The sequence below is a fragment of the Aegilops tauschii genome, chromosome 1, assembly GCF_002575655.3.
Source record: "Aegilops tauschii subsp. strangulata cultivar AL8/78 chromosome 1, Aet v6.0, whole genome shotgun sequence".
Lineage (NCBI taxonomy): Eukaryota > Viridiplantae > Streptophyta > Magnoliopsida > Poales > Poaceae > Aegilops > Aegilops tauschii.
In genome coordinates this window covers 217,371,532-217,443,620 of record NC_053035.3, presented here as the reverse complement: position 1 = coordinate 217,443,620, position 72,089 = coordinate 217,371,532, and the positions used below count along the sequence as shown (strand labels likewise).

Sequence of the window (72,089 nt, the reverse complement as noted above, 5' to 3'; positions counted from 1 at the left end):
TAATGCATGTTGGGGCAACCCACGTTTCCGCTAATTTTAGCCGTGGGCTTGTTCACAATTTTTACGAGGGGGTGGTTGTTCATTTAATGGAGGGACTTGTAGTACCAGACTTGAACGATACAAAGTGCGACCTAGCACACCATAACACCACTTGGAACAAGCGGGTAGCTATCTCAAAAAACAATCAACAACTAAAAAAACCGCGACCTGGCATGTAGTAGTACACAATTTTAAACTATTGTTTTGATGGAGTGAAAAAGGAAAACTACCCCACTACGTATATATAGGCCGGAGCCTCCGCGCTTGCTTGCTAGGGTTGCTCTATTCACACACTCTCATCCTCTCCAGATCTAAACAAGATAGGGGTAGTAACACTATCTTTCTCCCTTCAAAAAACACTGGCTTTCTATCCTCACCGCTGGTTACAGATCCGGACGTATCCCCCTCCGCAGGTGAAGGGGAGGAGGGGCAGCGTTTAGACTCTCGTCGACAGAGAGGGAGGAGACCCACTGCCGGCCGCACCGTTATCTCTGGCCGAGCGCCGGCGCGGGAGGTCCTCCGATCCCTTCGTCGTTGCCTGTGGGCGGATCCGGCCTCCCACCGCCCACCTATCCACATCCCGACGACCTTCAGGTATATCTTCGTTCGAAACCGCCTTAGCTCTACTTCCCCAGCTTGCTACGTCGCTGCATGTGCATCATTTTCTACCTCTCAGCCCCTCTCGATCGGATGGTCCAACGTCACCTTTTTTTTCTATTGTTAGAGGTAAAGCTACTTCATGGAGTCGAATCTTGTACTACTTGGTTCAAACAAGAAATAAAGTGGGGGTGGGGGAATTTAGTATGTACATCGGACTTGGTACAAACAGGAAGGAAAGGGGTTGAAAGTAGTACAGACTGGTCATCCAACCGGTCTCTTGGTCGAAAAGGGAAATATAGGGGTAACGCTGTACACAGTGGTATGACCAGGACTAGATTTGCTATCCACACATAGGAGTAGGTGGCTAGAGTGAACAAAAATGGGACCAGCCCAGATATGTTTCTTGGATGTTTGTTTCTCGGGGCAACAAACTATGAATCACCACTTTATGCCCCTGTTTACGTACATGGTGCTGGACTGCTGGTGCACCCACTGTCCCATGCCCTTATACCAAATATTTAGTTGTTCTTAATCTAATGTCCCTGGTAAAAATGAAGCCATGCCACTGTTATAAGCCATGACAAGTTTAGCCAAATGTTTTTGCCTGTAATTGTTTGAGACTCTGACTATTTCCTCTGTACCTTTTTGTGCAAACAGGGATATCCAATTCACCTGGTTGCTGTTGTGACCTTTTGGTGCACTACACAAAACTCTTCTTAAAAGAAGTGACTTTTGTGTTGTTTAACTGGAGTGTCAGAATGGAACAGTTGGTTCATCTCGGTTGAACTGCACAAAGAGAGATTTGTGTTCCAATCCTCATCATCCATATTGGCGCCATAACCTTCCTTTAGGTAAGAATGATATTTAATGCATGTGTTCATCTCTATTTTCCGACTGCCATGAGAAAATAATGCTATTTTTTACTAGTACACTTGTACTCCCTCACTGACAAAACCAATTCTGAATTAGAAGGCCAATCATGTACTTGGTTTCACCAACTAGTGAGGAGAAAGAGAAACAGAGCATGAAGAGGAAGAAGAAGAAGAATAAACAGTGCCAAGGCGATCTTGCTGAAGCCAGAGGCCTCAGTCGAGGCCATTCAAGGGCTCCTGCAATGACTACCTTACAGGTGAGACGATCCTCCAGGGAGCCCTTCCACTTCTGCTGTCTCACTTAATTAATTAGGAGTACTTAAGTACCACTAATTTATTACTGCCTAATTTTCCTGTTGGAGTTGAACAAATCTTTAGTAGGACCCTATGCTGAATCATGTACGTGTGTATGTTTGTCTATGGAGGTGAATCATGTGGTGGAGCAGGGAGGGAATATTATTAGTGTCATGACATAATAGTGCTATTGTTTTGCATGTCAATTTATTGCCATTGGTTCAATGAGGCAATGTTTTGCGTATTTTCCATCATGAATTTGATGCTACTGTTTGAGTAATATGCTAATGTCTTCCTATCCTTTCTCACTAAGCTAATGAAGGTTTCACCTTGTTCCTACTTGTGCAAACAGGGATCATGTTGTGCCAATCATACATTTTAGTGGAACTACACAAGACAATACAATGAACTGTATCCCAGCCAGTGCTTTAACTCTGCTGGAAGTTCTTGATAATCTTTCGATATAATCTCAGCACTGGTAAACGAGAGTGATTTCAACCATACATTTGAAGAGCACAAAAATATATACTATTGTGTGACTCCAGTGAGTGCTTTATCATCTCTTATGGGACTACATGAATAAGCTTTTTTCTCAGGTTGGTACGGGCCTAAGGCCTTCATCCATATTAGTTTGCTGTCATCTCTATTTGTATCGTGCTACTATCATGAGAAACTCCTTTATCTTTGCACGTTAAAGTTTTGCAACCTATGATAAATGGCAATGCTTTGAGTGTTGAGCTAATTGGCACTGATTAAATAAACTAATACCTCTCTTTAAACAAGACTACTATGTTGCTAACTTTACCCATTAAGATAATGAGGGTGCTTCTATTTGTTAGTGTATGTTTCATCAACTAGTCCCACTATTACAGTAATCTCACTCTCTCAATATATGTGCCAACAGGGATGCTCGATTTTGGTGGAACTGCACAAAAACTTTGGGTGCTTCATTGCCTCGACATCTTCCGTCCTTTCCTGTCAGTCGCTAATCTCCGCTTGCTTTCTTCCTTTGTTGTCAGTCGCTTGGCTTATCTCGGCTTCCAATCAAAGGAATAGTAATTGATATGCTACCTCACACAGGTTGGTACTGGTCTTTATCCTGATTGTTGTGCCTGTCATATGTATTGGTAATTTGGTATTGTGCTACTGTTTGCCGATTTCATGAAGGAGTAATTTGGAGCCTGAACTCACAGGCAAATCATTACATTGGGTGATTTCAGTAGGACTACACAAAATGATCAGATGGACAGGTACTTATGCTGCTGCTATGTACTCCAAAGTTCACTCAGACAAGCATCAATGTTGACAAGAAGAAGTGCCTATATTCATTCAAGTATCAACCAGCGTCAACCAATTGTCAAACTCCAAGTATTAGGAGAGTGAACGCCAAAAATATTGCTTGGTGCATAGCCTAGAAAAACGCAGTCCAGTCTTTGGTCCCAACTTGTGCCTTTTGGTTATCGGCACATATGGTAGCGAACTATATGGCATGGAGTCTAAAGATTCCAGACAAGTTGGTTGACGCATATATTCATCTGGCACTTAATCAGTCTGCACGCCAAGGATGCTCCATTTCAGTTGAACTGCACAAAAAATTTGGGTGGTTCATTTTCTCAACCGCCTCCTTTCTCGTCTGCAATGTAGAATTTTGGCGAGATACAGGACCAAGATGAGCCAGTAAACTAGTTAGATGAAAGTAGTGGCCAAGTTGCTCAAACCTCCCTCGGCACGAGGCCACTATTTAAGGATAAACCTACAAGCAAAGTTCAGATTGTCTGTGCTGCCTCTTATGTACTTGAAAGTTTACTCGTACAAGAACTAATTTTAGCAAGAAGTACCTCCGATTGAACACCATTTACCAGTCTGTACCCTAGGTAATTAAAGTTCGTCCATGGATCATATTGGCTGTGATCTCAATCATTTGGATGCATAAACATACTGAACATGTGTATATCTGAATCTTTTTGTGAATTATGTATGAATATTGTCGTGTGATCTATCAATCATTTGGATGCATAGATATGCTGAGCTTGTGTATATATGAATCTTTTGAGTTGTTGATAGTGAATGTTGGCTATGAATATGAACGTGTCATGTGAACCTGAGTTTGATACGAATGTTTACCTTTTCTGTTGTATTTGTGTGTGAACTTGTTAGTATGCCTACTGGGGGTATAAAATGCAGGTCTCTTATAAAAGTAATGCTGTGTCCAATTTATGTTTTCCCTTCTAACCACATTATATATATGTATATTATTACTATTATCATATATTTTATAGAGACTTATATATACATTATAAAAACATCCCACGTGTTATTAACTTATAAAAGTAAATGTTTAACGGAAGTTGGCAAGGAAAATCCTTGTTGTTTTTGACTCACAGGCAAGGAAAATCCTGGTGATTGCGAACAAAAGCTTGCGAAGATTTTAAGGACCAATTTAATAATAACGCGCTCATTTTTATTTTGAGCAATAACTCGCTAATTTCTTAATTATATATATATAAAATGTGCCTCTCCGGTTTATTCTTTGATATTAATTGCTCCTTCTAACATAACATTATATATATAACGAGCCCACCTAATACGTGTATTTCAAGGAAGTGCAAATGGGCTGGGATTTCTTAGAAAGTATAAATGGGCCTGATTGACGCGAAATTATTTGTTCACCCAGCCCAGCAAATGGACTGTACATTCTAGCGAAAGAAGTATAGTTTTCACCCCGAAATCCCTCTCAATGTTAAATCTGCACTTTGTTATTTGCACTCCAATTTGGACTGAACAATCATTTAACTATGCATTAGAGAGGAAAGATGGATTGAATATTTGGACTCTGTCATTTATTTGCACTATAATTTTGATTGAATATTCAGTACTGTACAACTGAATATTTTGACTGAATATTTGGACTTTGTCAGTCATTTGCACTACTATACAACTGACCAGAAATTTCTCTCAGTTTGTAGCTTCTTTGGATCCTCCTGATCAACTTGATTACATGTTTGTGAGATTTCATTATCTCGGCTATTTTGAGAGGAAGGATGGACATGTTGATTACTCAGGAGCACTAGAGGCAGAAATGTTATTCCAAGAGTCATGCTAAGTTATGCAGAATTGTATTCTTATACTAAAGATTTGCATCAAGTAGAAAGAGGTCACTGCCATTATGCAGAATTAATGTATGTTTATGTCAAGAACATGAGTTCTGTAGTATGTTATGTGAGGTACATGGGTTTCTGTAGTGAGCAGTCTTGTAATGACTATATTTTGCGGCGTGGTCAATGTGGTCAACGGCCGAATTCCATCGGAAGAGTACTGTACGTGGAGAGGCTGACAGCTGGGTCCACGGCAGCCGTAAGGAAGTGCCTCCTTATTACGCGGAAAATGATTATTCCTCCACCTGACAGTGGGGACCCACCGGACGGGCCACCAGTATTTTGCGAAAAACGTTTCCCCCTGACTGCTGGGACCCACCGAACGGGCCACCGTATTTCGCGAAAAAAATGTTCCCCCCGCTGTCCGCTCGGACCCACCGGAAGTGCCTCCTTATTACGCACAAAAAAATGAATACTCCCCCGGCTAGCTGGGACCCACCTTGGTGGGAGGCTGACTTGTGGGCCTACTAAGTTGACGGGGACGAAGGGCTTTGTCAACTTATTCAATATGAACGATTCTAGCTCCAGTGACCGTATGATGTCCATCCAACGTCCGTAGTGCTTCTTCAACCTCTGGTCTTCTTGCTCCAGCCGCCCAAAGCAGCGCCGGTCGTGCCGCATGCTCCTGCCTCCCGTGGCCGGCTGTGCTGCCGCGGAGGCCTCACCGCCCCCTACTATTCCCACCGCTGGCCAGGCCCTGCGGCGACGACAGCCTCACACCGCAGCCGAACCAGTGAACCCTCGTACTCCTCTCCGCGCGGGCTTCCACTGCCGCGTCTTCCCCGACTCCGCGTCGTCCCCTTCCTAGGCCTCGTCGTCGTCCACCGCCGTGGTGCTCTCCGCGCGGCGTGGTCAACGTGGTCAAGGAACGACTTCCATCGGAAGAGTACTGTACGTGGAGAGGCTGACAGCTGGGTCCACGGCCACAACCCAGTTTTTTTGTGATTTGCCAAGTAAGTCGCTTTGTCAGGCCTGTTGGGCTGCAAATCTTTCAAGACGAGGAGAGCTTTCATTCGGCTGGCCGAGAAAATGGCCCACCAGTAATGAGAAATGGGTTGTACATTTTTTAAACACATCAAACCGGCAATTGGTTTCAAATATCTTTTTTTCATTTCGAGATTTTAAATTACATTAATTTTTATGCGTGGAGAATTTGTTGGATTTTATGTTGATATACATTTATTTTTAAAATCAGTTTGAATCTAAGTCGAAATTTCGGGATTAAAAACAGTTCGGACCGCACCGAAATATGCAAAATTTCGTATAATTTTTTAACCGTGGCCACAATATGGGCTGTAATGCTAACAAAAAGAATATGGGCTAAAAAACCCTTAAGAATTAGCAAATGGGCTGTAAATTATTAGAAATAATGGTAGATGGGCTGTATGCTGTTTTCCACAGATTTGAGGCTTTCCTAAAAAAAGGTTGACGCACAAGCAGTGACTGTTGGATGTCCATCCAACGGCCGTCGTGCTTCTTCAATCTCTGCTCTTCCTGCTCCAGCCGCTCAAACGAGCACCGGCGGGACTGCCTGCTCCCTCCTCCCCGCGGCCGGCTGTGCTGCCGCGCAGGCCTCACCGCCCCACCGTACTCCCATCGCTGGCCTAGCCATCCCTCTACTCACCCACACCTGTTGTTATTCTCCGGCAACGGCAGACGAACCAGTAAACCCTCGTACAGTCGTACTCCCCTCCGCATGGGAAACAACTGCCGCGTCTTCCCTGCCTCCGTGTCGTTCCCTTCCTAGGCCTTGCCGTCGTCCACCGCCCTGGTGCCTCCACCTGACAGCGGGGACCCACCGGACGGGCCACCGTATTTCGCGAAAAAAAGTTTCCCCTGACTGCTGGGACCCACCAGCTACATCTTCGCATGCAAGGAAGTGCGTCCGGGCAAAAAAAAACGATTCGCCCCCCTGACTGCTGGGACCCACCAGCTACATCTTCGCATGCAAGGAAGTGCTTCCGGGCAAAAAACAAAAAACGATTCGCCCCCCTGACTGCTGGGACCCACCAGCTACATCTTTGCACGCAAGGAAGTGCCTGACAGTCGGGACCCACCTGGTCGAAGCGTACGTAGCGTTGTCATTCTGGTCGCGAACGTGTACGTACATACTGGTGGATGTAGAGGCGCGCACGTGTCGTAGTAGAGGCGCGCATGTAGCATGTACACGTACGTACAACGGCCAGGGTGCAAGAAAGAAAATACGGCCACGTACGTACATACGGGCGGGGTCTCGAACGCCTACTCGCGCATACGTACGGCCAGGGCTCGTGTACATGGCTGGGTCGGAACGGAGAAATAGCATCGTCGTCGTATTCATGGGGAGCCAACCGGCTGGGTCGGAACGGAATGTGTGGTCGTGTTCATCAGGAGGGCTTGGATGGAACAGGCGATGGAAACGAGGCCCGGCGTACCGCACAACGGAGGAAACGGCCTTGTGTTCGACCGGCCACGTTCGAAACGGGATCCTGTTGATCGGGAGGGGTGTGGCGTACCGCAAAACGGAGGAAACGGACCTCCTACGGTCGAAACGGGGGTCCTGTTGATCGAGAGGGGTGTGGCGTACCGCAAAACAGAGGAAACGGACCTCCTACGGTCGAAACGGGGGTCCTGTTGATCGGGAGGGGTGTGGCGTACCGCAAAACGGACGAAACGGACTTGTGTTGGAGCGCTACGGTCGAAACGGGGGTCCTGTTCATCGGGAGGGGTGTGGCGTACCGCAAAACGGGACTCCACGAGATACTGTTCATCTCCACCGTCGACCTCCTCCAGCGTCCACGGGCTCCTGTTCATCCAGCCTCCACCGCGCGCTACTCCACCGTCTACTGTTCAACCACCCCTCCACGGGCACCCCTCCACCGTCTACTGTTCATCCAGCCCTCCACACCACGGGGTCCTGTTCAACCACCCCTCCACCGTCTACTGTTCATCCAGCCCTCCACACCACGGGGTCCTGTTCATCCAGAGGCAACGCCACCGCTCACTGTTCATCCAAACCCCCCGCAACGCTCACTGTTCATCCAATCGATCGGCTTCAGTTAGCAGCAGTAGCGAAGGAATCGCTCGATCGGGTTCAGTTAATAGCCATCGACCGATCACTCGGGTTCAGTAATGCGTAGCCTGCAGTGCAATCGCTCGGGTTCAGTTAGAGCCCAACGCCTCGCTCGGGTTCAGTTCGAGCCAACGCCTCGCACACACGCGCGTACGTGTACGAGAGAAACGCGCATCGCTCGGCCCCCGACCTCCCACCGTAACCGGGAACTCCCCAAAATTTTCCTCCCCCTCGCTTCTACCATGGTTTTTTCCGTCATGGACGGCCCAAAGAATGTCATGCAGCTGCATCTCCGGCCCGCCCAGGACGAAAAGCCCATTTTCTATCATGATTTTTTGTCATAGAAGTAGGAGCCCACCACATCTATGATGATACCGGGTTTTGTCACAATTATCGTCATAGAAGTGTCATAAGTATGACAGAAAAAAATTTCGTTCGGCCCAAAATGTCACGGATGTGTCTTTTTTTGTAGTGTAAGATGATCTCTCACTAAATTTCAAGGTATAAGTGTTCTCCCTGAGTATGCACCATTGCCAAAGTTCATCGTGCCCAGACACCACATGATGATCGGGTGTGATAAGCTCTACGTCCATCTACAACGGGTGCAAAACAGTTGCACACGTGGAATACTCAGGTTAAACTTGACGAGCCTAGCATATGCAGATATGGCCTCGGAACACTGAGACCGAAAGGTCGAGCGTGAATCATATAGTAGATATGATCAACATAGTGATGTTCACCATTGAAAACTACTCCATTTCACGTGATGATCGGACATGGTTTAGTTGATTTGGATCACGTGATCACTTAGATGATTAGAGGGATGTCTATCTAAGTGGGAGTTCTTAAGTAATATGATTAATTGAACTTAAATTTATCATGAACTTAGTACCTGATAGTATTTTGCTTGTCTATGTTTGTTGTAGATAGATGGCTCGTGCTGTTGTTCCGTTGAATTTTAATGCGTTCCTTGAGAAAGCAAAGTTTAAAGATGATGGTAGCAATTACACAGACTGGGTCCATAACTTGAGGATTATCCTCATTGCTGCACAGAAGAATTATGTCCTGGAAGCACCGCTGGGTGCCAGGCCTGCTACAGATGCAACTGACGACGTTAAGAACGTCTGGCAGAGCAAAGCTGATGACTACTCGATAGTTCAGTGTGCCATGCTTTACGGCTTAGAACCGGGACTTCAACGACGTTTTGAACATCATGGAGCATATGAGATGTTCCAGGAGTTGAAGTTAATATTTCAAGCAAATGCCCGGATTGAGAGATATGAAGTCTCCAATAAGTTCTACATCTGCAAAATGTCTGGGTATAATAATCACTTGATTCAATTGGGAGTTAATCTTCCTGATGATACTGTCATTGACAGAATTCTTCAATCACTGCCACCAAGCTACAAGAGCTTAGTGATGAACTATAATATGCAAGGGATGGACAAGACTATTCCCGAGCTCTTCGCAATGCTAAAAGCTGCGGAGGTAGAAATCAAAAAGGAGCATCAAGTGTTGATGGTCAATAAGACCACCAGTTTCAAGAAAAAGGGTAAAGGGAAGAAGAAGGGGAACTTCAAGAAGAACGGCAAACAAGTTGCTGCCCAAGAGAAGAAACCCAAATCTGAACCTAAGCCTGAGAGTGAGTGCTTCTACTGCAAGCAGACTGGTCACTGGAAGCAGAACTGCCCCAAGTATTTGGCGGATAAGAAGGATGGCAAGGTGAACAAAGGTATATGTGATATACATGTTATTGATGTGTACCTTACTAATGCTCGCAGTAGCACCTGGGTGTTTGATACTGGTTCTGTTGCTAATATTTGCAACTCGAAACAGGGACTATGGATTAAGCGAAGATTGGCTAAGGACGAGGTGACGATGCGCGTGGGAAATGGTTCCAAAGTCGATGTTATCGCGGTCGGCACGCTACCTCTACATCTACCTTCGGGATTAGTTTTAGACCTCAATAATTGTTATTTGGTGCCAGCCTTAAGCATGAACATTATATCTGGATCTTGTTTGATGCGAGACGGTTATTCATTTAAATCAGAGAATAATGGTTGTTCTATTTATATGAGTAATATCTTTTATGGCCATGCACCCTTGAAGAGTGGTCTGTTCTTATTAAATCTCGATAGTAGTGATACACATATTCATAATGTTGAAGCCAAAAGATGCAGAGTTGATAATGATAGTGCAACTTATTTGTGGCACTGCCGTTTGGGTCATATTGGTGTAAAGAGCATGAAGAAACTCCATACTGATGGACTTCTGGAATCACTTGATTATGAATCACTTGGTACTTGCGAACCGTGGCTCATGGGCAAGATGACTAAAACGCCGTTCTCCGGAACTATGGAGCGAGCAACAGATTTGTTGGAAATCATACATACTAATGTATGTGGTCCAATGAACATTGAGGCTCGCGGCGGGTATCGTTATTTTCTCACCTTCACAGATGATTTAAGCAGATATGGGTATATCTACTTAATGAAACATAAGTCTGAAACATTTGAAAAGTTCAAAGAATTTCAGAGTGAAGTGGAAAATCATCGTAACAAGAAAATAAAGTTTCTACGATCTGATTGTGGAGGAGAATATTTGAGTTACGAGTTTGGTTTACATTTGAAACAATGCAGAATAGTTTCGCAACTCACGCCACCCGGAACACCACAACGTAATGGTGTGTCCGAACGTCGTAATCGTACTTTACTAGATATGGTGTGATCTATGATGTCTCTTACTGATTTACCGCTATCGTTTTGGGGTTATGCTTTAGAGACGGCCGCATTCACGTTAAATAGGGCACCATCAAAATCCGTTGAGACGACGCCTTAGGAACTGTGGTTTGGCAAGAAACCAAAGTTGTCATTTCTTAAAGTTTGGGGTTGCGATGCTTATGTGAAGAAACTTCAACCAGATAAGCTCGAACCCAAATCGGAGAAATGTGTCTTCATAGGATACCCAAAGGATACTATTGGGTACACCTTCTATCACAGATCTGAAGGCAAGACTTTTGTTGCTAAATTCGGATCCTTTCTAGAGAAGGAATTTCTCTCGAAAGAAGTGAGTGGGAGGAAAGTAGAACTTGATGAGGTAACTATACCTGCTCCCTTATTGGAAAGTAGTTCATCACAGAAACCGGTTCCCGTGACAACTACACCAATTAATGAGGAAGCTAATGATATTGATCATGAAACTTCAGATCAAGTTACTACCGAACCTCGTAGATCAACTAGAGTAAGATCCGCACCAGAGTGGTATGGTAATCCTAGTCTGGAGGTCATGTTACTTGACCATGGCGAACCTACGAACTATGAGGAAGCGATGATGAGCCCAGATTCCGCAAAATGGCTTGAGGCCATGAAATCTGAGATGGGATACATGTATGACAACAAAGTACGGACTTTGGTTGACTTGCCCGATGATCCGCAAGCCATCGAGAATAAATGGATCTTCAAGAAGAAGACTAACGCTGATGGTAATTTACCGTCTACAAACCTCGACTTGTTGTGAAAGGTTTTCGACAAGTTCAAGGGGTTGACTACGATGAGACTTTCTCACCCGTAGCGATGCTTAAGTCTGTCCAAATCATGTTAGCAATTGCCGCATTTTATGATTATGAAATATGGCAAATGGATGTCAAAACTGCATTCCTAAATGGATTTCTAGAAGAAGATTTGTATATGATACAACCTGAAGGTTTTGTCGATCCAAAAGGTGCTAACAAAGTGTGCAAGCTCCAGCGATCCATTTATGGACTGGTGCAAGCCTCTCGGAGTTGGAATAAACGCTTTGATAGTGTGATCAAAGCATATGGTTTTATACAGACTTTTGGAGAAGCCTGTATTTACAAGAAAGTGAGTGGGAGCTCTGTAGCATTTCTGATATTATATGTAGACGACATATTGTTAATTGGAAATGATATAGAATTTCTGGATAGGATAAAAGGATACTTGAATAAAAGTTTTTCAATGAAAGACCTCGGTGAAGCTGCTTATATATTAGGCATCAAGATCTATAGAGATAGATCAAGACGCTTAATTGGACTTTCACAAAGCACATACCTTGATAAAGTTTTGAAAAAGTTCAAAATGGATCAAGCAAAGAAAGGGTTCTTGCCTGTATTACAAGGTGTGAAGTTGAGTCAGACTCAATGCCCGACCACAACAGAAGATAGAGAGAAAATGAAAGATGTTCCCTATGCTTCAGCCATAGGCTCTATCATGTATGCAATGCTGTGTACCAGACCTGATGTATGCTTAGCAATAAGTTTAGCAGGGAGGTACCAAAGTAATCCAGGAGTGGATCACTGGACAACGGTCAAGAATATCCTGAAATACCTGAAAAGGACTAAGGATATGTTTCTCAATTATGGAGGTGACAAAGAGCTAGTCGTAAATGGTTACGTCCATGCAAGCTTTGACACTGATCCGGATGATTCTAAATCGCCAACCGGATACGTGTTTATATTGAACGGTGGAGCTGTAAGTTGGTGCAGTTATAAACAAAGCGTCGTGGCGGGATCTACATGCGAAGCGGAGTATATAGCTGCTTCGGAAGCAGCAAATGAAGGAGTATGGATGAAGGAGTTCATATCCGATCTAGGTGTCATACCTAGTGCATCGGGACCAATGAAAATCTTCTGTGACAATGCTGGTGCAATTGCCTTGGCAAAGGAATCCAGATTTCACAAGAGGACCAAGCACATCAAGAGACGCTTCAATTCCATCCGGGACCAAGTCCAGGTGGGAGACATAGAGATTTGCAAGATACATACGGATCTGAATGTTGCAGACCCGTTGACTAAGCCTCTTCCACGAGCAAAACATGATCAACACCAAGGCTCCATGGGTGTTAGAATCATTACTGTGTAATCTAGATTATTGACTCTAGTGCAAGTGGGAGACTCAAGGAAATATGCCCTAGAAACAATAATAAAGTTATTATTTATTTCCTTATATCATGATAAATGTTTATTATTCATGCTAGAATTGTATTAACCGGAAACATAATACATGTGTGAATACATAGACAAACATAATGTCACTAGTATGCCTCTACTTGACTAGCTTGTTAATCAAAGATGGTTGTGTTTCCTAACCATAGCCATGAGTTGTCATTTGATTAATGGGATCACATCATTAGGAGAATGATGTGATTGACTTGACCCATTCCGTTAGCTTAGCACTTGATCGTTTAGTATGTTGCTATTGCTTTCCTCATGACTTATACATGTTCCTACAACTATGAGATTATGCAACTCCCGTTTACCGGAGGAACACTTTGTGTGCTACCAAACGTCACAACGTAACTGGGTGATTATAAAGGAGCTCTACAGGTGTCTCCAAAGGTACATGTTGAGTTGGTGTATTTCGAGATTAGGTTTTGTCACTCCGATTGTCGGAGAGGTATCTCTAGGCCCTCTCGGTAATGCACATCACTATAAGCCTTGCAAGCAATGTAGCTAATGAGTTAGTTACGGAATGATGCATTACATAACGAGTAAAGAGACTTGCCGGTAACGAGATTGAACTAGGTATTGAGATACCGACGATCGAATCTCGGGCAAGTAACATACCGATGACAAAGTGAACAACGTATGTTGTTATGCGGTTTGACCGATAAAGATCTTCGTAGAATATGTAGGAGCCAATATGAGCATCCAGGTTCCGCTATTGGTTATTGACCGGAGATGTGTCTCGGTCATGTCTACATAGTTCTCGAACCCGTAGGGTCCGCACGCTTAAAGTTAGATGACAGTTATATTATGAGTTCATGTGTTTTGATATACCGAAGATAGTTCGGAGTCCCGGATGTGATCACGGACATGACGAGGAGCCTCGAAATGGTAGAGACATGAAGATTTATATATTGGACGACTATATTCGGACACCGGAATGGTTCCGGGGGTTATCGGATATATACCGCAGTACCGGGGGGTTACCGGAACCCCCCGGGGGGTTAATGGGCCTCATGGGCCCAAAGTGGAGAAGAGGAGGGGCGGCCAGGGCAGGCCGCGCGCCCCCTCCCCCTCTAGTCCGAATAGGACAAGGAGGGGGGGCGGCGCCCCCTTTCCTTCCTCCCCTCTCTCCCTTCCTTCCCCCTCTCCTACTTGGACAAGGAAAGGAGGGAGTCCTACTCCCGGTGGGAGTAGGACTCCTCCTGGCGCGCCCCCTCCTGGCCGGCCGCCCCCTCCCTTGCTCCTTTATATACGGGGGCAGGGGGGCACCTCTAGACACAACAACAGTTGATCCTTGAGATCTATTAGCCGTGTGCGGTGCCCCCTCCACCATATTCCACCTCGATAATATTGTAGCGGTGCTTAGGCGAAGCCCTGTGTCGGTAGAACATCATCATCGTCACCACGCCGTCGTGCTGACAGAACTCTCCCTCGACACTCGGCTGGATCGGAGTTCGAGGGACGTCATCGAGCTGAACGTGTGCAAGAACTCGGAGGTGCCGTGCTTTCAGTGCTTGATTGGTTGGGCCGTGAAGACGTACGACTACATCAACCGCGTTGTGCTAACGCTTCCGCTTTCGGTCTACGAGGGTACGTGGACAACACTCTCCCCTCTCGTTGCTATGCATCACCATGATCTTGCGTGTGCGTAGGATTTTTTTGAAATTACTACGTTACCCAACATGCATCTGGTTCATCGTGATCATAATTATATATATATATATATATATATATAATTTTTGGCATCACGAAGGAGAAAGTATCGCTCAAGCTTGGGGGAGGCTTAAGTCATTGTTATATTCATGCCCCAATCATGAGCTCTCAAGAGAAATTATTATTCAGAATTTTTATGCTCGGCTTTCTCTCAATAATCGCTCCATGCTCGATACTTCTTGTACTAGTTCTTTTATGATGAAGACTATTGAATTCAGATGGGATTTATTGGAAAGAATTAAACGCAACTCCGAAGATTGGGAGCTCGACTAAGGTAAGGAGTAAGGTATAACATCTAAGTTTGATTGTGTTAAATCTTTTATGGATACCGATACTTTTCATGAATTTAGCACTTAATATGGACTTGACTCTGAGACAATAGCTTCTTTTTGTGAATTATTTGCTACTCATGTTGATCTCCCTAAGGAGAAGTGGTTTAAATATCATCCTCCCATTGAAGTAAAAGTAGTAGAACCTATTAAAGTTGAAGAAACGACTATTATTTATAATGTTGATCCTATTGTTCCTACTGCTTATATTGAGAAACCACCTTTCCCTTTTAGAATAAAGGATCATGCTAAAACTTCAGCTGTGGTTCGTAAGAGTAATGCTAGAACACCTACACCCCCTGAGCAAATTAAAGTTGAACCTAGTATTGCTATGGTTAAAGATATCTTGGTCGATAATATCGATGGGCATGTTATTTACTTCTGTGATGAAGCTGCTAGGATTGCTAGACCCGATACTAAAAATAAACATAGACCTGTTGTTGGCATGCCTGTTGTTTCTGTTAAAATAGGAGATCATTGTTATCATCGCTTATGTGATATGGGTGCTAGTGCGAGTGCAATACCTCATTCCTTATACGAAGAAATTATGCATCATATTGCACCTGCTCAAATAGAAGGTATTGATGTTACTATTAAGCTTGCCAATAGAGATACTATTTCACCAATTGGGATTGTTAGAGATGTTGAAGTCTAGTGTGGGAAAATAAAATATCCTACTGATTTTCTTGTTCTTGGTTTCCCACAAGATGACTTTTGTCCCGTTATATTTGGTAGACCCTTCTTGAATACTATTAATGTTAGGATAGACTGCGAAAAGGGCATTGTTAATGTTGGTTTAGGGGATATGTCTCATGATTATAATTTCTCTAAATTTCGTAGACAACCCCATGACAAAGAATTGCCTAGTAAAGATGAAATTATTGGTCTTGCTTCTATTGTCGTGCCTCCTAATGATCCTTTAGAACAATATTTGCTAGACCATGAAAATGATATGTTTATGAATGAAAGAAGGGAAATAGATGAAGTATTCTTTAAACAGGGACCTATATTGAAACACAACTTGCCTGTTGAAATCCTAGGGGATCCTCCTCCACCCAAGGGTGATCCCCCGTGTTTGAGCTTAAACAACTATCTGATACTCTTAAATATGCTTATCTTGATGAAAAGAAGATATATCCTGTTATTATTAGTGCTAACCTTTCAGAGCATGAAGAAGAGAAATTATTGAAAACTCTGAAGAAGCACTGTGCTGCTATTGGATATGCTCTTGATGATCCTAAGGACATTAGTCCCACTCTATGCCAGCACAAAATAAAACTAGAGAAATATGCTAAGCCAGTTGTTGATCACCAACGATGGTTAAATCCTAAGATGAAAGAAGTGGTAAGAAATGAAATACTAAAGCTTCTGGAGGTAGGTATAATTTATCCTGTTGCTGATAGTCAGTGGGTAAGCCATGTCCACTGTGTCCCTAAGAAGGGAGGTATTACTGTTGTTCCTAATGATAAGGATGAATTGATCCCACAAAGAATAGTTACAGGTTATAGAATGGTAATTGATTTCCGCAAATTAAATAAAGCTACTAGAAAAGATCATTACCCTCTACCTTTTATTGATCAAATGCTAGAAATATTATCCAAACATACACATTTTTGCTTTCTAGATGGTTTTTCTGGTTTCTCTCAAATATCCGTGTCAAAAGAGGATCAAGATAAGACCACTTTTACTTGCCCTTTCGGTACTTTTTCTTATAGACGTATGCCATTTGGTTTATGTAATGCACCTGCTACCTTTCAAAGATGTATGACTGCTATACTCTCTGACTTTTTTGAAAAGATTGTTGAGGTTTTCATGGATGATTTCTCCGTGTATGGAACTTATTTCGATGAAAGCAACCTTGATCGAGTCTTGCAGAGATGTGAAGAAACTAATCTTGTCTTGAATTGGGAGAAGTGCCACTTTACGGTTAATGAAGGTATTGTCTTGGGGCATAAAATTTCTGAAAGAGGTATTGAAGTTGATAAAGCTAAAGTTTATGCTATTGAAAAGATGCCGTGTCCTAAGGACATCAAAGGTATAAGAAGTTTCCTTGGTCATGCCGGTTTTTACAGGAGGTTCATTAAAGACTTCTCTAAAATTTCTAGGCCTCTGGCTAATCTCTTACAAAAAGATGTTCCTTTTGTCTTTGATGATGATTGTGTAGAAGCATTTGAAATACTTAAGAAAGCCTTGATTTCTGCACCTATTGTTCAGCCACCTGATTGCAATTTACCCTTTCAAATCATGTGTGATGCTAGTGATTATGCTGTAGGTGCTATTCTAGGACAAAGAGTTGATAAGAAATTAAATGTTATCCAATATGCTAATAAAACTCTAGACAGTGCCCAGAGAAATTATGCTACTACTGAAAAAGAATTTTTAACAATTGTGTTTGCTTGTGATAAGTTCAGAGCTTATATTGTTGATTCCAAAGTAACTACTCACACTGATCATGCTGCTATTAAGTACCTTATGGAAAAGAAAGACGCTAAACCTAGACTTATTAGATGGGTTCTCTTGCTACAAGATTTTTATTTGCATATAATTGATAGAAAGGGAGCTGAGAACCCCGTTGCAGACAACTTATCTAGGTTAGAAAATATTCTTGATGACCCACTACCTATTGATGATAGCTTTCCTGATGACCAATTAGTTGTCATAAATGCTTCCCGTACTGCTCCATGGTATGCTGATTATGCTAATTACATTGTTGCTAAATTTATACCACCTAGTTTCACTTACCAGCAAAAGAAAAAGTTTTTCTATGATTTAAGACATTACTTCTGGGATGACCCACACCTTTATAAAGTAGGAGTAGATGGTGTTATTAGACGTTGTGTACCTGAGCATGAACAGGAACAGATCCTACACAAGTGTCACTCCGAGGCATATGGAGGACATCACGCGGGAGATAGAACTGCACATAAGGTATTGCAATCTGGGTTTTACTGGCCTACTCTCTTCAAAGATGCCCGTAAGTTTGTCTTGTCTTGCGATGAATGTCAAAGAATTGGTAATATTAGTAGACGTCAAGAAATGCCTATGAACTATTCACTTGTTATTGAACCATTTGATGTTTGGGGCTTTGATTATATGGGACATTTTCCTTCCTCTAATGGGTATACACATATTTTAGTTGTTGTTGATTACGTTACTAAGTGGGTAGAAGCTATTCCAACTAGTAGTGCTGATCATAACACTTCTATTAAGATGCTTAAAGAAGTTACTTTTATGAGGTTTGGAGTCCCTAGATACTTAATGACTGATGGTGGTTCACATTTTATTCATGGTGCTTTTCGTAAAATGCTTGCTAAGTATGATGTTAATCATAGAATTGCATCTCCATACCATCCATAGTCTAGTGGTCAAGTAGAATTGAGTAATAGAGAGATTAAATTAATTTTGCAAAAGACTGTTAATAGATCTAGAAAGAATTGGTCCAAGAAACTTGATGATGCATTATGGGCCTATAGAACTGCATATAAAAATCCTATGGTTATGTCTCCGTATAAAATGGTTTATGGAAAAGCATGTCACTTACCTCTCTCGAGCTAGAACATAAGGCATATTGGGCCATTAAAGAGCTCAATTATGATTTCAAACTTGCCGGTGAGAAGAGGCTATTTGACATTAGCTCACTTGATGAATGGAGAACCCAGGCCTATGAGAATGCCAACTTGTTTAAAGAAAAGGTTAAAAGATGGCATGACAAAAGGATACAAAAGCGTGAGTTTAATGTAGGTGATTATGTTTTGCTATAAAACTCCCATTTAAGATTTTTTGCAGGAAGGTCCTTACATTGTCGAGGAGGTCTATCGTTCTGGCGCCATAAAAATCAACAACGCCGAAGGCACAAATCCGAAGGTGGTGAAAGGTCAAAGAATCAAACAGTATATCTCAGGTAATGTGACAGCCTGATTTTTGGCCCTTTCTTTTTCTTTTGTTTTTTCGAGGTTTTTGCCTGAGTTTTCCTTTTTCGTGGCTTTGTGGTCTGGAAACTGAAGAAAATGCCCTCTTCTTTGCTTCCAGAGTGGCTTGTCATTCCCAAATCTTTCCCTAGACCCTGTCATTTCCATCCTAGCCCAAATCCCAATATTCTTTTTATTGGGAATATTCCTTTTCTATTAAAGGAATAACTCAAATTGCCCTAGGTTGTGAAGCAACCTATATTCCCCCCACTCCTAAAATTCCCAAATAATTCTCATAAATTGTTTGGGTCATATCTTGATCAAATATGGCAAAACAATTCATTGCCATGTTCAAAAATAATTCCCCAATATTCCTTTTTCTATTCTGCCCTGAATGGCACGTTGTGAAGGAAGTGTCATTTATATTTCTCCTATTGACTCCCAACCTTTTTGGTCATGTTTATATGTCCAAATAATTGCCTCATGCACAATTTAAAATTTATTTGCCTAGCCAATCTTCCTCAGAGATTTTTCAAAGTTTCTGTCAAACAGAAAGCTTTGTGAAGGAAGTACTAGCTAGGAGTACCCAAATAAGTTGAGCTTTTGCACACTCCATAATGTGCTCATATTAACCCCTTTGACACATTTGCAGCCCCATCCAATTATCTATGTGAGCACAGGAGCAAATCTTTGTTTCTGGCAATATTTTCAAGTTGTGAATCAAGTGCATTTTATATTGCTTCAAAAATCCTGATAAATTACCAGATCATTTTTATACCCATAAAACATCTCTCCACCCAATTTGGCATCATTTCATTGATCCATTTTACCACCATAATTATTCCAAGTTTTTGGTCAGCAGAGATGTTTGTGAAGAAGTGCTATTTTGATTCATCCAAATGGCATGAAACTACTTGGGAATCTTAATATCTTCAAATCATTGGGCCATAACCATTTTCATCTCAATTTATGCAACTATGTGAGTGCATCATCCAAATTCTCATTTCTGACCAGTGGGTCACTTTCTACAGCAACCCTCATCTAAACTCCTCCTCTTAGTCTGGATTTTGGTTATCAGCATCACCTTAGTGTGTGATAATCACCAGACAAACTCTTTACCACGTTACCAAGCTGGTTTAACCACAGCAAGTTACAAACACCTTCTTACTGATTTACTTTTGGAGCTAAGTTCAAATCTCTTCTTTGCCCCTGGACCGATTTATTTTTTCAGTTGGACTAAGGGCACCAAGGTCCATCCACTGGACATGTTTGGCCACGCCAAAGAGCGCCGCTTGCGCCAGTGCGCGTGGTGATCACGCTTGCGTCATGGCTGCAGGCGTGCTCTGGCTTGTTCCGGCCACTATGCTCATCTCCTCCCTCCTCGTCTCGACCTCAAACCTTGTCCAGGAGCTCGCTCGTGATGCCCTGCGTCTCCCTGCATCGATGGTTCGTCGTCGTTAGCCTTGAATGCATCGCAAACGCCATGCCCGTGCCATGCCCAGCCTCTGTCCACCATTAAACCTTGGTCGGGAGCTCGCCCGTGAGCTCCAGAAGCCTCCCCTCGGCCTATATAAGAACCCCTAGACTCCTCCGCAGCTCCCAAGGCCATCCTCTTCCCTCCTAGTCCACCGGAGCAACGGCATCTCGCCGGAGTTCGCCTCTGTCCTCCATGGACGCCTCGGCCTCGGCGTGATTCCGGCCAACCCAGGCCTCCCCTCGTCTCCCCACCACCTCCACAGCCTCCCCCTCGTCCCGCTGAGTCGCCCCACCCACTTTCCCCTTGCCGGAGTAGCCCGCATCACCGATAGCCACCGCCGGCGCCCGCCTTCTGTCCTCCTCGGGTCGCCGCCCTGCACCGCCGTTCCAGGCCTCCCCGGCGGCCGTGCTCCCTCTGAACGGGACCCCCTCATCGCCCCGGTCCCGTCGGTGCCCTCGGCTCGGCCAGAGACAGCCGGAGCTGGCCGGCCCCCTCGCCGCTTCCCTCCCCTGCCCCGCTCTGTTCCACGGGAGGAACAGAGGCGCGGGAGGAAGAGGACGACCTCGCTGGCCCCCTCCCCCCTGCCCCTGGGTCCCACGCGCCAGTGGCCCAGGCGCCTCAGCCCACGTGGCAAGTGGAAGCGTATTTTTGGTGAGTACGTTTTCACTGACCGAAAGCGTATTTCTATATTACGCGTTCTGTTTTTCTGTTCAGGCCCTGTTTGAAAATATTTTCATTACAGATGGGTCCCTGGCAGAAAAACATCCATAACTTTTTAACCGTAACTCCAAATGAGGTGATTCCAAAGCCTACTTCTTCGTTTCGTCGAGCCCATTCTGTTGGTTTCATTTTCACTATGGTTTGACACTATGAAAATGACCTTTTTGCCCTTGGGCGTAAACATCCCCTCCGAGAGAGAACTGTTTCCGGCAAATCTTTCCGCGGCTTCACCGCACTTCTCCCCGGTGCCTTGTTCATCCCCAGGCAAGCCACAATACCCACTTGCATGATAGTCATGCAGTAGCCATGGTTTTCAACTTGAATCTTTATTAAATGTTTGCTTGTTGAAAAGATGGTTATTGTTGTTCCGGTGATGTTTAGATTTGCATGTTCACTTTGTGCTATGTTGTCTTGTACTCTGTTATCATGTTCTACCTGCTAGTAGTTCCTTTCATATGTTTATGCTTGCTAGTAGTACATGTTGATGTTGGTGATGTTCATGCTAGTCAGTATGCCATGCTCAGTGGATATGATTTATTGTTGATATGGTGGATAGCTATGTGATACCCTCATGATTATGTTGATATCTTGTTCATGCATTTTATCATGGCTCGGCATATTTGCATTCAAGTTTAACCGGATTAAATTGAACTTGAACAACTGTTGGCTGAGTCATGGTGCCGCTGAATCAATGCTGACCAGTGCAACCACGCTTACCGGTATGGGACGGTCCTAACTAGGTCTATTGTCGTGCCTCTCGCCGGTGCCTCCAACGAGGGAAGGTTATGGGCGCGCGCTACCCTGATCAGGTAGGCGGACATAAGCCTTGTGTGCCCGTTGTTGAGTTAGTTTTTGGATCCGGGTCCCAGAGTGGGACGGGCCACGACGGTGGTCGTTGTGTCTTTGGTAGACACGGGGCCACCCATGACTTAGCCCAGTGGGGAGTGAGTCGGAGTGGCCGGGAGAGTGTCATGGCAGTAGATCGGTTTTGTCGGAACGCCGTTGGTCCACCCGAATGGGAGTGCGAGGCCATGGGTTTCGTAGTGTGGGTACAGTGTACTAACCTCTGCAGAGTGTATATTAAACCTATCGATAGCCGCGCCCGCGGATAAGGGCCCAGGTCGAAAGTAGGTCACACCATGAGTCAACAGTAATAAGAATAATGTGTTTAATAACAATGAGATAAGTTGGTGGTGATCGTCATAAGGATCACGGGCCAAGAGTTGGTCGTAGTTGTGATCGCCGTAAGGATCACGGGCCAAGAGTTGGTCGTAGTTGTGATCGCCGTAAGGATCACGATGGTATCGAGGATACCGAGTTGTTGGATATTCGTGATGTTGTGCGAGAATCATGGGTAAAAATCAAGCTCCTTGTGGTCATTTACTGATCGCTACGGTATTGTTTATACCAAGCTTGGTTTGATCCCGAGATGATCGTGTGATGTCCGAGGATGGTAAGTGATGCATGTGATGGTTACGAGGTAACCCGAGCAGAATAAATGATGCATGTAGTGTCATCATGTTGCATGCTAGTATCATCAGATTTATACGTTCTTGCCATGATCATATTGTTCTAGCAGTATTATGTTCATGTTGTTCATGCCATGTTATCCTGATGATCTCATGATAATTCCTGTTTAACCTGTAATTGCCATGCTGTTGTCTGTCTTGAATGCTTCTGGTTATTTGTGAGCTTCCAAGTACATTCAATGTACTGACCTGGCGTGTCATGCCAGTTTGCAGGTCATGCCGGATTTGATTGCTTGCTTGTCGTGGTTTCCGTTCGTGCGAGCTAGGATAAGCGTTCCAGCCAGAGTCCCTGCGGAGTGGAGTTCACCACCGTCGTCGTTGTTCCGCTGCTAGAGTTATTCCGCTGCTTTGAGTTGTTCTGCTGCTTGCATAGAGCAACTGAGGATGGCGTAGTGTCGCCGTACCGATGCTATTCATTGTAATATCGGAGACCTTGTATTCATACTCGTGTAATAATAGAAGGCTGGTTTGTTCTATGCTAAGCAGTGCCGTATTCCAGAAGACTTCATCTCGATCTCTGGGCTGGAATACGGGGCATTCTGGTTTTCTCTGAGCCGGGGTGCCACAGGTAATCCCATAAATGTTGAAACCAATGCTATTGACACCGTAACCCCGGAGGAGTACATAAGGGACACTTTCCAGAACATTTCAGACTCAGAAAAGGAATAGGTATGTGGTACGGTAAGTAAACCGACTCCAAAACTTCTCAAATAGCATTTTTTCCGTTTTGGAATATTTAAAAAATTAGGAAAATAAGAAGTAGTCTGAAAGGGACACGAGGCATCCACGAGGGTGGAGGGCGCGCCCTACCCCCCTGGGCGCGCCCCCTTCCTCATGGGCACCTCGTGTGCCCTCCGGACTCTATTTTCTTGCACGATACTTCTTTTGGTCGGTTAAAATTCATTGTATAATCTCTCGAAGGTTTTGACCACCGTACCACGACGAAATCCTCTGTTTTTGTTTTGAGTTGTTTCTGCCGCGGAGTAGAGCAATATGTCGTCCCAGGATTCGGAGGGAGAAAGCTATGTGGCTGATTACCTTGCAAACCCCAAGGTCTACGGGGACTTGGAGCATTGTGATTGGACCACGGAGGAAGAAGAAGACTATGATCCTAAGGGAAAGGAGGAGATGAGCTCAAATGAAGGAGAACAAACAGGAACTATGCAAAAAGATATTAAGCCTTGAGCAGGAGATCGATGACCTAAGGGAGCAAAATTCTATCCTCAAGCGCAAATTAAGGAGGAAGTCTACATCATCAATAACTCCATCACCACCACCTCCGAAAAAAGAGACATAAACACATGGGTATGAGGAAGTCTACATTTTGATGAGATGCATGTTGTCTTTCCTCTAGTGGTGTTATGTGAACGTCGACTACATGACACTTTACCATTATTTGGGCCTAGGGGAAGGCATTGGGAAGTAATAAGTAGATGATGGGTTGCTAGAGTGACAGAAGCTTAAACCCTAGTTTATGCGTTGCTTCGTAAGGGGCTGATTTGGATCCATATGTTTCATGCTATGGTTAGGTTTACCTTAATTCTTCTTTCGTAGTTGCGGATGCTTGCGAGAGGGGTTAATCATAAGTGGGATGCTTGTCCAAGGAAGGGCAGTACCCAAGCACCGGTCCACCCACATATCAAATTATCAAAGTAACGAACGCGAATCATATGAGCATGATGAAAACTAGCTTGACGATAATTCCCATGTGTCCTCGGGAGCGCTTTGCTTTATGTAAGAGTTTGTCCAGGATTGTCCTTTGCTACAAAAAGGATTGGGCCACCTTTTTGCACCTTATTTACTTTTGTTACTTGTTACCCGTTATGAATTACCTTATCACAAAACTATCTATTACCGATAATTTCAGTGCTTGCAGAGAAAACCTTACTGAAAACCGCTTGTCATTTCCTTCTGCTCCTCGTTGGGTTCGACACTCTTACTTATCGAAAGGACTATGATAGATCCCCTATACTTGTGGGTCATCACTGTCCACAGATGTTCATCTCTATTTTGTGGTTCATAGCTCATAGTTGATTTGTTTGTTTTCAGACCGGGTGTTGCACCTTTTGGAAATGGGAGAACAAGTACATCGACTACCTTCGCTCTTGTTGGGCACATGTGTTTCTTATACCACCTCCCCCCAGGAACTCCCCACGGTGATCCTGCGTGACATTCAGTCGGACCTGAAGATTGCACTTGCCGTCGCCCTTGGTACTCTTGCTACTATAATGACACTCCTAGTCTCCAAAATGTAGTAATTTTGGAATGATGTAATATGTTTATCTCTAATTAGTATTAGCAGTATGCCAAGGAGTTGCCTATCCATGTAATAGTTAGATCCACTATCCAATTAGCTAACTATGACAGTTCCTCTATAAATTTTCAATTCAGTCATATAGAGGTGCTTATGTAAAAGTTCCAATCCAATATAATATGATGGTGCTTCCATTTTGAGATGGTCATCGTCTTCGTTCTACATCTTCCTGTATTACAGTGTTCAAAACTACCATGAACCATCACTCCAACAATGAGTCAATCTTATCATCCAACTTTTAACCTTTTACAAGCACATTAACTGAGAATATGAATTTGTTTCCTCTGATGCTCCCATGAATGCAAACAGACATTAATTTTGTTGTCACACCTGTTTCACATTCAATTTTTTCATACATTTATTTATGTTTCAAATTCAATTCACCACCCGAGAGGCACATACACACACATAATGTTTTAATTATTTTACTTTCAATTTTTTCCTACAGTGGCACGTACCTGTTCTTCTAGAATCAGGTTGGGTCATCTTCACGTGGGACATTCTATCAAAAACTATTGGGGAGCGTAGTAATTTCAAAAAAATCCTACGCACACGCAAGATCATGGTGATGCATAGCAACGAGAGGGGAGAGTGTCGTCCATGTACCCTCGTAGACCGTAAGCGGAAGCGTTATGACAACGCGGTTGATGTAGTCGTACGTCTTCACGATCGACCGATCCTAGTACCGAATGTACTGCACCTCCGCGATCTGCACACGTTTAGCTCGGTGACGTCCCCACGAACTCACAATCCAGTAGATCTTCGAGGGAGAGTTCCGTCAGCACGATGGCGTGATGACGGTGTTGATGAAGCTACCGACGCACGGCATCGCCTAAGCACCGCTACGATATGACCGAGGTGGATTATGGTGGAGGGAGGCACCGCACACGGCTAAAGATCAATGATCAACTTGTGTGTCTTGGGGTGCCCCCTTGCCCCCGTATATAAAGGAGCTAGGGGGGATGTGGCCGGCCAAGGAGGAGAGCGCGCCACGGGGGGAGTCCTACTCCCACCGGGAATAGGACTCCCCTTTCCTAGTAGGAGTAGGAGAAGTGGGAAGGAAGGAGAGGGAGAGAGGGAGGAAAGAGGGGGCGCCGCCCCCCTTGTCCAATTCGGACTCCCAAGGGGGGGCGGATAGCCCTAGGCCATCTGCTCTCTCTCCCATAAGGCCCATGTTGGCCCATTAGATCTCCCGGGGGTTCCGATAACCTCCCGGCACTCTGATAAAATCCGGTGACCTCCGGAACTCATCCGGTGTCCGAATATAGTCATCCAATATATCGATCTTTATGTCTTGACCATTTCGAGACTCCTCGTCATGTCCGTGATCTCATCCGGGACTCCAAACAACCTTCGGTACATCAAAACACACAAACTCATAATACCGATCGTCACCGAACGTTAAGCGTGCAGACCCTACGGGTTCGAGAACTATGTAGACATGACCGAGATACGTCTCCGGTCAATAACAAATAGTGGAACCTACATGCTCATATTGGCTCCTACATATTCTACGAAGATCTTTATCGGTCAAACCGCATAACAACATACGTTGTTCCCTTTGTCATCGGTATGTTACTTGCCCGAGATTCGATCATCGGTATCTCAATACCTAGTTCAATCTCATTACCGGCAAGTCTCTTTACTCATTCCGTAATGCATCATCCCGCAACTAACTCATTAGTCACATTGCTTGCAAGGATTATAGTGATGTGCATTACCGAGAGAGCCCAGAGATACCTCTCCGACAATCGAAGTGACAAATCCTAATCTCGATCTATGCCAACTCAACAAGTACCTTCGGAGACACCTGTATAGCACCTTTATAATCACCCAGCTACGTTGTGACGTTTGGTAGCACACAAAGTGTTCCTCCGGTATTGGGGAGTTGCATAATCTCATAGTCATAGGAACATGTATAAGTCATGAAGAAAGCAATAGCAATAAACTAAACGATCAAGTGCTAAGCTAACGGAATGGGTCAAGTCAATCACATCATTCTCTAATGATGTGATCCTGTTAATCAAATGACAACTCATGTCTATGGTTAGGAAACTTAACCATCTTTGATTCAACGAGCTACTTAAGTAGAGGCATACTAGTGACACTTTGTTTGTCTATGTATTCACACATGTACTAAGTTTCCGGTTAATACAATTCTAGCATGAATAATAAACATTAATCATGATATAAGGAAATATAAATAACAACTTTATTATTGCCTCTAGGGCATATTTCCTTCAGTCTCCCACTTGCACTAGAGTCAATAATCCAGATTACATAGTAATGATTCTAACACCCATGGAGTCTTGGTGCTGATCATGTTTTGCTCGTGAGAGAGGCTTAGTCAACGGGTCTGCAACATTCAGATCCGTATGTATCTTGCAAATCGCTATGTCTCCCTCCTTGACTTGATCGCGGATGGAATTGAAGCGTCTCTTGATGTGCTTAGTTCTCTTGTAAAATCTGGATTCCTTTGCCAAGGCAATTGCACTAGTATTGTCACAAAAGATTTTCATTGGACCCGATGCACTAGGTATGACACCTAGATCGGATATGAACTCCTTCATCCAGACTCCTTCATTTGCTGCTTCCGAAGCAGCTATGTATTCCGCTTCACACGTAGATCCCGCCACGACGCTTTGTTTAGAACTGCACCAACTTACAGCTCCACCGTTCAATATAAACACGTATCCGGTTTGTGACATAGAGTCATCCGGATCAGTGTCAAAGCTTGCATCGACGAAACCATTTACGACAAGCTCTTTGTCACCTCCAAAAACGAGAAACATATCCTTAGTCCTTTTCAGGTATTTCAGGATGTTCTTGACCGCTGTCCAGTGATCCACTCCTGGATTACTTTGGTACCTCCCTGCTAAACTAATAGCAAGGCACACATCAGGTCTGGTACACAACATTGCATACATGACAAAGCCTATGGCTGAAGCATAGGGAACACCTTTCATTTTCTCTCTATCTTCTACAGTGGTCGGGCATTGAGTCTGACTCAACTTCACACCTTGTAACACAGGCAAGAACCCATTCTTTGCTTGATCCATTTTGAACTTCTTCAAAACTTTATCAAGGTATGTACTTTGTGAAAGTCCAATTAAGCGTCTTGATCTATTTCTATAGATCTTGATGCCCAATATATAAGCAGCTTCACCGAGGTCCTTCATAGAAAAACTCTTATTCAAGTATCCTTTTATGCTATCCAGAAATTCTATATCATTTCCAATCAACAATATGTCATCCACATATAATATTAGAAATTCTACAGAGCTCCCACTAACTTTCTTGTAAATACAGTCTTCTCCAAAAGTCTGTATAAAACCATATGCTTTGATCACACTATCAAAACGTTTATTCCAACTCCGAGATGCTTGCACCAGTCCATAGATGGATCGCTGGAGCTTACACACTTTGTTAGCATCCTTTGGATTGATAAAACCTTCAGGTTGCATCATATACAACTCTTCTTCCAGAAATCCATTCAGGAATGCAGTCTTTACATCCATTTGCCAAATTTCATAATCATAAAATGCGGCAATTGCTAACATGATTCGGACGGACTTAAGCATCGCTACGGGTGAGAAGGTCTCATCGTAGTCAACTCCTTGAACTTGTTGAAAACCTTTCGCAACAAGTCGAGCTTTGTAGGCAGTAAGATTACCGTCAGCGTCAGTCTTCTTCTTGATGATCCATTTATTCTCGATGGCTTGCCGATCATCGGACAAGTCAACCAAAGTCCACACTTTGTTCTCATACATGGATCCCATCTCAGATTTCATGGCCTCAAGCCATTTCGCAGAATCTGGGCTCGTCATCGCTTCCTCATAGTTTGTAGGTTCGCCATGGTCAAGTAACATGACCTCCAGAACAGCATTATCGTACCACTCTGGTGCAGATCTTATTCTGGTTGACCTATGAGGTTCGGTAGTAACTTGATCTGAAGTGTCATGATCATTATCATCAGCTTCCTCACTAATTGGTGTAGGGATCACAGGAACTGATTTTTGTGATGAACTACTTTCCAATAAGGGAGCAGGTACAGTTACCTCATCAAGTTCTACTTTCCTCCCACTCACTTCTTTCGAGAGAAACTCCTTCTCTAGAAAGGATCCATTCTTAGCAACGAATGTCTTGCCTTCGGATTTGTGATAGAAGGTGTACCCAACAGTTTCCTTTGGGTATCCTATGAAGACACATTTCTCTGATTTGGGTTCAAGCTTATCAGGTTGAAGCTTTTTCACATAAGCATCGCAGCCCCAAACTTTCAGAAACGACAACTTTGGTTTCTTGCCAAACCACAGTTCATAAGGCGTCGTCTCAACGGATTTAGATGGTGCCCTATTTAACGTGAATGCAGTCGTCTCTAAAGCATAACCCCAAAATTATTGCGGTAAATCAGTAAGAGACATCATATATCGCACCATATCTAATAAAGTGCGGTTACGATGTTCAGACACACCATTACGCTATGGTGTTCCGGGTGGCGTGAGTTGCGAAACTATTCCGCATTGTTTCAATGAAGACCAAACTCAAAACTCAAATATTCTCCTCCACGATCAGATCGTAGAAACTTTATTTTCTTGTTACGATGATTTTCCACTTCACTCTAAAATTCTTTGAACTTTTCAAATGTTTCAGACTTATGTTTTATTAAGTAGATATACCCATATCTGCTCAAATCATCTGTGAAGGTGAGAAAATAACGATACCCGCCGCGAGCCTCAATATTCATCGGACCACATACATCAGTATGTATGATTTCCAACAAATCTATTGCTCGCTCCATTGTTCCGGAGAACAGAGTTTTAGTCATCTTGCCCATGTGGCATGGTTCGCAAGTACCAAGTGATTTATAATCAAGTGATTCAAAAAGTCCATCAAAATGGAGTTTCTTCATGCACTTTAGACCAATATGACCCAAACAGCAGTGCCACAAATAAGTTGCACTATCATTATCAACTCTGCATCTTTTGGCTTCAATATTGTGAATATGTGTATCACTACTATCGAGATTTAATAAAAATAGACCACTCTTCAAGGGTGCATGACCATAAAAGATATTACTCATATAAATAGAACAACCATTATTGTCAGATTTAAATGAATAACCGTCTCGCATCAAACAAGATCCAGATATAATGTTCATGCTCAACGCTGGCACCAAATAACAATTATTTAGGTCTAAAACTAATCCCGAAGGTAGATGTAGAGGTAGCGTGCCGACGGCGATCACATCGACTTTGGAACCATTTCCCACGCGCATCGTCACCTCGTCCTTAGCCAGTGTCCGCTTAATCCGTAGTACCTGTTTCGAGTTGCAAATATTAGCAACAGGACCAGTTTCAAATACCCAGGTGCTACTGCGAGCTCTGGTAAGGTACACATCAATAACATGTATATCACATATACCTTTGTTCACCTTGCCATCCTTCTTATCCGCCAAATACTTGGGGAAGTTCCGCTTCCAGTGTCCAGTCTGCTTGCAGTAGAAGCACTCAGTCTCAGGCTTAGGTCCAGACTTGGGCTTCTTACTTGAGCAGCAACTTGTTTGCCGTTCTTCTTGAAGTTCCCCTTCTTCCCTTTACCCTTTTTCTTGAAACTGGTGGTCTTGTTGACCATCAACACTTGATGCTCCTTCTTGATTTCTACCTCCGCAACTTTTAGCATCGCGAAGAGCTCAGGAATTGTCTTTTCCATCCCTTGCATATTATAGTTCATCACGAAGCTCTTGTAGCTTGGCTGAAGTGATTGAAGAATTCTATCAATGACACTATCATCCGGAAGATTAACTCCCAGTTGAATCAAGTGATTATTATACCCAGACATTTTGAGTATATGTTCACCGACAGAACTATTCTCCTCCATCTTGCAGCTATAGAACTTATTGGAGACTTCATATCTCTCAATCCGGGCATTTGCTTGAAATATTAACTTCAACTCCTGGAACATCTCATATGCTCCATGACGTTCAAAACGTCGTTGAAGTCCCGGTTCTAAGCCGTAAAGCATGGACACCGAACTATCGAGTAGTCATCAGCTTTGCTCTGCCAGACGTTCACAACGTCCGACGTTGCTCCTGCAGCGGGTCTTGCACCTAGCGGTGCTTCCAGGACGTAATTCTTCTGTGCAGCAATGAGGATAATCCTCAAGTTACGGACCCAGTCCGTGTAATTGCTACCATCATCTTTCAACTTAGCTTTCTCATGGAATGCATTAAAATTCAACGGAACAACAACACGGGCCATTTATCTACAACAACATAGACATGCAAAATACTATCAGGTACTAAGTTCATGATAAATTAAAGTTCAATTAATCAAATTACTTAAGAACCCCCACTTAGATAAACATCCCTCTAATCATCTAAGTGATCACGTGATCCAAATCAACTAAACCATGTCCGATCATCACGTGAGATGGAGTAGTTTTCAATGGTGAACATCACTATGTTGATCATATCTACTATACGATTCATGCTCGACCTTTCGGTCTCAGTGTTCCGAGGCCATATCTGCATATGCTAGGCTCGTCAAGTTTAACCCGAGTATTCTGCGTGTGCAAAACTGGCTTGCACCCGTTGTATGTGAACGTAGAGCTTTATCACACCCGATTATCACGTGGTGTCTCGGCACGACGAACTTTTGCGACGGTGCATACTCAGGGAGAACACTTATTCCTTGAAATTTAGTGAGAGATCATCTTATAATGCTACCGTCGATCTAAGCAAAATAAGATGCATAAAAGATAAACATCACATGTAATCAATATAAGTGATATGATATGGCCATCATCATCTTGTGCCTTTGATCTCCATCTCCAAAGCACCATCATGATCACCATCGTCACCGGCACGACACCTTGATCTCCATCGTAGCATCGTTGTCGTCTCGCCAACTATTGCTTCTATGACTATCGCTACCGCTTAGTGATAAAGTAAAGCAATTACATGGCGATTGCATTTCATACAATAAAGCGACAACCATATGGCTCCTGCCAGTTGCCGATAACTCCGTTACAAAACATGATCATCTCATACAATAAAATATAGCATCATGTCTTGACCATATCACATCACAACATGCCTTGCAAAAACAAGTTAGACGTCCTCTACTTTGTTGTTGCAAGTTTTACGTGGCTGCTACGGGCTAAGCAAGAACCGTTCTTACAACGTGGCTGCTACGGTACCTCCTTGCTAAACTAATAGCAAGGCACACATCAGGTCTGGTACACAGCATTGCATACATGACAGAGCCTATGGCTGAAGCATAGGGAACACCTTTCATTTTCTCTCTATCTTCTACAGTGGTCGGGCATTGAGTCTGACTCAACTTCACACCTTGTAACACAGGCAAGAACCCATTCTTTGCTTGATCCATTTTGAACTTCTTCAAAACTTTATCAAGGTATGTACTTTGTGAAAGTGCAATTAAGCGTCTTGATCTATTTCTATAGATCTTGATGCCCAATATATAAGCAGCTTCACCGAGGTCCTTCATAGAAAAACTCTTATTCAAGTATCCTTTTATGCTATCCAGAAATTCTATATCATTTCCAATCAACAATATGTCATCCACATATAATATTAGAAATTCTACAGAGCTCCCACTAACTTTCTTGTAAATACAGTCTTCTCCAAAAGTCTGTATAAAACCATATGCTTTGATCACACTATCAAAACGTTTATTCCAACTCCGAGATGCTTGCACCAGTCCATAGATGGATCGCTGGAGCTTACACACTTTGTTAGCATCCTTTGGATTGATAAAACCTTCAGGTTGCATCATATACAACTCTTCTTCCAGAAATCCATTCAGGAATGCAGTCTTTACATCCATTTGCCAAATTTCATAATCATAAAATGCGGCAATTGCTAACATGATTCGGACGGACTTAAGCATCGCTACGGGTGAGAAGGTCTCATTGTAGTCAACTCCTTGAACTTGTTGAAAACCTTTCACAACAAGTCGAGCTTTGTAGGCAGTAAGATTACCGTCAGCGTCAGTCTTCTTCTTGAAGATCCATTTATTATCGATGGCTTGCCGATCATCGGACAAGTCAACCAAAGTCCACACTTTGTTCTCATACATGGATCCCATCTCAGATTTCATGGCCTCAAGCCATTTCGCGGAATCTGGGCTCATCATCGCTTCCTCATAGTTCGTAGGTTCGCCGTGGTCAAGTAACATGACCTCCAGAATAGGATTACCGTACCACTCTGGTGCGGATATTATTCTGGTTGACCTACGAGGTTCGGTAGTAAATTTATCTGAAGTGTCATGATCGTTATCATCAGCTTCCTCACTAATTGGTGCAGGGATCACAGGAACTGATTTCTGTGATGAACTACTTCCAATAAGGGAGCAGTTACAGCTACCTCATCAAGTTCTACTTTCCTCCCACTCACTTCTTTCGAGAGAAACTCCTTCTCTAGAAAGGATCCATTCTTAGCAACGAATTTCTTGCCTTCGGACCTGTGATAGAAGGTGTACCCAACAGTTTCCTTTGGGTATTCTATGAAGACACATATCTCCGATTTGGGTTCGAGCTTATCAGGTTGAAGCTTTTTCACATAAGCATCGCAGCCCCAAACTTTCAGAAACGACAACTTTGGTTTCTTGCCAAACCACAGTTCATAAGGCGTCGTCTCAACGGATTTAGATGGTGCCCTATTTAAAGTGAATGCAGCCGTCTCTAAAGCATAACCCCAAAATGACAGCGGTAAATCAGTAAGAGACATCATAGATCGCACCATATCTAATAAAGTGCGGTTACGACGTTCGGACACACCATTACGTTGTGGTGTTCGGGTGGCGTGAGTTGCGAAACTATTTCGCATTGTTTCAAATGAAGACCAAACTCGTAACTCAAATATTCTCCTCCACGATCAGATCGTAGAAACTTTATTTTCTTGTTACGATGATTTTCCACTTCACTCTGAAATCCTTTGAACTTTTCAAATGTTTCAGACTTATGTTTCATTAAGTAGATATACCCATATCTGCTCAAATCATCTGTGAATATAAATAACAACTTTTCAAATGTTTCAGACTTATGTTTCATTAAGTAAATATAAATAACAACTTTATTATTGCCTCTAGGGCATATTTCCTTCAAAAACAATATACATCATTGATGCAACCTCTGGGTTGACCAGCCAATTGAAGAAGATGCATTAGATCGTTGCTGAAAAATTACATGTTGCCCTTTTCGCGTGCATACTTTATTTTTTTCTCGAGAAAACGCAAGAAGAGCTTGCATTTCATTGCTTTGGAAAGAAAGGAAGTTTTGGTTACAATCCTCCTAGGAGGGAATTACGGTGCCTGGAGGCATATGAGTGCACGTCCCATGTTTGCGGCAAGATGGCACGAAGCCCTAGGGCGCCGGCTCTGGCCTAGAGGGCGGCCTCGTCTTTGATCTTCGTGAGCAGGTCGGTCGTCGAGGGACGGCCTCTGTTGAAGACGCAGTCGTTGTGGTGCTTCCATATCATCCATGGGACGAGGAGGGTCGCGGAGGCGAGGCCCTTGCGCATGGGCTTTGGGGTGTCCTGTCGTGCCGTGCGCCACCATTCGTTGAGGGAGGTCTCGCTGTCGGGCGGGGCATAGGGGAGTCTGATCCAGTGCAGTACCTCATGCCAGATCTTCCTGGCGAAGGGGCAGGCAAGGGTGAGGTGGTGCATGGTCTCGGGGGGCTGGTCGCAGAGGAGGCATCATGCGGGGTGCTGCAGGCTGCGGCGGGTGAGGCGGTCGGCTGTCCAACATCGGTCCAGGCGGGCGAGCCAGTGGAAGAATCGGACGCGCGGGGGTGCCCAGTTCTTCCAGGTGAGCTTCCATGCGTCGCAGAATGTTGATTGTGCAAATTGGAAGAATAAATTCCCTTTTCTGACAACAACGATCTGCCCAAAGTAAGTTATTTATTTTCATCTTTTCCAATCACGTGGACAGGATGCTCAATTTAATTCATCCATTTTTTGTCAATCAGGAATGACTCTGGCGTCTGCGCCATTCACATTGCTAGACATTTTAATGGAACATCTCTTGAAGAGATTCTTACTCATGTATGTTCCTCAAACACTGTTACAATCCTTTCACCAATTCCCACCCGATGCCCCCTTATAAATTTACCTATAATTTGGCATGATGGCATAATTACAGAGAGAGGATTACTTCTTCACCAAATCCTCATCATCAAGGGGAACATTTCAAACCTTCCACAACCTGTCCAAGAAGCACTAGTCAGCAATTGAAGCACTGGAAAATGCAGTTGTCTTGAATTTCCTTTTCTTATGTGTTTAAGGATCATGTACTATCAAATCTGGTTAATAGAATTTGTAACACACTTTCTCGATGTTTCTCTTGCCATTATGTACTCTATTATCATTTTCCGATGATGAAACTACCTTACGACTTTTCTCAATCAAAATTTGAACAATGCATCATGTTGTCCTGTCCCTGATAATAAAAATAACTCAAACTCAAACTCCTCATACTTATTATCTAGATGTGTGGGTTTTACTAGTCTTGCCAACTTTAACATGAGGCATACGATGTATTTAAAAATGTTTGTACTGTCAGTCCTAAATTAAAAGACTCACATGTTACATAAAAAACTTACAGAACCCTCATGTAAGTTTTTACATACCTTGAAAATCAAAACGAATTTTGTAATTAAGGTTGTTTTTATTACTCAGCAGATTTTGCTGCTTTATAAAACTGCTTCATGTTGCTTATTAACCCTTTAGCAAACTTCTCGCCATTCAAATAAAATTTAGATTCAATAAACACTGGGTCCAAACTTTCAAAGATTTATATATCCTCGTTCAGACAAAAAAAAACCTGATTATATAGAATAGGAATTGTTCTTCTGTCACAAAAGAGTTGTTTTTAGACACAGTAACAACCATTGATACAATTACAAAGGAAAAAACTAATAAAATTTAGCTTCACTAAACACTGCGTCCAAACATTCAAAGATTTACATACCCTCTTACCGCAAATCTTGAGTGCACCGTCCTACACACACTTACCTTCTGACCCAACCCTCTTGGCATCTTGCTGCACCACCTGTGTCTTCTTCAGCGCTCCGACGTTACGTCTCCTCGCTGGGGGGGGGGGGGGGGGGGGGGGGGGGTAATCCAGTTCGTGGCGCTCTGGTGATTTCGGCCAGGTTTTGCCAGACGAATCACAGGCTCAGAGCTGCTAACTCCATCTGTTCTGTCAAAAACACATAGCTGTACCCAGATCACACGAAGAACAGATCTCGCGCAAAATTGTTTGGACTTCAGGACAACCACATACCTTGTGAATCCCGAAGAACTCACGCCGCTCTCCATTCCCCTATAGGTTTTGAGCTCTATTTGTTTCTGATCGCGGCGGCCTTCAGTTCACCCTGGTCGCCGACGAGTTCAGGTTGGTCGGACGGTGGAAGAACAGCAAGAGCGTCTTCTCGCAGCTATCGGTAACCTCGTACACAAATAGCACCAAGTGCATTCAAAGCTGTTCATTGATGCCCCTGCCAACCGTATTGATTACGGCCGACTGAACTCCTGTTCTAAGACGTACCTCAACGTCATTCTGCCTGGGTTAGCACCCGTATACAAAAGCGTATTCCGTCTGGAAAATTGTTTTCTGCTATTAAGCGATAAACTGCACTACATTAAGGGCAGATCTTAAAGCCACTCTGCGCTGTCCAGATACCAGGGGCGCGCGCCGCCCGGAGCCAAAAGTGCGCTTCCAGAGGTGACCCTCGTTTCGTTCGCAAAGGTCGCGCGCTCCCACCCCTGCCCGGCGGCTGGGCGACCGATGCGAGAGCGACAACTCCGACGGTGCCTGCGCTGGGTTCGGACAGAGACGACTCACTCGAGGGATAGGGTCACGTCTCCGAGCAACGCGACAGGGAGGTGGTGGGGGTAAAATGAAGCATCATTCATGATTGGAGTTGATTCGGCGGTGATTGAAGATGCAAATCATAATTCATGCAGCCAATTACTGGCAGTAGATGCTCTGGCCGTCGATAACTGCAGGTCATTTACTACCCCGATTCATCTTCTACATTTACTCGATGCTCATGTATATATAACTAGTAAGAGGCCCATGCGTTGCACGAAACATCAGGATGCATTTATACGAGTTGTTTATCTTGTGGAGACAAAGATGAACGAGGGAAGGCCTTATTTGCAAATGTGGAGAGGGATGCGGGTATCTTTTTACAAAATTGCCATAGTTTGTTTTCTATCCCTCAGATATATATCGGACGGTCTATATTGCAGGATGGCAGGCACATCATCATCACCAACTCGGTTTTTTATAAAAGTAGATATATCCACAGTGCCTCTGATCGTTCCCCATTCCCCTTATTACATCTGTACTCCTTCTCCGACAGACATGGTTGATGTGTAGGTTGAGGACTCACCTTTCCCTTTCTGCCAGTCATCCACTCTCTCCTTTGAATTTCGATGGCTCCTGATTCATTGTATAATTGTACTTCTTTCCTCTTAGGTTGAACTGGCATGGTACATCAGAGATATCTCTTCATATTTAACATGCAGAAATGCTTGCCTTTTACTACATCCCTGAGCAGAAACTCATATGTGGGCCCCTACTCATGCGTGAGCCATGAAGGAAGGAGGATTAGTTGTTGAACTACTGATCATATGGTCCCTCCTCTGATTTAAGATGTAAGTTGCCTCTGATCCCCATTTCGCGTTGTGACGGATTTGGTGATGAAGTTTCTTCTGATATTTTTGGTAGGTTTGTGGTTGTTTCAATTGATTAGGAATAAGTTTATCTCAATGAGGTATGTTTCAGGTTTCAACCCGTGGTTTGGGAAGAGACGTGCGATCGTATCCAACATTGGTGACCAGGTCGAGGGATCTATTCCTTTGTGCTATAGCCAGGAAATAAATTGATCTGTCTCTCGTGAAAAATTTCTCCGGTGAGATTTACTTTGACCTATTCTGTACCTGGATAGCTGGGTGATTTTGTGGCTGCTTGCTCCAGATGATTTTTCCCTACAGATCTTTAGGATTCATGGGCATGTACCCTGACCAAAGCATGTAACACGGAGCGATCTGTTAATGCCGTTGGCATATCTTCTCCACTTGGTCATGTATGCTCCTGTATCTCAGACTTCAGTCATATTTTCACTGCCCATATTCGCATGTTCCTAAGTTGTTGTGAGCAGTTCTGCATACAGTGTGATCTCGAAACACATAAGTGCGTCTTAATTTATAAGCTATTTGTATTTGTTCCATGCTATTATTTGTATTTGTTCCATGCTAAAAATTATACCCTCCTCATGTGCAATATTTGGAGATGACAACACTGATGCATACTCTTTGCATGTACATGATTTAGTCTTCAGTGCCACTTTCTTTTGTCCTGCCCATATAGTTCCCACTTCAAGCCTTGAATTCTTGATGCCTTTAGCTTTGTAAGGTATTTTTGTCAAATAGAAGAGAGTAACCAACGATTTCCTATGTGTTTTTTTATTAAATAACAAGGGTACTACCCATGCTCTCTCTCGCGACCGCGACTCCACCCCACCAACCACATCTCGCCGCCGATCTACTCGCGATGGCGAGCCTCCCCACCCCACACCACACCCCCATGCCACAAGTCACCAGATCCACCTGCTCGCCGCCCTGACCGGGCTCGACGGTGCCGTACATGCCTCTCCCCTTCGTGTACCAGGCTTTCCCGGAGATGCTGCGCCCGCTCGGGTCGGTGTTGCCGGAGACGCTGCGGGCGACAAGGGTGCGGAGGTGGACGGAGCGATCCCTGCAGATCCGCGACAACGCATCCTCCTATCTTCTCTCTGTGCGGGAGTGGAGGACGCTGTATCAGAAGGCAGAGGCGCAGCCAGATCCGGAGATGAAGGTGTGGGCGTCGTGGGGGATCGAGACATATGGCCACACCGCGGATCAGGAGCTTCTCAATCTAGCGAGGCGGATCTACTTCGAGGGCACCAGAGAGGAGATGAGGAGGATGCCGCATCCGACCGCCCCTTCGAAGGATTTCGTCAATTGGGCGTGGGCGGAGGCTAGGAGCATGGATCCACAAAGGCGGACGAGATGGGAATGCATCGAGGGGAAGCTGCCATCGGCGCCGCCATCGGATACAGAGGAGGTCGACCCCTGGCCGTATCTCTCCCCTGCTCCAGCCACAGACTGAAGCCTGGAACAATCTGCAACAGTGACATGCTTGGACCCGAGTGTCACGAGTGGGGGAAGCAATTTTGGCTGGATATGGCGATTGCAGGTTATCAGGATAAGGATTGTGGGTTGAGGAAGGCAGAGAGCATGGATAGTGAGCCCCTTGCATACTCTGCTTACCACTCCTGTCATGAGTGCGCGAGGAATGCCCTCAAATCCAGATTAGGAGAAAGATGAGATGTTGATCATGGAACTCGCCAGGAAACTGCAGCGGGAGTTGAGGCTGCCAGGAGGGACTCGGAGTCGATTTAGAAGCTAGTAACTCGCATTTTGGTTCATGCGGAAGAGGGAGAACTCTCCCTGATTGTGCCAAACCAATCCACCCAGCCATCGGAGGTGATAGCATGGGCGCTAGCAGCAAGATCGTCGAGAATCAGAAGCAGGAGAGTGTGCTAGGAGGCGTTCTATCGTGCCCAACCGCAGGAGAGCCTGGACCTGATGGAGAGCTTGACGATTTCCAGCCAAGGGGTAGAGTGAATGATTCTGATGAAACTGAAGCTATGCTGGTTATGGAGCTCACTGGAGGGTTCAGAGTGATTCAGAGAGGGAGAAGCGCCAAAAGCGCTCGCAAAAATTTGGGGAAAAGGCTACCAGATCACCAAGCTACTTTCCAGCTAGCCATGGTGACTGTCGGTGTCAAAACCGGCGGATCTCGGGTAGGGGGTCCCGAACTGTGCGTCTAAGGCTAATGGTAACAGGAGGCGGGGACACAATGTTTACCCAGGTTCGGGCCCTCTCTATGGAGGTAATACCCTACTTCCTGCTTGATTGATCTTGATGATATGAGTATTACAAGAGTTGATCTACCACGAGATCGTAAAGGCTAAACCCTAGAAGCTAGCCTATGATTCTGATTATTGTTGTCCTACGGACTAAATCCTCCGGTTTATATAGACACCAGAGGGGGCTAGGGTTACACAGAGTCGGTTACAGAGAAGGAAAATCTACATATCCGAATTGCCAAGCTTGCCTTCCACGCAAAGGAGAGTCCCACCCGGACACGGGACGAAGTCTTCAATCTTGTATCTACATAGTCCAACAGTCCAGCGTAAGCGTATAGTCCGGCTGTCCGAGGACCCCTTAATCCAGGACTCCCTCAGTAGCCCCTGAACCAGGCTTCAATGACGATGAGTCCGGCGCGCAGATTATCTTCGGCATTGCAAGGCGGGTTCCTTCTCCGAATACTCCAAAGAAGATCTTGAACACAAGAATCGTGTCCGGCTTTGCAAAACAAATTCCACATACCACCGTAGAGAGCACAATATTCCACAAATCTAATCTGCCGACAACTCTCCCATAGCGTGACATCATGCCGTGGCCCGATCATTATTCGAACCGTTTTCTCAACCTGCTACTGCATATCTTGCGAGGCGGTTTTATTGGCACGTCTTGTCGAAGCAGAGATCGTGTCCCCTTACCACGGGATTCTCATCAATATGGGCGTGGGTAACCCAACCGCGCCATTAACACGGCGCTTGGGGAATAAGCGAGTTTTCAGGGCAAGTGGGGAGGCGCATGATCCCTGCTGCCTTTATAAGGAGATAAGGATTCCCCCTTTTTCATCCACGCCTTCTTCTTCCTCTGCTCATCCATTCTCTCTCGCTCGAGCTCCAGCACCCAAGCATTTGCCTTCTCCGCAAAATCATTCCGAACATGTCCGGAGCGGGAGGCAAGTGGATGGCCTCTTCCGTCACGAAGGAGGACATCAAGAAGCTTTGGGAGGTCGGATACCTGTCCGCAAACATCGCGCATCGGCTTTCGGCCGAAGGGCAGATCATCCCTACCCCGAAACCCCGGGAAAGGGTTGTATTCCTTTCTCACTTCGTCCGCGGGCTGGGATTCCCCCTCCACCCGTTCGTCCGTGGACTAATGTTCTACTATGGGCTGGACTTCCATGATCTGGCCCCCAACTTCATCCTCAACATCTCGGCGTTCATCGTCGTGTGCGGGGCCTTCCTCCGCATCACGCCCCACTTCGGCCTATGGCTGAAGACCTTCAACGTGAAGCCAAAGGTGGTGGGCGGCCAACAAGCGGAGTGCGGGGGCGCCATGGTGGGCAAGATGCCCAATGTCACCTGGCCCAAAGGCTCCTTTGTGGAGACTGTGAAGGGGTGGCAATCGGGGTAGTTCTACATCACCGAGCCGCGAGGCGCCAACTGGGCGGCGACCCCCGAATTTCGATCCGGCGTCCCCATGCGGCTCACCTCCTAGAAAGAGAAGGGCTTAGCCTGGGGCTCAACGGAAGAGCTGACCGGACTCCAGACCTGCGTCCAAAATATGATAAGCAAGAAAATCAAGCTTGTCAACGTGGTCCATGTTATGCTCCTCCGCCGGATCCTTCCGTGCCAGAGACGGGTTTGCAATTTGTGGGAGTTTGACCCGGTCGAACACGAGACGCTGCGAGAGCTCTTCGGCACGACGCACGAAGACGTCTGGAAGGTGCTTTTCAAGGCCAACGAGGTACCACCACCCATAACCGAAGATCGTGGACTCAGCGCGGAACGCCCAGCCAATCCGGTAAGTTTTCATATTTTGCAAGATATGCCTTTTACCAGCACATCCGCGGGAGGTATCTAAGCCTCCATGCCGACTTACAGGCCTGGGTAGCGATAGTGGAGCAGATCGACTGTCCGGCTCCAATACCTGAAGACCCAGAATCGCCTCTTCTAACGAAGATGCTGTTTCCGGCGCCCTACGAGGTGCCGGAGAAGAAGGCCAAGAAGGCGGCCGCGGGGACCAGAGAAGGTCTCCGGCGCAAGGTTGTATCGGACATGACATCCGAAGACACAGAGACGCGCTCCTCCACCGAAGACGAGGAGGAGAAAGAGGAAATCCACCCCCCACCGGGGGGAGAAAGAAGAGGAAGGCCGCCACGCACGGGGAGGCCGAGGTGTCCAAGAAGGGAAAAACCTTCCTTCCGGACCATTCCACCACAGCCACCTACAGCGGCGAGGAGTGGGAGCCCAAGGACAAGCCCCTGGCTAAGTCGTAAGTATCCGGACACAATAGCATTTCCGGTATGTTTGTTTTATTGCTTCTTATCATGCCAGACGTGCACCTGCAGTCCGTCCAAATCCAGCATCGATATATCCTCCTCTTCGGAGGGGTCTCTGGGCCCGTCGGCGATGAACAGCGATTCACTCCCGACAACCCCCTCCCCCAGGCCCGCGGACGACACCGAGGTGTTGTCTCAAAGGATACCAGGGCAAGGGGAGACAGTTCCAGAGACGCCCCCAGGCGAAATCCCAGTCGCTGGGCACATGGGGGGAAGACCCCCATGGACTCCAATAATGGGGGTCGCAGCAAGTTTGGCCCCCAGCCGAATACAGCTCCGGAAACCCAAGTGGTTCCGAATTCAGGCAGGGAGCCTCTCTCTAAGGGGGGCGAGCCGCCTGTACCGATGACCTCTGTCCATCCAGAGGCACCGGACATCTTGCTGGAAGCGCTTCGCGGCACTTCCATTGATGAAGAACACCGTAAGAGTACGGTGATTGAGAAGGTCCGGTCCGTCAAAAGCGGATTGACCGAAGCCTGCGCTAGCCTCCTAACAGGCTTTGAGGTAAGTAATAAAATTGTAAGAGAATATCACAGTATAGACAGTAGCCCCTGATGCTCTGTTTGGTATTCGGAAAGAAAAGCCGAACAGAGCATCAATTAATGTTCGCAGGAGTCTAACAGAAGATGTCTTATGTGAATAAGCAGGCGTCGCTGCTGGCCGCTGCCGCTCGTACTGCGGAGGTCTCTGGACTAAAGCAGGACCTAGAGCGGACCGAGGGAGAGCTCGGCCTCGTGAAGAGGCAGCTCGAGGAAAGTCAAGGTACGCAATACCCCATCTATATATTTATAAAGGATAAATGGTTTCTGCTGATAGAAGCGTCATGAACTTTGATAGGGGCCACGACCGAAGTGGCGGCCCTTAAGAAGGCGTTGGCCGAGGCCGAAGACAAAGCGGCCAAGGAACGCGCCGAGCATGAGAAGCAGGAGGCCCGGGTCAACGAGGTCCAGCACAAGCTCCAGGATTTCGTCCAGAAATACGAGTCCTTGGAGCGTGACTCTAAGACTCAAGAGTCCGAGCTTGCTAAGGCCCTCCAGAGTGCGCAAGACGCCAAAGCCGAAGCCCAGAAGGCCCTCCAGGAGATTCAGGCGGCCAAGAAGATTGCGGCGGGTAAGGCATTTTTTATGCAAAGCAAGCATGTGAAGGAGACTTTCCTTTTACTTACCCGAATTTGGAGTTCTCCAGGAGCGTTCGCGGATCTGCCGCGCAGCATATCAGATGCCGCGGAATTCTACCGAGCCGAAGAAGGGAGCTCAACGGAGAAGTTGTTCTGGTCCCAATACCTTGGGACAGAACATCCGATGCCCTTGAGCGACCAGCTGAAGCAACTGGTCAAGCTGCATAAGGCAGCCGAACTGGCCATGAAGGACCTCATAGTCCGGCTATGGCCTGCCGAGCCTATGCCCAGCAGCTACTTCGGTCTCGTGAAGCGGCTTGTGAGTGCATGCCCACGACTTGAAGTCATAAAGCGGTCGGTTTGCACTAAAGATGCGCGAATGGCCTTCGCCCGCGCAGAAGTGCACTGGGAGAAGATGGATGCCGAGAAGCTGATGACCGAGGGGCCACCGAAGGGCAAGGAGCACCGCCGGCCCGAAAATTATTATGACAGTGTCCTGAAAGGCTCCCGCCTTGTGGTGGAGCAATGTACTAAGGATGTAATCTTTGAATGAATGCACTCATTTCATCCTGTAATATGAAACAAGTTCATTTGCGCAATATAATGCTTGTTGATTTAAAATTTTACCTCCTGTGCGGCCGTTTACAAAATCTGAGAGTTAGCCAGTCGTCGGCTTCTGCCCCCGTGTAACTAGTACAGGGGTGTTCGGGATAAATCTAAACACTCTTTATCCAAATTTTTGGTCCTTTAAGGAGGTGTTTAGCGCACGAACCAGGCAATCGGACTATACAGCTTTATCACACCCACTTAGCTATAGGAGTTCTATAATTTTAAATTTTGGCGTAGCCCCTGGTATTCGGAAGGCCGAACTTGGGGCGCTATACACGCCTAAATCGGACAAAGACCGATTCCTCGCATGAAGCAGAAAAAATCTTTAAGGATTTGAAACCTCTTAACAGCGACCAGCTCTCGCCGCATCATGACAGTCAGTTTTTGGCTTTCTCTACTTCTCCCTTTACTACCCTAGCCGATATAGCGGAACGTAGGGTAGCGAGCACAGGAGCCGGACAACCCAACTATTGACCCAAGACATGATTCGGAGCTGATGCATATAATGTTATAAGTTCGGGGTGCCGCACTGTCGAAAGTGTTCAGACTTTCCTGCTGTGTTATGGGGTACACTGAAGCCCCTGGCGAATTGAACGTACCACAATGTACGAGTGCGAAAATAAATAATCAAGGAAAGAAAGAAATGAAGAAATAAGCTGACGCTGTAAATTATTTTCCATTGTTATTTGAGTGATACGTCGAGGCGTATATACAAGTAGTGCGATAAGCAAATAGGACTATTTGACATGTCCTAACCAAGAGCGAGCTGCGTGTGGGTATGTAAAACAGGTATAGCGATTGTTATCAGAGACCACCTGGGGATTCCCTTGTACGTCAAAGCTCCTTGCCTCCTTGGTGTTTCCGTCCCGTGATCGGTCCGATAATCAGGTTGTCGGAAGAGCCTCAAGAAGATAGGGACCTGAAAGAAAGAAAAGGGGTTTCATTCTTGTTAATGAAACCGGGGAGGGGCCTCCCTGTTCTTCTAAAAGAAATTAAATAACAAGGGAAAATGGTTATGCGATAAGAGAGATTTGTGTGAGGAGACTTAGTTTTTATATGGTGAACATTGCCACTGTAATTCTTTTGAGTTACATAACGTATGCAGACTATATCCTGACCTGTGCACAACTAAGACCTTGCTATTTCTTCTAGGCTTCGCAAGAGAAACTTGGAGTTAAAGGTATTTTGTATTGATGAATGCACTAGAAGTTAATCCTGATGGTCGGAGGTATGTTCTTATTCCTATATTGTTTTGCATTTATATGTTTATATGTCAATCTAATCCACTTTTCTGTTGACACGGTACAATTTATGTTCAAATATGGATCCGGTAAAACTGGAACGACCAAAATAACTCAAAAAATACTTAATTTTTGTCAAGCATACGGCATTTTTATTTTAGAATTTAGTTTCAAGAATGGAGAGATAATACTGTGCATTTTTTTTCTGGTTTCCAGGATAAGGGATAGCATGAACCTGGCAATGACAAATTAATTTGTGAGCCTCCTTCCACCAAAATCTAGTGTTGTATCAAGCACCAACCATAAGGGCATGTATCAAGCAATAGCTCGTAATTTGTTCTTGGAAAGTTGACAAAACTCAGCTGACATTTTCAGTTGCTCCTATGCAAATAAAGCCTAAATTCGCATCTTTTGATGAGAGCAAGATTTTATATGAAATGTTAAGGTAAATTAAGCATTTCAATATCCACAAATTTGGTATCTCCCATAAATGATAGTTACAAGGATATCTATTACTATATGTAGGCAGTGACCTATTTCCAGAATATATTTTGGGTTGGAACAGAGGTTTTATTCTACATCATAACGATGTTAATCTGTTGGGAATCAGGAAGCAAAGCTATGCCTGCACTTGTATGGTTGATATCAAAATTATCAACCCCTACTTTTTCTGTTAAATAAGTCTGACACGTGTTTTACTGCCCTGCCTATAATGTGGTGTACTGATATGCTCACTTCACATTATGTCTATGCATGTAACCAAACCTATCACATATCATTATACCTTGATCTATTATTTTGGATGATACAAGCTATGTAAATTCTACTGCATCATACAGTGCTAACTTGTGTTTTCCAACAAACTTTGAAGTATAACATAAGCTATTAGATTGTTCTGCTGCATATGAAATATTGCCTACAGTACATTATAGTCTATATACTCTTACATCGAACCATCTGGCTGATGCTATTTGGTACTCATAGGGAAATAAATCTTAATGTCAGACAAATTATACCAATAGTACAAAATGAGTTCACAGTATTAGCTGAAACTTAATAAGTATATCAAATATTTCTGTTGCCTATTTTTTTTAGAAAAGGAGGATGACCCCCGGCCTCTGCATCTGGGAGATGCATACGGCCACTTTATTAATTATTTTCGAGGACCTTACAAAGTATTACAAACAATATACCTGAATCCACCATCTTGGCAACATATGCCGCTACTCTTATCCATATGATGAAGGGATGCTAGCTGGGCCACTACCCAAACCACTCACCTAAACCTAACATCAAAATCCGGAAGCCCCAGCCAAGCCACATACCGGGTCTGGGGCACAATCCGGTCAGACGCACTCTTGTGTCGTCGCCGCCATCTTCCACAGGTCCGTCTTCAGATTATATTGAGTCTTCTACCTTGTGAAGGCCACTTCTGCCATCGACGTCACCATGACGCCAGACAGCTACCTCCTCCTGCGCGAGTCCATCTCCGCGCATCGGACGCCGAGCCTCTACAGCGCCATGCCGCCGATCTCCGCCGCCATCAATGAGTGAGATGAAGTACCGCTCCACCACGGCAAGTACAAGGTGAGGAAGGGCGAGGTCGTCGTCGAAGACACGGCCGGAAGATAAGCACCGCAGTCACGAGACATGTCCGGAGCTGCGACGCGGTAGATCAGACGGGCCGCCACCAGGATCCAGACAAGCTCGCCATGCACGCCCAGCATCCCCATGCCCAAGTCGGCGCCTTCAAGAAGGTGACGACGCTGTGGCGCCGCCGCCGCTTAACCACCGGGGCTAGGGTTTTCACCCGGTCGCAGGGGAAGGGGGGAGGCAGGGGAGGTTTAGCCTCGGCGCCGCCACCAAGGAGGGAATGGCGTCCGGGACGCCATCGACGCCGTGACCGCCACCGGCGGCCAAGGGTTTCCCCCGGCCAAGCACCCTGCCGCCACCTCCGAACCAGCCACAACGTCAGCAGGCGCGTGCACGCCGGAGATCCAGGCCGGCCGGAGGTCATGCATCACGAGCGGACCAGATCGCCTCCGATCTGACGAGGGGAGCCCGGGGCCTCCCCGCGCCATGACCAGCGCCCACCGGGACCTCGCTGCCCGCGCAGCCGAGGGGATCCGGCCTACCTCACCGACGAGCACTCCCTGCCGCCGGAGGAGCGCCGTCCGCACCAGCGAGGCCGCCGCCTCAGATCAGCCGGCGCGGATATGACCAGAACAAGCTCCGCCGCGAAGAACGCCGCGCCGCCACCGGCCCGCGCGCTCCACCGGCCAGCAGGCCGCGCCGCCCCGCACCGACACCACTAGCGCGCGCCGGCCGCCGAGCTCCGCCGCCGCGCCCGAAGAAGCAGCCCCCCGCGGCCCCTGTTCCAGGCGAGGAAATGAGATCCCGCCGCCGGCACCGCGCGGGCTTTGCCCGGCGGCGGGAGGAGAGGAAGGAGGTGGGGGCTGGGTTCGGCGGCGGCTAGGGTTGGGCGCCCGGGTCGCCCGCGGGGGGCGACACGGGCCTGGAGGGCGACACGCTACTAACTACTCACCATCTCCATTTCTGTTGCCTATTAGTCCATATATTTATAAAATTCCTCTCTTTGATTACCAACAATATAATAGACGGGCACAGCAAGCTAGCAACGCGCGCCTTAATGGTCTAGTGTACATTAGAAATGAGGAATATAATGCTTCCGTTATAACGATGCAAATAAACAAGAAAAACTGAAAAACAAAAAATATGTAATATAATATGGAAGCGTGGCATGTTGAATGGTGATGACCATGGCAAGAACAACTGTAGGAAGCATGAAAAATACGAAATCTCAATATGACTCATCTTAAGTGGAAGCATAGAACATTGGACATGGAAACAAACTAAGACTGCGACCAAAATGGGGATGCATGTTTTGCGACCAGATTTCGGCGTGTGCATCGAGCAGTGGGGGCCGGTGCAGGTGGCCTGGGAGCAGGGTGCATGGGTGGCGCGGAGGATGGAGGGATCAGAGGTGGGGTACCCTTGAGCATATCTCCTGCTTCATTATTGTGGCTCCACTGAAAACATAAGAAATGTAGTATGTCAGGAAATCTGCAGATATGTGAATTGACGAAATAAACTGATATATGAAGATGTGTGGTAAAATTGTATGAAAATATGACAAATTGTACGAATCATGATGTTGAAATAAAATGTAGGAAGCATGAAAATATGTCAACTCAACATTACTTATCTTGGTTGGAAGCATAGAATAAAACATTGACAATGAAACAATATAAGCTTGCGGCAGTAGCAAATGTGAGGGTGCATCTTTTGTGTCGTTGACATGCAAATTTAAAGGATTTGTTGTTGATTCATGGGAGCACTTATCCAGCCAGACGGAGCGGTAGTATTGCAGTGTAGAAGCACGAAAACATGGCATGGGTACATAAGTAGTGTTATATAGTATAATTAGAAGGAAGGAAATTTGAAAATAAAACAAAACTAGTATTGTCACCACCAGGGGAGGCATCTTTGTACGATGCACATACCAATCTCACAGAAAATTGTGGATAATTTAGCGATCGGATAGGAATGTACGACGCAATTTCACGCCCACAAACATGGAATAAAAACCAAAGTGTTGACATAGAGAGATATCACACAAATCTCATAACACAATTATGCCAAAATTAACAAGCAATGCAGGAATTGAACCGTGCATCAAGAGAGATGACTCTAGCCCTAGGCCAGATGGGGATGGGGTGGGCGAGTCCTGTAGTAGTCCTCTAGTGATGGCTTCATTCCCGAACATAGATGGCATTCCGACGAGGTGGACCGCAGTCCAGGGTTGCATGTGGAGCAGAGGTCCGATGAGGTGGACCGCAGTCCATGGTCATGGTGAAGATGAGCACGACCTTGAGTTTGTGAGATTGTCGGCTGCCAGGTTGTGCGGCCGTCGTTGCACAACCGCCGAGGGGTACGGCGTACCGGCCAGATGGAACGGAGGCTGTGCAGACACAGGGCAGGATACTGGCTGGGGGAGAGAGATGGCGCGGCGAGGGGAACGGCGAGCATAGCTCTGAGTAGGAACGGGGCAGGATAGACGGGGAATGGGGTCAACTTGGTTCGGGGCAATTATTTGGGACAAGGAGTGATTACGGGGCGCAGGAATTGGATTTCTTTCTCAACCGTGAGATTAGAGACGAATCGACGGCCAAAGACCGGTCTGACAAATACTAGCCACCAGATGTCTGTAGGGGAGCATTTCCCTTTATTCTGCCCACTTCATAAGAACGGACTGGCTAAATCACATCTAGATGAAATTTAGCTATGTTACATCTAAGTCCACAACCATTAGATCAATTTGCTGAGATTTGTGCAACTAACGTAATCGTTGTCCATCCTGCGCGCGTCAATGTGCTGCCCGTTCGTGCCGACTTGTTATCTCTTTCTCTGAGTGGAACGTGTTGGCCTGTTTTTCTGCGGGTGTACGCGAGTGCTCTTCCACTTTCGTGTCAAGGCCTCCTCGTGCTTCATCCGCAAGCTGCTGGATGATAATGGCGTCTGGCATGAAGATAATGAATCTATGCTTAATCTTATAGCTGAATATTTTTCGAATCTTTTTACTTCAGAGGTAGAAGTCCCTGATATAAATGTTCTGAATAAAGTAAAACACTGTTTTACTAATTATATGAATGAGTCTTTGTTAGCTCTTATACGAAGGAAGAAGTGAGGAAGGCTCTTTTTAGCATTGGCGATCTAAAGGCACCGGGCACAGACGGGCTGCATGCAGTGTTTTATAATTGGCCAATCCTGGGAGATGATTTGGTGAGTGAGGTACTTGAAGCAATCAATAAACGAGTTGTCCCTGAAGGATGGAACTCCACCACAATAGTTCTGATCCCTAAAGTTGATAATCCAGAGAAGGTAACCCAGTTTAGGCCTATCAGTCTATGCAACGTCGTTTACAAGGTCATATCCAAGATGTTGGCAGCAAGACTGAAAATTTTATTGACTGATATTATTAGCGAGACACAGAGTGCTTTTGTTCCTGGACGTATTATTACTGATAATGTCATTGTAGCCTATGAGTGTTTGCATACAATGAAGAAGAGGAAGAAAGGTAAATATGGGACGTGTGCGGTATACAATGAAGAAGAGTTGGAGATGGAGCAAAAATAAATATTTGGGATGATTGTTGGATACCGAATAGCTCTTCAAGGAAAATAGTGACAATTCGGGCGAATCAAGTGCTTACTAGAGTTCATGAATTAATATACCCAGTCTCGGGGGAATGGGATGAACTGCTTATTCATGAGAATTTCAGGCCTATTGCTGTGGACCGCATTCTTCAAATCCCAATCCATCATCAGGAGACGGAAGACTACATCACGTGGCACCTCACGAAGAGTGGCGTTTTTACGGTACGGTCGGCATATTGTAAACAGTGGGAAGTGTGTTATGCGGCAACCCCGGGTGCACTTCAGTCAGATGGATCTTTCATCACATCCGGTGTGGAAAAGATTATGGAACCTCAAGCTATCAGGGAAGATCAAATTTTTTCTATGAAGGTGTTTCCACAATGCTATCCCATGTCTTTGTGTCCTTGCAAACCGCCATATTGGCAACAACTCTCAGTGTCCAGTATGTTCTTCAGGAAGCTCTTTGGAATAGCAAAGGAAGTAGCGGATGCAGCGCTAGTGGATCATGCTGGTTCAACATTGATTGAATTTATGCTATGTGATCAAACCTCTCAGCGCATGTATATGGACCCAGTTAAACTTGTGACACCCGGATACTTAAGCTACAGTGAACCTCTGCTAATAATGCCACGTCACCTCGGTTACGGTTGATAAACTCGCGTTAGTTCAAAACGATTAAAATTCAAATTTAAAATATTAACAAACAATAAAAGTTTTCAAAATGGTAAACTAAAATGTTCGGAGTGTGCCAGTAAATGCCTGGGTAATTATGGTGAAGAAATCGTGCTTTTATAAAAAGGCCTATATATTTAAAATGAATGAAAACAGGAAAGGAAATAAAATTAAAAAGAAAAACAAAAACAAAAAAACAAAGCTAAAAAAAAGAAGAGAAGCCCCCCCCACTGGGCCAACCGGCCCAGCAGGCCACCAGGCCGGCCCACCAGCCGCGCCCATATCCCCCCCACTGCTCCCGAAACCCTAACCGGTCGCCCCACTTCCCCCCCCCCCCACTCCCTCGATCCACCTCTCCCCTCCTCTGCCCCCCGATTGGATCGGGGGGAATGGACTCGTCGCCGCCGCCGGGAGCGCTCCAGCGCTCACCGCCCGATCCCGCCGCCGCCCGAAGTCCCCGTCGCCAACCGCCGCAGCCTGAGGTCTTCGCCGACGTCGCCATCGCCTCGTGTGCCTCGGCCTCCTCCTCGCCCCGTGCCGAGGCCGTCGTTCCTGCGCCGCGCCCTCGACCCCGTCGCCTCGCCGTCCACTCCGTTGTCGACGTCGTCCCCGTCAACCTCCTCGAGCCGCTGCCAATCCCCTACACCGTACGGTGAGGCCAAACCCCGGCCTCTCCTCTTTCCCCTGTCCCCATGTGCACGCCGCGCCCTCGCGCGCCGTTAGCCGCGGCCGCGACGCCTGACCCGACCTCCTCCTCTCTGCGCTCCGGTCGCACCCATGCCTGTAAGGCGCCCCTACTGGCCGCGCCCGCTCGCGCTCTGCCGCGACGCCCACGGCCGTGTCCACGCGTCGGACCGCGCCGACCCCGTCCGAGACCGTGCACCCCCGCCCTCCTTCTCCTTTCACCGCCGGCCCCGCAGTCGTCGTCCCAGCTCGCTCCGGCATACCGCCCCGCCGTGGCCACCGGCGCTCGGAGCGCCCAACCGGGTGCGCCCCCATGGCCAGCGCCCATTTGGGCTTCACCCGCTAATGCACCGCCCCGCTATGGCCTTTGTGCCACTGGACAACGGTGCCCACGCCTCTTAGAACAAGAAAAGAATTTAATATATATATATATATTAATAATTAATTAAAGAATTAATTAACTTAAATAATTGTGTTTAATTAACCTAATCAATTAACTAAACTAATTAAACCTGTTAAGTTAGTCTAAGGCAATGACATGTGGACCCATTTCATTTAAAAGCCTGTTTAAAAATACATAAGTCAATGACATGTGGCCCCCCACCTAATCTGCTAAAATTAATTAAACTATTAATTTACACTATCTCTATGACTGCTGGGTCCCACCAGCCAGTTTGACCAGTCAATGTTGACCCAGTCAACTGCTGACTGGACTGTTGACCTTGACCCTGACCCCACCTGTCATACACAGGGGCTGGCTACTGCTATGTATAAATAGTATTTTCAGTTTATTTTTGAATTAAAGTAATTCTAGAAAATCATTAAATCTTTAAAAGAATCATATAAAATAAACCGTAGCTCGGATGGAAAAACTTTGTACATGAAAGTTGCTCACAACAACGAGACGAATCCGGATGCGCAGCCCGTTCGTCCGCCACACATCCCTAGCATAGCAAACATGCAACTTTCCCCCTCCGGTTCATCTGTCTGAAAACGTCAAACACCGGGAATACTTTTCCGGATGTTTCCCACCCTTCACCGATATCACCTACCACCGCGTTAGGGCACACCTAGCACCGCTTGTCATGTCATGCATCGTTATGCATCTGTTTGCCTTATATTCATTGTTTCTTCCCCCTCTTCTCTCCGGTAGACAACGAGACCGCCGCTGCTGCTGCCCCGATTGACTACGGTGTTGACGACCCCTCCTTCTTGCCAGAGCAACCAGGCAAGCCCCCCCTTGATCACCAGATATCGCCTATTCCTTCTCTATACTGCTTGCATTAGAGTAGCATAGCATGTTACTGCTTTCGGTTAATCCTATTCTGCTACATAGCATGTCATTGTTGCTACAGTTGTTACCCTTACCTGCAATCCTAAATGCTTAGTATAGGATGCTAGTATTCCATCAGTGGCCCTACACTCTTGTCCGTCTGCCATGCTATACTACTGGGCCGTGATCACTTCGAGAGGTGATCACGGGCATATGTTATATACTTTATACTATTACATTACTTATGATACTGTTCGGAGATGGGGGCTGAAGGGGCAGGTGGATCCATCCCGGTAGAGGTGGGCCTGGGTTCCCGACGGCCCCCGACTGTTACTTTGTGGTGGAGCGACAGGGCAGGTTGAGACCACCTAGGCGAGAGGTGGGCCTGGCCCTGGTCGGCGTTCGGGATTACTTCATAATAACATGCTTAACGAGATTTTGGTATTTGATCTGAGTCTGGCCAATGGCATATACGCACTAGCCAACTACGCGGGGACAGTTATGGGCACTCGACGTCGTGGTATCAGCCAAAGCCTTCTTGACGTCAGCGACTGAGCGGCGCGCGCCGGGTTGGACCGCGTAACACAACTTCCTTTGTAATGGAGGTTGCTAGGTCTGCTCACCGGCCGCGTACGCAACATGCAGGTGTGCAATGGGTGATGGGCCCAGACCCCTGCGCGCATAGGATTTAGACCGGCGTGCTGACCTCTCTGTTGTGCCTAGGTGGGGCTGCGACGTGTTGATCTTCCGAGGCCGGGCATGACCCAGGAAGGTGTGTTCGGCCAAAGGGGATCGAGCGTGTTGGGTTATGTGGTGCACCCCTATAGGGAAGTTTATCTATTCGAATAGCCGTGTCCCTCGGTAAAAGGACGACCCGGAGTTGTACCTTGACCTTATGACAACTAGAACCGGATACTTAATAAAACACACCCAGACAAGTTCCAGAGACAACCCGGTGATCGCTTTCCCACATGGCGACGAGGGGAGGATCGCCGGGTAGGATTATGTTATGCGATGCTATTTGGAGGACTTCAATCTACTCTCTTCTACATGCTGCAAGACGGAGGCTGCCAGAAGCGTAGTCTTCGATAGGACTAGCTATCCCCCTCTTATTCTGGCATTCTGCAGTTCAGTCCACCGATATTGCCTCTTTACACATATACCCATGCATATGTAGTGTAGATCCTTGCTTGCGAGTACTTTGGATGACTACTCATGGTTGCTTTGCTCCCTCTTTTCCCCCTTTTCCCTCTTCTTCCCGGATGCCGCAACTAGACGTTGGAGCCCAGGAGCCAGACGCCACCGTCGACGATGACTCCTACTACACTAGAGGTGCCTACTACTACGTGCAGGCCGCTGACGACGAACAGGAGTAGTTTAGGAGGATCCCAGGCAGGAGGCCTGCGTCTCTTTCGATCTGTATCCCAGGTTGTGCTAGCCTTCTTAAGGCAAACTTATTTAACTTATGTCTGTACTCAGATATTGCTGCTTCCGCTGACTCGTTTATGTTCGAGCACTTGTATTCGAGCCCTCGAGGCCCCTGGCTTGTAATATGATGCTTGTATGACTTATTTTACTTTTAGAGTTGTGTTGTGATATCTTCCCGTGAGTCCCTGATCTTGATCGTACACATTTGCGTGCATGTTTAGTGTATGATTGAATCGGGGGCGTCACAAGTTGGTATCAGAGCCGACTGCCTGTAGGAATCCCCCTTCCACACTCCTTGGCCGAAGTTGAGTCTAGACATTGCAAAGCTTTTTACTAACTTGGTTGTGTGGCTTACGGGCCCACGTCGCCATTGGGTGGTATTAGGATCTTTTACTCCTCGACCTTTACTCTGGGACTCTGATCTCTCCTCTATTCGGGTTAAATGGTTTTGCTAACTCTAACTCTAGGTTCTCGTAACTATTTCTCCCGGAGAGCCCTCATTCCGGAAGATCACCTGCTTCGTCAGAAGATTCTGAGGATATCCCTCGATATTTTCCCGAGACCCTTGTGCTCATCGCCTTTGCAATCCACTGTCACCGATATATCCCTATGGATATCTGTATGCACTTGTCATTCTCTTGATCATTCCTCGTTGAGGGAGTCCTGGATTAGGGGGTATCCGGATGGCCGGGCTATATACATTGGCCGGACTGTTGGATCGTGAAGATACAAGACTCAAGACTTCGTCCCGTGTCCTGATGGGACTCTACTTTGCGTGGAAGACAAGCTTGGCGATCCGGATGTTAGATCTCCTTCTTTGTAACTGACTCTGTGTAACCCTAGCCTCCTTCGGTGTCTATATAAACCGGAGGGTTTAGTCCGTAGAAGAAGAATCATAATCATCATAGGCTAGCTTCTAGGGTTTAGCCTCTATGATCTCGTGGTAGATCAACTCTTGTAATACTCATATCATCAAGATCAATCAAGCAGGAAGTAGGGTTTTACCTCCATCGAGAGGGCCGAACCTGGGTAAAACATCGTGTCCCCTGCCTCCTGTTACCATTAGCCTTAGACGCACAGATCGGGACCCCCTACCCGAGATCCACCGGTTTTGACACCGACATTGGTGCTTTCATTGAGAGTTCCTCTGTGTCGTCGCTGCCAGGCTCGATGGCTCCTTCAATCAACAACGCAATCCAGGGTGAGACTTTTCTCCCCGGACAGATCTTCGTGTTCGGCGGCTTCGCACTGCGGGCCAATTCGCTTGGCCATCTGGAGCAGATCGATAGCTACGCCCCTGGCCATCAGGTCAGGTTCGGAAACTTGAACTACATGGACGATATCCGCGGAGACTTGATCTTCGATGGATTTGGGCCTACGCCAGGAGCGCCGAAGAGTCATGACGAGCACGACTTAGACCTGCTGTCAAACAATACTCGGGATATCGCATGTGCAATAGCTCCGGACCTAAATCCGGGGCAGCTCGCGTCGTCCGAGGACGGGTGGATGGACCTCGCCCGGAAGCCACACACTCATCGGCGGTAGAGCCGAACACAGACTCCACCCCCAAGGAAGTTTGTGTCACCGGACCCCCGGACTTGTGTCCGGCTATAGGCTCCGGACCGCGCACCCCCGAGCACGCCGAATCCGGTTGGGCTCCGGTGATGGAGTTCACCGCTGCGGATATCTTCCAGCACTCGCCCTTTGGCGACATGCTGGATTATTAAAGTCTCTCTCTTTGTCAGGAGACTCTTGGCCGAACTATGTCCGGCTCGAGTGGGAAGCAGACGGCGAGGAAATTCGTTGCCCACCCACCACCCACTTCATTGCCACTGTCGATGATTTGACCGACGTGCTTGACTTCGACTCCGAGGACATCGACGGTGTGGACGGCGATGCAGGAGAAGAACAAGAACCACCGCCCACGGGGCGCTGGACAACCACCTCCTCGTATGATATATATATATATATGTATATATATATATATATATGGTGGACACTCCCAAAGAAACTAATGGCGATGAGGCAATGGAGGATAACCCCTCAGGGAAGAAATCAAAGCATGGGCGTCATCGGCGCCGCTCCAAGCCCCTCCACAGCAATACCGGCACAAGAGACGAAAACAATCCAGATGGTGCCGAAGACGAATACAATCCCGATCAGCCTGCCTTCGAGCAGGCCGGACAGGAAGATGGGCAGATTAGCCCAGATGAACAGGCGACGAACGGATACTCGAATGAGGACAACCACATGCCTCCCTCCGAAGACGAGGTGAGCCTCGGCGACGATGAATTCGGCGTGCCTGAGGATCCCGTAGAGCAAGTTCGCTTCCAGCGACGGCTTATGGCCACTGCAAGAAGCCTGAAAAAGAAGCAGCAGCAGCTCCAAGCTGACCAAGATCTGCTCGCAGACAGATGGACTAAGGCCCTGGCAGCCGAGGAACACAGACTCGACCGCCCCACCAAAGGGTACCTAAAGCACAATTTGCTACCTCAACCTGAGAAGGAGGTCTGAAATCGCACACCCCGACGCCAATACATCATGGTCCGGGGCAACACGCAGGAAATGCGAGGCAGCATCCATAAACCTCGAAGCAACAGACATAAGCGTCACAAAAATAATGATGATGCCCAAGACAAGGCAGTTGGCGCCGGATTCCGCGGCTTCCAGTCCGGTCAGCGGAAAGAGAACAACTCAGGCCCATCCGGCCCGGGCAACATATTTGACCAGCCATGTCAAATTCATGGTACCCCTAGAAGGGCGGCCAATCATACCAACAGAGAATGCCGGATCTTCAAAACAAAACGACCGGTCGTGCGCCGGAAACAATGAAAAGAGGTCTCAAACAGCGAGGAGCCCAGAATACCAAACACTGTGAGGTAAAAGGAAAATCCTCCGCAAACCGGCAAAGGAACGAATGTGTACTCCTCGGGATGCCGACTCAACAAGTCACCCCACGGTACAAAATACGGCCGATCATCTCCGATCACATAGACCATCCAGCCAATCTCAACCATGGCAATTCAATTGAACTTACCATCGACCCAACAGTTGGCGGGTTCCACCTCACAAGAGCCCCTATGGGCATAAACAACAGCTCAAACTTGCTGCGCCAAAACACAGTTCATCAGATAGGTATTGATCGCTCGAGGATCAAACCCACTAAAAACATCTTCTCAAAGATGTCGTTCCGGGTGTAAAGGCCAAGTCTTACAGGCCCACCACCCTGGAGGTTGTCTTCGGATCACCAAACAAACACCATACCGAAGAGTAAGTCCTCGGCATTGTCCCCTTATACAGTAACTGCTATATACTACTGGGACGAACCGCGTTGGCTCGACTAAACGTGGTACCATATCATGCCAAACCCACGTGACATGGTCACAATTATGGGCAAGGCCGAACTCCACCCCGAGATTGGAAAATATACCGCCGCTAAGGTAGCGAGTTGTGCCCTTCTATCGAACTTCGGTTCAACGGCCAACCCCCCGGACGCCAACAGAGGAGTCCGAGCTACTTTACGGCACGGCAGCCCGGCTCGACCAGGCTCCGACCAAGCACTCTGGCATAAGCTGGGGAAGAGCCCCGCGGCTCAACCACCCTATGACACGCAACTGCCTCTAAGCATTTTTCTTCACATGCTCACTTCTGCGCAGAACAGGACTGGCGACATGGAATCATCTCGGGCGCACAAGGCGGGAAAACACAAGTATCCCCCAAGGAGACAGTCCGGATACACTATGGATCCGCACACAGCTTCCTCCCGTCCGGCCACGACAGGTTCCGCCAGCATACCTCTTTTCATAACATAAACCGTACTCATACGCATAGACGTGTCACTCCACTACAACACATAGAACTAAATGGCACTTACCGGCCATCGTTCCTCATTGGCGCTTTTTTTTCGTCATAACGGCACCCGCACAATAGTGTCATGCCCCATTATGCCAGGGGCTTCATTGTACTCATAATATGGCAAAAAAGTCCGGCACCTTCTCGGTCGCTCGGCACCCCGAACTTATAGCACTATATGCATCAGCTCCGAATCATGTCTTGGGTCATTAGTTGGGTTTGCCCGGCTCCCATATTTTGGTACCTTACGTTCCGCTCCATCGGCTAAGGTAGCGCTGGGAGAACTACTGCGATTGTGTCCCGGTTCTTCCGGACGAGCATCTCAGTAGAGAAAGCCGAAAACTGACTGTCATGATACGGCGAGAGCTGGTCAGCTGTTCGAGAGGTTGTAAAATCTTTAAGGATTTATTCCGCATAATGCCATAACAAATGCAGAGTGCGACGGATCGGTCTTCCGATCAGGCGCTGTTAGAGCCCCTCGTACGGTCTTCCGAACACCAAGGGCTGCGCCTACCATACTCGAATTCCTATGGCTAAGTGAGAGTGATAAAGCCCTATAGTCTGATTGACTGGTTCGCTGTGATGAACACCTCCTTCAAGGACCCAAAAATGGGATAAAGAGTGTTCAGGTATATCCCGAACACCCCCGTACTTTCTATGTGGGGGCAGAAGCCGACGACTGGCCAACTCTCAGAATTTATATATACTAAACGGCCACACGGGAAGAAAAGAACTTTCATATAACAGGCAATAAATAATAACAGTGCCAGTATCCCGCATTACAAAGGACAACATGACTGCCTTCAAGGAAATATAGTGTCTTTGGTACACTGTTCCGCCACAAGGCGGGCTCCTTTCAGGACACCATCATAATACAATTCGGGCTTGCGATGCTCCTTACCCTCCGGTGGTCCCTCAGTCATCAGCTTTTCAGCATCAAGCTTCCCCCAGTGCACCTTCGCACGGGCAAATGCCATGTGTGCACCTTCTATACAGACCGACCGCTTAATGACTTCGAGCCGAGGGCAAGCACCAACAATCCGCTTCACGAGTCCGAAGTAACTGCTTGGAATTGGCTCAGCGGGCCACAGCCAGACAACTAAATCCTTCATGGCTAGTTCGGCCGCCTGGTGCAGTTCGATCAGCTGCTCCAGCTGATCGACAAAGGGCACCGGATAATTCGGCGCCAAATACTGCGACCAGAAATGCTTCTCCGCAGACTTCTTCTCTTCAGCCCGGTAGAATTGTGCAGCATCAGATATGCTGCGCGACAGGTCCGCAAACGCTCCTAGAGAAACAAGAATTCAGTTTGTTGCTTAGAGTTTCTCCTATTACTATATAAAAATCGCTTTGAGTAAGAAGCCTTACCAGCCGCAATCCTCCTTGCCTCCTGAATGTCCTTCAGAGCACCTCGGGCTTCCTCCCGAGCATCATTTGCGGCTTGGATAGCTTGGGCGAGTTCGGATTCTTTCCCTGCTAGACTCTGCTCCAAGATCTCGCTTTTCGTCACGGCCTCCTGGAGCTCTCGTTCAGCTTCAATGACCCTGGCTTCGTGCTTCTCACGAAGAGCCTGCTCCGCGGCGGCCTTCTTGTTGGCTTCGGCCACAGCCTTCTTCAGTGCCTCAATTTCGGCATTTGCTCCTAGAGCACACAAATACAAATATTTTCATCAGGCACAACTACTCATTTGTGCTTAACTTATCAAAAGGTTTCGACATACCTTGCTTGTCCTCCAGCTGCTTCTTCACTTGGCCAAGTTCTTCTTCAGCCCGTTCCAGACTCTGCTTTAGTCCGGACAATTCTGCAGTATGAGAGGCGGTCGTCGCTACAGACGCTTGTTTTTTCAAACAAAAGGATATATGTCATTAACTAAGTCTCCTGCGAAGCGGAAATTTGATCCCCTGTCCGGCTTTCTCTCTCTCACCGGACAGTGCATCAGGGGCTACTGCTCATACTATGACAATCTTTAAAAGTTCCTGAAACATACCTCAAAGCCTTTTATAAGGCTAATGCAGGACTCATTCAGCCCGCTCTCAGCGGACTGAATCTTTTCAATCACCGCACCCATAAGGGCACGATGTTCATCGACGATGGACGCATTTTTTAGCACTGTCGATAGGCCACCCTGCAGCTCTGCTTGGACAGAGGTTGCCGGCGGGGCGGGCTTGCCTCCTTCCATCAAGGGGGGCTGCTTGCCTAATCCTGGAGTTTCAAAAGCCTCCAGGACCGTGTCCGGCTGCGGGCCGACTCTAAAATCGCCCCCGCCGTCGACGTTCATGGGAACCGCCACTCCCGTGCATCCGGCCCTAGAGGCGTGCCCTCCCTGGTCTGGGCCCTGCTGAGACGACACCTCGGTGTCACGCCCAGGCTTCGGAGAAGGGGCCTTCGGAGGCGTCTCGCTCTCCAGGGCATCTGAGCTCAGCGAATCCTCCGAGGAGGACTGTTCGGCGCGAGGCCTCGCCGGGCTGCACAAAGTAGGGCGCAAGTTAAAATATTGCACCTTAGTAATCCTGGGCGCTTAGGCGTATTCGGATTTCGTGTACTCACGATTTTACCAGGGGTTGGGCCCTGGGATCCCACTACGGGCTACTATTGGTAGCCGTGGTGGACGCCTTTGGAAGGGGATTTTTTCCCCTCTTCGGCGATTCGGCCTCTAAGGATGAGGAGGCCGTCCTTTTCTTCCCTCCCCCCGTGGGGGACTCGTCTTCTTCTTCCTCCTCTTCGTCTTCGGAGGAAGGGTGGGCGCTGGAGTCTTCGGATTTTGCGTTCGAAGCACCGCGGCGACGGAGGCCGCTCCGGGTCTCCTTGGCCTTCTTGGAGGCCTCTTTCTTCGGCGCCTTGTAAGGCGCCGGGACCAGCATCTTCGTCAGAAGAGGTCCTGCCGGTTCTTCCGGCAGCAGGGCCGGACAATGTATCTGCCCCACCTTCTTCGTCCATTCCTGGGATAATTGCGGAAAGCATGATAAAGCGTCTCCCTCGGGATATGCCAGCTAAACATGGATAGATAAAATATAGTGATAACTTACCGGGCTTGCGGGGCGGGACAGTTGATACCCGCGGTCCTCGGCGGAGCCCAGCCATGGTTTGCCGGACTTGAAGAGCACCTTCCAGATGTCCTTGTGTGAGGAGCCGTAGAGCTCCCGTAGGGTCTGGTGCTCAGCCGGGTCGTATTCCCACAAATTACAGGCTCGGTGCTGGCAAGGGAGAACCAGGCGAACTAACATCACCTGGACTACATTGACGAGTTTGACATCCTTGTCTACCACGCCCTTGACGCGTGTTTGGAGCACCGACAGCTCATTGGACGAGGACCAGTTCAGGCCCTTCTTGGGCCAGGACGTGAGCCACAAGGGGGCTCCGGATCTGAATTCAGGACCAGCGGCCCACTTTTTACCGAGCGACTCGGTGATATAGAACCACTGCTGCTGCCACTCCTTGACGGAATCATTGAAGGTGCGTGTCGGCCATGTGACCTTGGGCATCTTGCTCACCATGGCGCCGCTGCACTCAGCGTGCTCGCCGTTCACCACCTTGGGCTTCACATTGAAGATCTTCAGCCATAAGCCGAAGTGGGGCGAAATACGGAGAAAGGCCTCACACACGACGATAAACGTCGAAATGTTAAGGAAAGAATTAGGGGACAGATCATGAAAATCAATCCTGTAATAATACATGATGCCGCGAACAAATGGGTGAAGGGGAAACCTGAGCCGCGGACAAAATGAGGGAGGAACACGACCCTCTCGTGGGGCTCCGGATTGGGGACGATCTGTCCCGCCGTCGAAAGACGGTGGCCGATTTTCTTGGCCAGGTACCCGGCCTCTCGAAGCTTTTTGATATCCTTCTCCCGGACGGTAGAGGCCATCCATTTGCCTCCTGCTCCAGATCCGGATATCTTCGGAGAACCTCTTTTCGGTGGAGGAGACGAGTGCTTGGGCGCTAGGGCTCGAGCGAAGGGGAATGGACGAGCGGAAGGGAAAGGCGTGGCTAAAGAAGAAGATGCCTTATCTCTTTATAGAGGCGATAAAAACTTTGTGCGCCTCCCTACTTGCCTGGTGGAGCCTGGTCGTTCCCCACTCGCTGCGATTGGCGGTACGATTGGGCTACCCGCGCCCGTATTGATGAAAGCCCCGTGATAAGGGGAACACGATCTCTGCTTCGACAAGACGTGCCCGAGAAACCGCCTCGCAATATGTGCGGTGGCTGGCCGTGGGAAAACGGTTCAAATAATGACTCGACCATGGTGTGATGACACGTTATGTAAAGTCGTCAGCAGATTATATTTGTGGAATATCATTTTCTCCACGGTGGTATGTGAAGATCGTCTTGCAGAGCCGGACACGATTTAAGTGTTCGAGGTTTATTTTGGAGTATTCGGAGATGGAACCCGCCTTGCAATGCCGAAGACAAACTGCGCGCCAGACTCATCGTCATTGAAGCCAGGTTTAGGGGCTACTGAGGGAGTCCTGGATTAGGGGGTATCCGGACGGCCGGACTATATACATTGGCCGGACTGTTGGATCGTGAAGATACAAGACTCAAGACTTCGTCCCGTGTCCGGATGGGACTCTACTTTGCGTGGAAGACAAGCTTGGCAATCCGGATGTTAGATCTCCTTCTTTGTAACCGACTCTGTGTAACCCTAGCCTCCTTCGGTGTCTATATAAACTGGAGGGTTTAGTCCGTAGAAGAAGTATCATAATCATCATGGGCTAGCTTCTAGGGTTTAGCCTCTACGATCTCGTGGTAGATCAACTCTTGTAATACTCATATCATCAAGATCAATCAAGCAGGAAGTAGGGTTTTACCTCCATCGAGAGGGCCCGAACCTGGGTAAAACATCATGTCCCCTGCCTCCTGTTACCATTAGCCTTAGACGCACAGATCGGGGCCCCCTACCCGAGATCCGCCGATTTTGACACCGACACTCGTCGCTCTTGTTGTTGTAAGATGCCTCAAAATATTCGCCGTTGTCCCGAGAATCCTTTGAGTTTACTGTCTTGCAGTTTTATTTCGCATGAAAACCCTTACGGTTTTTTCTCACATTTATCGAGGATCCGTTCTTCTCAATTGTTCACGTGTCTAACAAAATTCTTTGGAATACTTTTTGATCTTTCGAAAATCCTCTACAGCCTGTTATTCTTGAAATTCTTGCCTGCTTGCATTATGGTTAATTCCATATGACTAGTAGTCCTCGTTAACATCCCTTGTCATAGTCATTTTGAGCCTATTGATTCAATATGTGCGTATGCATGCAGTCATCAGGTTATCCTTTTTAAAATTATCTTTCCGACTCAGACGTCATTCTGGACATGAATTGGTTCTCGGCAATTCAAACCTTTATTGATTGTCCAACTAAGTGTTTTCAACTTATCCATCCTTGATCAGAGCGTATGCTTCTGATCCTTCATTTCGGAAACCATAATTTCTTTCTATTTAAGCATCAGACTAATCAGGTGATTCTTGAATCTAATGCCTCTGCATTCTTTCTTCCTCTCAATGAGTACCGACACTCACATCAGCTCCATTGTGGATCGCCCGATCCATTGTTGGATTGTTATCCGACAGTGTCCTTCATATTCAATCACCTTATGAGTTCTTCCCCTGGTACATAGTGCCTTTGGTAAATTGTATCATCTGCTTGGCCAACCATGCTCTGCTTTCGAGCTTGTGTATTTACTTTTGAAACTTGTGGTATATGATTACTAAGATGCCCGATGGGTTGAACCTATGCCTTCCCCTAATCCGTGAGAACCCAAAAGTTTTCACAAGTCATACTCTTCTGGTGTTCTACCAGATAAAATTCCAACACTACAGTTTTATCAAAGCGAGAGGTGAATGAAATGATATGCATTAAAGAAGTGGGAGTCGACCTTGAACTTTGTGCTCATGCCCATGAAAATGATGTAGACCGTCTCGGAAGCTTCTCGCAAAATGATTATCCAGCTGTATGATTCTTTCGGTATTCTTGAATTGATTCCTTACAATTATGGTTCCAACCATGTTGTCCTGATCTAATATATCTGATGGGAATTCATTCCAGTGCCTCGTCTATTTTTGGCAAGGTTGAAGTATCTACTGTCATAGGTCAATGACCCGGTTCTACTTCTATCATGTTCTACCTTCGAGTATTACCCCCTGGTATCTCGAAGATGTCTCGCCATTGCACCATATCTTACCAACTTTGTTGAAGTAATGTCTTTCCTTGTCATAATCACTCTACGGGTTTTGGGTTGTTGTCAACCGAGGACACCGACTAGTGGAATTATTCCGCACTACAAATTGAATACCCCTAGTATTTTTACTAGGAAATTCTGAGCTCAATCTGGTCATTCCTAGACTATCGGCTGCATCCTGGTCTTGCTATCTTTGACTATGCTACCTCATCCTTCTCTGGTGCATGAATTCTTCAGTGTGTGAGCACGACTTACGTCGATCTTTCAACATCATGTTGCTTGTCTTGAAAGGCAACTTTGGTTCCGAGCTTGCATCTTATATATTGATGCTATAACTTGCCACTTTGTCATTCCCTTGCTTGTTGCCGTTGTTGTTTGATTGCATCCTCTCGAAACCTCCCAGAAAATGTGTCGGGTCACCTTCAACACTTTGACTTCTTCTGAGATGTCAACTGTGTTCATGATGAGAAATAACCTCCTTGCCCTCGATGATTTTTATTATCATCGACAACAACCTTGACTTCCTTTCATCGCGAACTTGTCCACATTATGAATACAACTTGCTCTCCAGCTAGTGTTGTGTTCTGCCTTGAAGTATTACTGTCTTTTGTGTCGAGAATGTTGTGGGGATTGCTCCACCTCTTAGAAATTCTCGGTATGATGATACTTCTCACCATCACCATTCTTCCTTGGTCCCCGTGTGTTTTTAACCAGGATACCAATATGCTAACGATGTTGTTTGAGTTCTGTACTTCTAGAAACCCTATTGCTTTGAAGTTAACGATCGACAGTTCGTTCTTAGACTGTTGGTTATTGAATCGTCACTCTAACATTGATCTTGCTGCCTAAGGTCATATTTCGGGCACACCTTTCAACCAATGTTTAAATTGTGTATGTTTTGCTCGAGCATGCAACATTATACCATTTGATCCAACAAATGTTATCTCCATGTTCACATAATTGTGGAAATCCGTCTGTTTGGAAATCTGGATGAATTATCGCTGAGTCCATCAGCTACCTCCTCTTCCTCTCCTTGGTTTAATGATGAACTCTTGTTTCGGAACAAGCTTCCATAGTTCATTGCCCCTTGAATCTTACAATGTCATCTCGACAATTTGTGTTGCACCTTTCCTTCTCAGGCATCCCGAGTCGGAGGTATCCTGACACCAATCAGATCTGAATCTCGGTCAGATATGATGGTTGGGACATATTTCCAAGAGTTATAACATTGGTCCTTATATATCGGTAAGGTGATATCATGCCTAGCACACCTGGCCGGAGGACCTATTGTTGTAGTTTCCTTTTTTTAACTAGTTTACTGATTCTTCCATGAGGAAATCATAAGACTTATTTTATAAGTTGTTCCTGGTGGATCCTTTCTGTATCCAAAGTCCAATCCTTGCTTGAAGACCATGTCAATGCTATCTCGAAGCATGTATGTGGTACTCCTGTCATCAATAAGAACATTTGAAGCACAATGCTAATTTCCTTATCAATTATTCAAACACTGTTGTTTGGGTAATGTCAGGTAATTTCTCCCCCCCTTTCCTAAAGGGTTTTCTACATTATATCCTGTTGTGGATATCATGCTCTGTTTGTCCTTGGGAAGGATATACCCCTGAATAATGTGTTTAAACACATTTTCCTTTCCATTGTTCTATTCAATCTGATGATCACCTTTTCCTTTACATTGTTTTGTTTAACCTTTCTGGTGATCTATATGATCTAAGCAGTAATATTCTTCTGCTTATATAAACACCTAGGTGTACAATCGTGTTGGTAAGACCCTGTTACTATTGTTGATGACATTTCGCTAACCACCGATGGACGAGAACTTTGCCTATTGGTCCGCCTCGTTCAACGAGCAGGAGAACGGTTCTCTTCGTCCCTCGCCCTTGGTACCGATGTTGTTGCCGACATAACTAACAGGCTATCCTCTGGCATGCCTCCCTGTCGCAGCTGTGCAAGATGTCACAACCCTTCCTACTTTCAACCCACATGGTGGGCCTACAACCCACATGTCCACTAGATCGAAACCTGACTCTTCTTTACAACCCCGATTCTAATGTATCCTTTGCACCTGGCTTCGTAAGTGATTCACGAGCTAAATGCTATACCATTATTCATCCTAGAATCAAACACCATGTTAGTATCGTTGTTCAAACCCCCATTCCAGCTTCTGTCTAGTCATCAAATGATTGCCTACCTGTTTGAAACTTTGGTACCATCGTATATTGCACTCAACGAATTCACTGAAATAGAACTCGTGGGGTACCTTGTGTATTTCCCATTGAGTTCACCGTCAGATGCCCAGCTTTGTGGAGATGCGTTCTTCCGGAGTTTTTCCCCTTGGTCGCGTTCGTAGGACGATGGAGATCCCGAAGAAAGGATGACGACTTGATCATGGTGACTTGAAGCAGATAAATGAAGACATGAACGAAAGGGATCAACCTCTTCGAAAGGGCATCCAAGACCGAGAAGACTCGTTAGGTTTTTCGCTACCAGCACCTTCCCCCCTACTCCACCGCTTAAATCTCGGGACGAGATTTCTTGTAGTGGAGGAGAATTGTGACACCCGGATACTTAAGCTACAGTGAACCTCTGCTAATAATGCCACGTCACCTCGGTTACGGTTGATAAACTCGCGTTAGTACAAAACGATTAAAATTCAAATTTAAAATATTGACAAAAAATAAAAGTTTTCAAAATGGTAAACTAAAATGTTCGGAGTGTGCCAGTAAATGCCTGGGTAATTATGGTGAAGGAATCGTGCTTTTATAAAAAGGCCTATATATTTAAAATGAATGAAAACAGGAAAGGAAATAAAATTAAAAAGAAAAAGAAAAACAAAAAAACAAAGCTAAAAAAAAGAAGAGAAGCCCCCCACTGGGCCAACCGGCCCAGTAGGCCACCAGGCCGGCCCACCAGTCGCGCCCATATCCCCCCACTGCCCCCGAAACCCTAACCGGTCGCCCCACTTCCCCCCACTCCCTCGATCCACCTCTCCCCTCCTCTGCCCCCCTATTGGATCGTGGGGAATGGACTCGTCGCCGCCGCCGGGAGCACCCCAGCGCTCACCGCCCGATCCCGCCGCCGCCCGAAGTCCCCGTCGCCAAACGCCGCAGCCTGAGGTCTCCGCCGACGTCGCCATCGCCTCGTGTGCCTCGGCCTCCTCCTCGCCCCGTGCCAAGGCCGCCGTTCCTGCACCGCACCCTCGACCCCGTCGCCCCGCCGTCCTCTTCGTCGTCGACGTCGTCCCCGTCAACCTCCTCGAGCCGCTGCCAATCCCCTACACCATATGGTGAGGCCAAACCCCGGCCTCTCCTCTTTCCCCTATCCCCATGTGCACACCGCGCCCTCGCGCGTCGTTAGCCGCGGCCACGACGCCTGACCTGACCTCCTCCTCTCTGCGCTCCGGTCTCACCCGTGCTTGTGACGCGCCCCTACTGGTCGCGCCCGCTCGCGCTCCGCCGCGACGCCCAGGACCGCGTCCACGCGTCGGACCGCGCCGACCCCGTCCGAGACCGCGCACCCCCGCCCTCCTTCTCCTTCTGCCGCGCCCGCTCGCCGCCGGCCCCGCGGTCGCCGTCCCAGCTCGCTCCAGCCTACCGCCCCGCCGTGGCCACCGGCGCTCAGAGCGCCCAACCGTGTGCGCCCCCATGGCCAGCGCCCGTTTGGGCTTCACCCGCTAACGCACCGCCCCGCTATGGCCTTTGTGCCACTGGACAACGGGGCCCACGCCTCTTAGAACAAAAAAAAAGAATTAAAAAAATATATAAAAATATTAATAATTAATTAAATAATTAAATAACTTAAATAATTGTGTTTAGTTAACCTAATCAATTAACTAAACTAATTAAACCTGTTAAGTTAGTCTAAGGCAATGACATGTGGACCCATTTCATTTAAAAGCCTGTTTAAAAATACATAAGTCAGTGACATGTGGCCCCCCACCTAATCTGTTAAAATTAATTAAACTATTAATTTACAGTGTCTCTATGATAGCTGGGTCCCACCAGCCAGTTTGACGAGTCAATGTTGACCCAGTCAACTGCTGACTGGACTGTTGACCTTGACCCTGACCCCACCTGTCATACATAGGGGCTGGCTATTGCTATGTATAAATAGTATTTTCAGTTTATTTTTGAATTAAAGTAATTCTAGAAAATTCATTAAATCTTTAAAAGAATCATATAAAATAAACCGTAGCTCGGATGGAAAAACTTTGTACATGAAAGTTGCTCAGAACGACGAGACGAATCTAGATGCGCAGCCCGTTCGTCCGCCACACATCCCTAGCATAGCAAACACGCAACTTTCCCCCTCCAGTTCATCTGTCTGAAAACGTCAAACACCGGGAATACTTTCCCGGATGTTCCCCCCCTTCACCGATATCACCTACCATCGCGTTAGGGCACACCTAGCACCGCTTGTCATGTCATGCATCGTTATGCATCTGTTTGCCTTATATTCATTGTTTCTTCCCCCTCTTCTCTCCGGTAGACAACGAGACTGCCACTGCTGCTGCCCCGATCGACTACGATGTTGACGACCCCTCCTTCTTGCTAGAGCAACCAGGCAAGCCCCCCTTGATCACCAGATATCGCCTATTCCTTCTCTATACTGCTTGCATTAGAGTAGCATAGCATGTTACTGCTTTCGGTTAATCCTATTCTGCTGCATAGCCTGTCATTGTTGCTACAGTTGTTACCCTTACCTGCAATCCTAAATGCTTAGTATAGGATGCTAGTATTCCATCAGTGGCCCTACACTCTTGTCCGTCTGCCATGCTATACTACTGGGCCGTGATCACTTCGGGAGGTGAGCACGGGCACTTTATACTGTTACATTACTTATGATACTGTTCGGAGATGGGGGCTGAAGGGGCAGGTGGCTCCATCCCGGTAGAGGTGGGCCTGGGTTCCCGACGGCCCCCGACTGTTACTTTGTGGCGGAGCGACAGGGCAGGCTGAGACCACCTAGGCAAGGGGTGGGCCTGGCCCTAGTCGGCGTTCATGATTACTTCATAATAACACCCTTAACGAGATCTTGGTATTTGATCTGAGTCTGGCCAATGGCCTATTCGCACTAACCAACTACGCGGGGACAGTTATGGGCACTCGACGTCGTGGTATCAGCCGAAGCCTTCTTGACGTCAGCGACTGAGCGGCGCGCGCCGGGTTGGACCGCGTAACGCAACTTTGTAATGGAGGTTGCTAGGTCTGCTCACCGGCCGCGTATGCAACGTGCAGGTGTGCAATGGGCGATGGGCCCAGACCCCTGCGCACATAGGATTTAGACCGGCGTGCTGACCTCTCTGTTGTGCCTAGGTGGGGCTGCGACGTGTTGATCTTCCGAGGCCGGGCATGACCCAGGAAAGTGTGTCCGGCCAAAGGGGATCGAGCGTGTTGGGTTATGTGGTGCACCCCTGCAGGGAAGTTTATCTATTCGAATAGTCGTGTCCCTCGGTAAAAGGACGACCCAGAGTTGTACCTTGACCTTATGACAACTAGAACCAGATATTAATAAAACACACCCAGACAAATTCCAGAGACAACCCGGTGATCGCTTTCTCACAGGGCGACGAGGGGAGGATCGCCGGGTAGGATTATGCTATGCGATGCTACTTGGAGGACTTCAATCTACTCTCTTGTACATGCTGCAAGACGGAGGCTGCCAGAAGCGTAGTCTTCAATCGGATTAGCTATCCCCCTCTTATTCTGGCGTTCTGCAGTTCAGTCCACCGATATTGCCTCTTTACACATATACCCATGCATATGTAGTGTAGATCCTTGCTTGCGAGTACTTTGGATGAGTACTCACGGTTGCTTTGCTCCCTCTTTTCCCCCTTTTCCCTCTTCTTCCCGGATGTCGCAACCAGACGTTGGAGCCCAGGAGCCAGACGCCACTGTCGACGATGACTCCTACTACACTGGAGGTGCCTACTACTACGTGCAGGCCGCTGACGACGAACAGGAGTAGTTTAGGAGGATCCCAGGCAGGAGGCCTGCGTTTCTTTCGATCTGTGTCCCAGTTTGTGCTAGCCTTCTTAAGGCAAACTTATTTAACTTATGTCTGTACTCAGATATTGCTGCTTCCGCTGACTCGTTTATGTTCGAGCACTTGTATTCGAGCCCTCGAGGCCCCTGGCTTGTAATATGATGCTTGTATGACTTATTTTACTTTTAGAGTTGTGTTGTGATATCTTCCGGTGAGTCCCTGATCTTGATCGTACACATTTGCGTGCATGGTTAGTGTACGATTGAATCGGGGGCGTCACAGAACTACCAGAGTTGTTTGCAACAGCATGTTGGTACATATGGTGGCAACGCATGCAATTGGTCCGGGGTGAACAAGTTCAGTGTCCAGTTCGTACTGCTCTAGCAATATACGCTTTAACCTTGAATTTTGTTAGAGCAAGAGGGATTTTGACCCAAGTTCAATGTAAAAACAGATGGTCTCCTGGCATGACGGGACAACAAATACTGAATGTCAACGCATCCTACTCAGAAGACGATTTCACAGGAGCTTGTGGAGCTTCTTCGCGATAACAGAGGAGGCTTCATCAGGGCAGCTACGACGAGACTTGACCACATCCTAGATGTGGTTTTAGCATAAGCAGCAGCGCTGTTGGAGGGACTAAAACTAGCACAGAGCACTGGATGCAACAATCTTTTAGTACGTATGGACAACCTGATAGTGGTGCAGGCGCTACATAATAATGTAGGACACTCGATGGTGGCGGCTCCTATTTTGCAAGATTGTCGAGTGATGTTGAGAGAATTCGGGAAGGCTGTGGTAGAACATTGTATTAGAGAGTCTAATATGGTTGCGCATGAGCTAGCTCAGTGGGGCGGTGCCAATACTCCTACCTTTTTGGGTGGAGGCTCCGCCGGATTTCCTCTTTAAATTTTTAGCTGGTGATGTAAGTGTCATTTGAGTTTTAATAAAGCTAGCCATGATGGCCTTCCGGTAAAAAAAGGCCTCCTCGTGCTTGTACATTTGTGGGCCACTGTTCCTTAGTCTGAGGGTTGCGCTAGTGCGTTTTTGCCTTTTTTTATCATCTACACACTGTCTTCAGATCTCTTTTCAAGTGTACGCTGTCAAATTTGTTTTTTCTTTAAAACTTGTTTCTTGACATTGTTTGTTTGTTCACCGCAAAGAAAAACATTGTTTTTTTGAGGGTTTTTTCTTAGATAAATTTTCAATCTATTTGACAATAATGGCAGTATAGAAAACACTATAGATAATAAAAATTACAACCAGATTCATCTACCACCTAGTGATGACTATAAGCACTGGAGCGAGCCGAAGTCACGCTGTCGTCATTGACCCTCCCTCACCGGAGCCGGACAAACCTTGTTGTTTTGAGCTTGTTTACCACATACACTATGTGGTTTTGAAACTTGTTTTTGAATACACCAAAAATAACACATTGTACATTTAGGGTGAGATATTGCAATGTTTTATCTAAATCGTTGTCATTTTGGATCTTGTTGTTGTAATTTTTGCATAAACTCGTAATTTCGCGTTGATGTATTCTCGTGATGCCTTGTCTTTTTTATTTTGCCCACTTGTTGGTTGTTCGCGTCGCACGTATGTGTTTTTTTGTCAAATTT

At 46.6% G+C, this 72,089-nt stretch overlaps 3 long non-coding RNA genes across 5 annotated transcripts; 1 reads left to right on the top strand and 2 right to left on the bottom strand.

Moving 5' to 3' along the window:
- Positions 1 to 34,870: 34,870 nt before the first annotated feature.
- LOC120975220 (uncharacterized) lies at positions 34,871 to 37,068 on the bottom strand. Of its 3 annotated transcripts, XR_005771031.2 has the most exons (3): positions 36,272 to 36,602; positions 36,001 to 36,182; positions 34,871 to 35,191 (listed from the first exon to the last, which is right to left on the bottom strand). It is a non-coding gene; the product is annotated as an uncharacterized lncRNA (long non-coding RNA). The 3 variants fall into 3 exon arrangements; XR_012205543.1 differs by having other exon boundaries at positions 34,871 to 36,187; positions 36,272 to 37,068; XR_012205542.1 differs by having other exon boundaries at positions 34,871 to 36,182; positions 36,272 to 36,668.
- Positions 37,069 to 37,307: 239 nt separating this feature from the next.
- Positions 37,308 to 46,019, top strand: LOC120975215 (uncharacterized). Its single transcript, XR_005771030.3, has 3 exons — positions 37,308 to 37,650; positions 37,781 to 38,081; positions 45,120 to 46,019. It is a non-coding gene; the product is annotated as an uncharacterized lncRNA (long non-coding RNA).
- On the bottom strand, positions 44,625 to 49,454 carry LOC109756017 (uncharacterized). The gene is made up of 2 exons (XR_002231151.4): positions 48,899 to 49,454; positions 44,625 to 48,258 (listed from the first exon to the last, which is right to left on the bottom strand). It is a non-coding gene; the product is annotated as an uncharacterized lncRNA (long non-coding RNA).
- Positions 49,455 to 72,089: the final 22,635 nt, after the last annotated feature.